Source organism: Carex rostrata, chromosome 1 (genome assembly GCF_964058835.1).
Source record: "Carex rostrata chromosome 1, lpCarRost1.2, whole genome shotgun sequence".
Taxonomy (NCBI): Eukaryota; Viridiplantae; Streptophyta; class Magnoliopsida; order Poales; family Cyperaceae; genus Carex; species Carex rostrata.
Genome location: NC_135918.1, coordinates 17,711,031 through 17,783,119, shown reverse-complemented (window position 1 = coordinate 17,783,119; position 72,089 = coordinate 17,711,031). Strand labels below are relative to the sequence as shown.

General features: G+C 33.4%; 4 protein-coding genes and 1 pseudogene across 5 annotated transcripts; 4 read left to right on the top strand and 1 right to left on the bottom strand.

The window, feature by feature from the left end:
- The first annotated feature begins 21,796 nt into the window (after positions 1 to 21,796).
- Positions 21,797 to 24,889, top strand: LOC144561959 (uncharacterized). Its single transcript, XM_078311069.1, has 2 exons — positions 21,797 to 24,413; positions 24,519 to 24,889. The coding sequence occupies exons 1-2, from the start codon at positions 21,797 to 21,799 to the stop codon at positions 24,797 to 24,799; spliced, it is 2,898 nt and encodes a 965-aa protein (XP_078167195.1). The 3' UTR covers positions 24,800 to 24,889.
- Positions 24,890 to 27,551: 2,662 nt separating this feature from the next.
- Positions 27,552 to 31,343, bottom strand: LOC144569201 (putative disease resistance protein RGA1). The gene is made up of 3 exons (XM_078319460.1): positions 31,275 to 31,343; positions 27,655 to 30,780; positions 27,552 to 27,563 (listed from the first exon to the last, which is right to left on the bottom strand). The coding sequence occupies exons 1-3, from the start codon at positions 31,341 to 31,343 to the stop codon at positions 27,552 to 27,554; spliced, it is 3,207 nt and encodes a 1,068-aa protein (XP_078175586.1).
- A 4,855-nt stretch (positions 31,344 to 36,198) lies between these two features.
- LOC144561948 (uncharacterized) lies at positions 36,199 to 40,551 on the top strand (annotated as a pseudogene). The gene is made up of 2 exons (XR_013513945.1): positions 36,199 to 39,133; positions 39,243 to 40,551. The product of XR_013513945.1 is annotated as an uncharacterized LOC144561948 (transcript).
- Positions 40,552 to 62,208: 21,657 nt separating this feature from the next.
- Positions 62,209 to 63,795, top strand: LOC144575663 (BTB/POZ and MATH domain-containing protein 1-like). The gene is made up of 2 exons (XM_078325916.1): positions 62,209 to 63,368; positions 63,453 to 63,795. The coding sequence occupies exons 1-2, from the start codon at positions 62,521 to 62,523 to the stop codon at positions 63,700 to 63,702; spliced, it is 1,098 nt and encodes a 365-aa protein (XP_078182042.1). The 5' UTR covers positions 62,209 to 62,520; the 3' UTR covers positions 63,703 to 63,795.
- Positions 63,796 to 65,150: 1,355 nt separating this feature from the next.
- Positions 65,151 to 67,041, top strand: LOC144575572 (BTB/POZ and MATH domain-containing protein 2-like). The gene is made up of 2 exons (XM_078325801.1): positions 65,151 to 66,565; positions 66,650 to 67,041. The coding sequence occupies exons 1-2, from the start codon at positions 65,718 to 65,720 to the stop codon at positions 66,879 to 66,881; spliced, it is 1,080 nt and encodes a 359-aa protein (XP_078181927.1). The 5' UTR covers positions 65,151 to 65,717; the 3' UTR covers positions 66,882 to 67,041.
- The last annotated feature ends 5,048 nt before the right edge of the window (positions 67,042 to 72,089 follow it).

Here is a 72,089-nt window from a genome sequence, read left to right as displayed (position 1 = left end):
AGAGGTGGTTGAAACTTTTTTGAGTAAAGATTGGAGATCAAACTATTCAATTATTTAATATTCACAAATGATTGTTTATTTCGGATTTTGAACCTGCAATCTCTTACACGGAGAGCATTGTCATTGCCACTGGATTCACAAAAGTAGTTCTTAGGTGGTTGAATTTTAATATGCACAATATGTGATTTGTGGATTTGAAGTTTTGAACCCAAGTCTTCATCCTTACAAAATAAAACTCTAATCAATAGACTACTAGTAAATGTTTAATATTTTATTAGAGAAGATGACTATATAAAATGGTTTAAAAAAATAAAATTTAGTTAAATTTCTATCTATAACTAAGCCTTAGATCTACTCCTAACGTGACATAATTAAGTAAGTTTGTGCGATATAACATGTAGTAATTAAAATAATAGAAAATAATCATATTACATTACTAACACTTGTGTTGTAACATATCCGTTACATAACGAATTTTTTTTTCTGCTGTTTTTGATAAATTGAAAGAAATTTATGTAGCATGAATACAAAAATTTACATATATGTTTGATCAACGTAGAAATAAGAAGGTCATATGGCACATGTTATTGTATCCAATACCTACGAAATGTAAGAACTAGCCTTTGGTCTAGTAGCAAATGTACATAGTCTCTATATGAGAAGTCATGAGTTCGAAACCCGGATAGAGGAAATCCTTTGTTGTAATAACGAGGGTATTAAATAGTTAGATGACTTAATCTCCAACTTTTACTCAAAAAAAAAAAAAAAACCTACGAAATGTAAGAGCGCTAACATCCGGTCAATTTATAATTCTTGTGCTCTTTGCTCCCATGTCCAATTTTTTTAGTGATTATATGATAAGATTTTAAAACTCGCTATCCATATTATTAAGTTGGATGTCTTTGAGGTTGAAAATACTGTCTTGAAAAATTACAACCTTTTTTAATGAGTTGTACCGTTTGAGTATGCTGGGTATAAGTGGGGACATGCGCATGATACATCTTTGATCACAAGAGCACCACTACTAGAGATAGATTGCCCCCATTTGTTTAGTGAATTCGTATTCCCTGCGCTAACTCAAAAAAGAATCTTTTAATTTAATATATTTAGACTGTTGGATTCGCTTTAAAATATGTACGAATTAAATCTACATTAATATTAAGAATTCTGATAACAATCTCCGCAGTCTCAACCCTGCACAAACTGCTAAAAAAGTCATGGAAGAACTGCTCCATCATTAACACTCCGCAGAAACTGTTAGTATTTAACTTGAAGCATTAAAGTATTTATCTTTATTTGCAAAGTATTAATCCCTATGCAATGATTTCTATTTATGACTGAATAAATCAATCCATCAATTGTCCCTACACAATTTTTTTTTTTTTGAATTGTCCCCGCACAACTGGGTACCATTAAATAAACAATCCCCTCATAAATACTTGTCAGTTACCTCCGCACAATTTTTTTTTTTTTGGATTGTCCTCGCACAACTGAGGACCATTAAATAAACAATCCCCTTACCCAATGAAAAATATTTCTCAGACATAATGATAAATACTTTATGCTACATGAATAAATACTTTATGTTAAATGGATAAATACTTTATGTTAGATAAATAAACACTTCACAAACATAACTGCAACTTTTAGTAAAACATCAATGATAAATACTTCTCAAATATAATGATAAATATTTTATGTTACATGGATAAATACTTCTAAGACATAATTGCAACTTTTAGTAAAACATCAATGAAAAATACTACTCAAGCATAATGATAAATACTTTATGTTATATGAATAAGTACTTTATGTTATATGCATAAATATTTTATGTTTCATGGATAAATATTTTATGTTAGCGGAAATTGTTATTAAAGGAAAGTATAATTAATGCAGGGATTGTTATTTTAGGACAATATAATTAATGCAGGGATTGTTATTAGATGATAGCATAATTAATGCAGGGATTGTTATTAAATAACAGTCTAATTTAATGCGGGGATAAATGAAAATTATTAGTGAAATAAATGGGGGGATAAAAGCTGTTAAAGAAGTTAATATTGAGGAGAGAGAGTGCGGAGAAAAAGGGGGACATGTATGAGCAGATTAGTATAATTATTCTAATATTAAAAGGTCTAAACTATAAACTGTAGCCGGATTAACTCCATTTAAAATCTGACGGTCGAGATATATTAAAAAAAAATATGCTCTTTTGAGTTAATACAAATGATGCGATTCGTATTTAAGAGTCAAAATTAATAAATGAAGAAACACCTGTCATTTTCGAGTTGAAAAATGGCTGCTTGCAATTTTTCAATTTCATTTGCACACGACACGGCTTTGTCCGATTCAAGAGAGTCAAAACAAAATCTGACATGATTCGTTCAAATCCAGACGGATCGAATCTATTCCAATTCCGAAACCCATTTTAATTTTCATGAGGTTTGACAGTCAAAAGTTTTTTTTTTTTTTATTAAAAGGCGTTACTGCCCAGTTTCATTAAGCAACGAAACTTACACAGTTTGTCAGTCACACACATAATACATCACCATGCACGAAGGTTAGATTTGAGTATATAACTACCTAACATATATAACTACCTAACATTACTCAAAAGACAGCCTGCCACTGCTACTTGCCAAAAGGCATCATAGCACTGCAACTAAGTAGTAACTAGACAAATTATAGACAAAATATCAAGAGGTCAGATTCAGCATTTTAGGAACACAAAATGCACTTGGGGTTGTTGACCAATCTCCAGCACTGATCAGGCGCTCTCAGACTCCGTTGGGTTGAATGGCAGTCAAAAGTTTTTGAGCATGAAACTAATTGTTGAATATTAAACTAACTTTTCTTATAAATGGAGAGAGTACAAAGAGATATATATTTCACACTCATTCATGTCTCTCACATTGGTATGTATAAGAGCTCACTTATTTATACACCTATAAGGTCGATTACTGACTTTTCTAGATTTTTCCTGTTTATTTCTACCGATATAACTAAGGCCGGTTTTGCCTTCTACAAAATACATAATTCTAGAAACTTTTAGCGTTAAGTTTGTTTCTAGCTTAATCTAGAAGGAATTGTAATTTGGGCTTGGGCCTGTTTTAGTGCTGACTTCAACACTCCCTCTTAGCACAAACTTCAACACTCCCCCTCAGCCACTTCTTTTTAAAAATTGACGGTATTAAATAATCGAGGATATTGATACTGGCTGCCCCTGTAGGGGTTGTTGGGGCAATTTAAAAAAAAATAAAAAATTGAGGGTATATTCAATAAAACTTTTTTTTAGGGTATTAATAAAAATGACGGTATATTGATGTACATAGTACAAAGTCTAGTGTTCTTTTTCCTGGTCATTGCAGATATCCATCAAGATCGTTACATTTAATTGTAAAATGTAGAGGAAACCGCGTGAGATCTTTTGAGAAAACATTAAATTTTGACAATGACATGAGAATTAAACCCGAGATTTTTATTTGTATCCAAAACAAAAAATATTTTAATAATAATAACCAGCGATTTGCTGGAATTTTAAATATACCCAGTCCGTGGAAAATATCCACGGGTAGGACTTTTTTAATCGGACCCGTAGAAAAAATCCACGGGCGGGATTAAAAGTTGGACCCGTGGAAAATATCCACGGCCCGGACTTTTTTTTTTTTTTGCGGTTTTTTCATTATAAATAGAGAGAGAGAGAGAGAGAGGGAGAGAGGGAGAGAGAGAGAGATTTTCATTCTGAAAGAGAGAGAGGGAGGGAGAGAGAGATTTTCATTCTGAAAGAGAGAAAGGGAGAGAGAAAGAGAAAGAGAAAGAGAAAGCGAAAGAGAGGAAGGAGGAAGGAGGAAGAGAAAGGAACTGTTCTGCTGCTAAATCAGGTTTTTTTACGTATTGTTGTTTACTATTCATTTACTGTGGATGTACGTATTTACTGTTCATATACGTATTTACTGTTCGTTTACTATTCATTTACTGTTCATATACGTATTTACTGTTCATGTACTGTTTATTTACTGTGCACATATGTATATAATGTTCATTTACTGTTCATTCAATGTGCACATACGTATTTACTGTTCATTTACTATTCATTACTGTTTATATACGTATTTACTGTTCATTTGAAATCAGTAAACTTACAAAATATTTCCTTCTCCGAATGTAGTTTATTGGCCATGCCTATTGGAATTTCAATACATTTTGGAGGGAAATTCATTTTTGACCAGAATGGGACACGTTACTCCAAACCTCCAGTAAATACGTATTGGGTTGATGAAAATTTCTCATTTGAGCAGTTGCAATTGCTTATTTATGAAGTGAGCGGCTACAATAGGAATCGTTGGGAATTACAGATTCAGGCCCGAATGGTCCATGCAGGAAGGTATGTCAGAATCGCATTGGGTGATAACGGGGCATTGAGAGGCCTGATCGCGCAGGTTGTGCGGTCCGGTGAATCATTATTGGAAGTTTTTGCATGCAGAATTCGCGGAGAGTCAGTGGCTGGGAGTTCAGGCCAAAATTCGGTTGCAGAAAATAATCAACCAAATTATGAACCACACACTCCTTTTATCTCAATGCCAGTAGTAGAACCAGAAGCAGAAATATACCGTAATTCACCTTAATCTCCACCTTTTGTCCCACCACGAGTACAATCTCCACCTTTTATCTCACCTATATCCATGCATGGAGGTCCTTCATCCTTACCTGGGCCTGAACCAAGTCCTGACCCCAGACCGGCACCAGTACATGAAGATCCAAACGAGTCAGAATTTGAATTTATGAACGATGTACCGGAGGAAAATCTGCAAACTGGGGATGAATGGGGGGAAGGAGACTGGGACATTAATGATGAAGGAGATGAAGAAGATGAAGAAGAATACACACAGCCCACTGTGAGACAAAATAGAGAGAATATGCCGTTAAGTGGCCGTTCTGAGACTCACCCGTTTGTAAACTTCAATGACACATCTGCTTTTTGAGAAGCAGACGTTTCTTACTACGGTCGTCGGATTGAATACAGGAGTGAGCTCGCAAAAGGCCAATACTTTCCTAACAAAAAACAACTGACCAAAAAGATCAGAGAGTACCATGTTGACAAGAACAAGGAGACATATACGAAGAGAAGTGACACATCCCGGCTGGAAATTAGATGCAGCACTTCGGGTAGTCGTTTCAAACTGAAGGCAAAAGCAACAAATGCAGGAGATACATGGATGATAACCGAGCAAGACACGCCTCACACTTGCACGTCTGAGTACACCAGGACCGACCATGCACAACTGAGGGCATCAATAATCGCAGATATCATCGAGAGCAACATTAAGGAAGACCCCACTATGAGCATCCGGAGTGTGGCACACTGTGTGAGGGTTAGGTTTGGCAGTATAACCCCGAAGTACAACAAACTTTGGAGAGGTCGTGAGATAGTAGTTGCCCGTCAATTTGGGAGTTGGGAAGAGTCGTACAACTTTATGAAACTATTGCTTATCGGGATATGTGATAAGAATCCTGGCTCGAGGCACAATTTTCTGACGAAGCCGAGCTTCGATAATAATACAGGACTGGTCAAGCAAGGTGTTGTGGAATTCGTGGCCGTGGCATGGGCTTATGGACCATGCATCACCGCATTTAATTACTTGAGACCGGTGATCAGTATAGATGCAGCCTTCCTTTCTGGGCGGTATGAGGGCAGGCTTTTGATGGCTTGCGGCTATGATGCTGGGAACCAATTGATGCCTCTAGCATTTGCAATTGTGCACAAGGAGAATGAAGATAATTGGGGTTTTTTCTTGCAATGGCTTAGAAATAATGTGATTGGTGTTAATAGATTTGTATGTGTTATATCAGACCAACACAAGGGTATCAAAGCTGCATTGAAACCTGAATACGGATGGGACCGGGATAATTTTGTGCACAGATATTGTATCCAGCATGTTGCCGACAATCTGGTTCAGGCTTGTGGGAAGGACAAATGGTACGGAACTAGGTTCAAACAAGGAGCCAAGAAGAAGAAGCCAAGAAGGCTGAAAGAGATGTTCGAAGATTTCGCCATGGTATGTCTAATATTGTCTAATTATGTTGTTCATTCTCTTTTCTTTCAGATGCATTTTGTCTAATTTTACTTTGTTCTATTGCAGCAAAATCATAGGTGTAATGCTTTTTGAGGAGAGTGGGGAAAGTACGTCCTAATGATGTCATGGAGCAATCAAATTTTGATAAAATCTTCCACACATGTGATGGAGGATACCGATTTGGTATCATGACAACAAACGGCTCCGAGTCCCTGAACGCTGTCTTCAAGGATAGCCGAATGTTGCCCGTGGCTGCACTTGTGGAGGAGACATTCTACAAGTGCAACACCTGGTTTGTTCAGTGGTGACAGGCAGCGACGGAGCAAAACAATGCAGGAAAGCCTTTTTCCGACCGGGTACATGTTAAGCTTGCCAAACGGTGGGAGAAAGCTATAGAAATGGATGTCATCTCATACTTGCACGGCGAAGGTAAGTACGAAGTCACGGGCCCAAATGAATATGTTCCAGTAGTCCAAACACAGGATGGAACTATGTCTATTATTCATAGAAGGTTCCAGTATATCGTGACATTCGGGCCAGAGAGAAAAGTGGAATGTACATGCAGAGGTATCCAATTAACTGGAATTCCGTGCGCTCATGTGTTAGCTGTTTGTCGCCGTAATAGCTGGTCACCCGACCTATTTGTTGATCTTTCTAATACATTTAATTTATAAAAAAATGTATCTATTTTTGAAAAAAATAAAAACTTTAATTTATTTAATAATTGTTTTTTAAAAATAATTCTCAAAAATAGATATAACTTTTTATAAATTAAATGTATTAGAAAGATCACAATATTTTCTGGATTACCTAGAAGTGACTTTTGAATCGGGATCAATAACTCAGAATCTAAGTATTTTTATTTTTTTTTTCCAATAACACATAAAGAAATATATTAATTTTTCTTATAGCCGTGAAAAATCCGGTCTGAAAAATATTGATCCGAGTTATTTGTTACAGTCTTTCTAATAAATTAAATTATATTGTATTTCATCTATTTTTAAAGAAATATATTCAATATTTTTAATATTTCAATTCAAAAAATAAAAAATAAATAAAAAGTTCTGTTTGTAAAAAAAAGAAAAAGAAAAGAAAAAGAAAAGAGGTTGGAACCGTGGAAAAATTCCACGGGTTGGATAGTTTTAATAATGTTCTTGGATCATGGTTATTATTATTAAATTATTTTTTTAATTGGGTAAAAATAAAAATGTCGGCACTATACTGATGCTACATTATAACACAATTTATTTGTATCTAGGTTGCATACACATTTAATTGTCGGAGGCACGACAGAAAAGCACCCGGTTACTAAAAAAATGATACTCGTCGGTGAAATCTTTCGGTTCAATTTGGATAACTTGGTATGTCTCATATTTATATAACACAACAACAATATTGAATTTTTTTACTTGTATTGTATCAAAACAAGTGATATAAATTGATATTGATCAATACAGGTCAATTGATCTTTTACTATATATTTACCATAAGAGTACCAATGCAACATCTTATATTTATATTGGTACTGATCTTTATTAAACTGGTGCTAGGCTGGAACGGAATGCAACAACATATATTTATGCTGGTACTAAGTCTGGTACTGATTTAATCTCACTGGTACAAGGTTTGGGACTGAATGCAACATCATATTTATACAAAAAATCTGAGATAACTATACTAAAAAAAGAAAAAAGAAAAGTAAGCACCTTATGAAATGTTGCTGGCTCTTGGGTTGGCCTTCGCGCAATTCTTTGAGAAAGGGAGGGTACGAGCACAGCTATAATTAGTAAAAAAACTGAGAAATCAGAAAAAAAAAATCTCGGAGGTCCCTATGATAAGGTGTTATTACCAAGGGCCTTTCTTTTAGCAGATCAGCCCCTCACTTAAATAAAATTGCAAAAGGGCCCCTGACATTTCTAAAAAGGGTGTACCAGTACCATGAATCCACTGGTACCGAGATCAATAGTGTATCTATGGTTCATGTAAGGAATACACACGGCCAATTTAGGTGAAAAAGCCATAAGTACAGCCCAAGTCGAGGTTGGTATTAAGAACCGAAATTGATTCGTCAAATCAATGAATTATAGTAAATTCCCAAGTGAAGATTTTCATTTCGATATCAAAGTCCCACACGAAAGATCATTAACAAGAAATTTATCACAACACACAAACAATATAAATATCAGCCCCCGACCAATTGTAAAAATCAGCGAGCAATTTAGGCAAGCAATGTACTCAACACAGGTTCAGCCGGGAAAATCAACAACCCGCGCTAGACAATTTATAAATACCAAAATCAGCCCATTAAACCCGATAATGATCAATTCATCATACGACAAGCATATGTCACTTCATCAATTAAAAAGTATTTCAAATATTTACCCGTTGTAGTGCGAATCACAAAGAGGCAAGAACTCCCGGTCTGTCCCGCCGGTACCACGGCAGTGGCTTCGCCTCGCCTCTTGACCCGTCAAAACTCAGCCACAATGGGATGGACGGAGGCGGTGGCGATGGTGGGCCTCCAGTGAGGCGGAAAAGAGAGAGGAGAGTTGTTTAGGGCCGCTGCTGTGAGGCTTCACGGAGAGAGACCGGGAGGAGAGAAGAAAACGGGGCGGAGAAGGGGTTCACGGAGACAGAAAGGTGGGACAGAGAAGAAAGGGTTTATCACCGATTTAAGGGTCCGGACCGTGGATATTTTCCACGGGCCCAACCTTTAATCCCGCTCGTGGAAAATATTCACGGGGCGAACTAAAAAAATCCCACCCGTGGAATTTATCCACGGGCTGGGTATTTTTATAAATCCAGCGAATCGCTGGTTATTATTATTAAAATAATATTATTTTTGGGTAAAAATAAAAATCTCGGGAATTAAACTATTGTACACGTTTAAACCGCGTCAAAATAATTACACGTTTAAACCAGTAGCCAGTTTGAGTTTTAGTGGTGTTCGAGATGTTACGATTAACTTTGCAACCCTCCTCTCTCCCGGAAATTTTTTTGTCCCCCTCTGAATATTTGAATTGTAATTCGGACTAAATTTAGAGTTAAAATTAAAATAAATTTCTTAAATTATGATTGATAATTAGAATTATAGGTTAGAGAATTAGAAATTACAAATCAGAGTATTGGAAAGTTCAATTATTTAAAGCAATATTTTTTATCGAATACCTAATTAGTTAATGGATCTAAATCCGATTAGCTATTTAAACTCGGTTTGATATTATTTTGCCTCTCCTGACAAAAATCCTGGGTCCGCCCCTGTCAATCATCAAGTACTGCGGTCTACGGTACATTCACAACCGTTAAATTTCCCAATAATCTAAATCAAAGGTCCATATATAATGTTTGCAAATTAAATAGAAACGAGCAAATAAGTTTGAAGCGGATCTGACCACCAGAAAAATATTTATAACATTTTATGTGGCGTCCTGCTATTAGGTAGATTTTGTAATCCTTATGAGTATCACCAACATGAATGGCTGAATGCGTTGGCAGTGCAATCCAACGCGTTTAAATTAAAAGAGGAATTGGGCCAATAATTGAATAAAAACTAATAATAAATCTTTTATTTCAAGGAGACATAATTGACCCAATTAAGTAACCGGTGCACGTTGAATGCACCAAGTAACCAGTAGCCAGTAGGTCCATAATTAATTATTCCGTTTGTTCTTAATTTCTCCGATTGTACACGTTTCGTAGTACTACATTTGTGGTTTAGTGGAGTGTCAAAATAATTACACCAGCAGGTGAATTAGAAAGTTTTATTTGGAATTTAATGCATCTCATCAGAATTGGAATCAATCCGGTCCACGTCAATATAATTTTTTATATAATTTAAAATAAAATATCATAGTATTGTAAAAAAATAATAATTATATAATTGACCGATTCTATATGTGTTGACCTCCATAGTCCACAAATTTATATTTTTATCGCCTACGGGCTCATTTGCAAAAAGAAAAAAAAAAAGATCTTTTTTTTACTAATTACATCTACAGATCTACTATGCGCTTATTAATAAAGTTGACTCAAACAAGTTCCTGCCTTTTCTTTTAATTTTCCACTCTTTTTCTGTTAGATTGGTTCTGTCACTTTTGTAAAGAACAAGCAGGAACCTGCTTGATTATAACATTACTTGAAATGTAGTACACTGAAAAGAAAAATCCATTTGCTGATGATATATATAAAGTCACCTTCCGAGAAATTTGCTTCACATAAATTCCAATTTATTGGGAGAAAGACCAGCAGACAAATTTTGCTTCACATAAATTCCACTATACTTGAAAGGAAAATTGTAATGCACATCTAACTTTTACCTTTCAAACCACTATGAAAAATATATATATAAAAAAAGAAACATATTTGTTAAAAAATGCCTGTATCAAATTTTGATCAATTGAGAAATCATTTAGCTTTGTACAAATATATTTTTAACATGTGACTTTTTGATGAATGACCAATTAAATTTTAAATTAATTCAAATTGTACGCCCTATCTAAATGATCAAGAACACATCTACAAGTTTACTTGTAAAATTTGAATACAGAAGGTTGTAATATATTGAGATCATAATAATTTTCCATACCCTGAAGTATTGACTGGATACAAGGCTTGATTCCAATTCAAAAGGAACGGGCCAGAACAATTTATTTTTCTCTTAAAATGAAGCCCAACAAAATACTTGGCCCAAACATAATTAAAAACCCAAAGAATAAAGCGAAAACATAAACAAGACTCGATTCAAATTCATCTCAATTCAACTCGTGAAAAAAAAATGCATCATTGGACCGCTTTATAGCTTTTATTTGAAGGAACTATTATTCGAAGGGTTTGGGTTTGTACAAGCTGAAATTATATATCTGGTGAATTATGTGGAATTTTAGTATGCGCTTTCTTTTATTCTTTTTCAAAGGTAGTTTTTTTAGGGGGAATTTCACATATATCCCTCAAGAACTTCAAAATTATGTATTTTTCCCTCTAAATTTTAAAATTACATATTTTCTCTCGGAACTTCAAAAACTCACAAATTTTTCCATTTTATTGTAATTTATATTAAATGTCATTCTACATTTATGAAATATCCATTTTCCTCTTTTATTAAAAGTATAAAATGTCTATCTAACTCAAATTTAAATTTGAAGAGTTCTTCCTCATTTGCTGCTGATGCCCCATTTTGCTATCGTGTAATTTAATATGTATAAGAAAAAAATTCTCCTCATTCATACGTTCACAGCCACACACAACATTTCTCGAAGTCAAGAGTCTTTTCATTGTATAATATATTATAGGAGCAAACGGACTTTCACATACATATTGCATTCTTAGTCTCCGCTCAAATATGGGAACCGAATCCTCTGCCCACTGGTGGGCAGGAAATTCCTGCCCCCAGAGTCACTGCAGAGTGGGCCCCCATTTAACTCTAAACCCAAAACTATTTTAACCCTAAATCCTTTGACAGTAACTGGGTCCACCCCGCAGTGACTCTGGGGGCAGGAATTTCCTGCCCACCGGTGGGCAGAAAATCTAATTCCTCAAATACGAACGGATCAAAGCCAAAAGTAGAAAATATCACTTATTAGATTTTCCACTAATGCCAAAAAATGGCGAGGCCAATATTCGTTTAGTGGTTTTAATCATCTTTAGTTGGGTCTTTCTTTTAAAAAAAAAAAAAAAATTCTTTAGTTGTCTTTGGTAGGCAGGAAAAACAGATACTTTAATTTTGACCTAAAGGAAACAATTAATAAACGAATATGCTATTGACCGTCAAAGGTTAAGTGTTTTTAATTGAAGGATTAATGGACACTGACCTGGCGACCTCTATCTATTTTAATAATTTTAAAATATTAGATATGTATAATAAAAATTTAATTTAATTTATTATTTTACGAGTTTTTATATAATCCGATCTCCTCATAAAATATATATCAGGTGTACTTATAGTCTAGTGGTTCGAACTTATTTTGCAGTTGTGGATAACTTGAATTAAATTCTCATCACTTACCACATACTGTGCATTTTAAATTTGGTGTGAGTCCAACTGAGTTGGAGGTAACTTGGATTCGATTCATAAATCAACCGAGTCAGTAAACTTGAGTCAATTTTGACTCGAGTCAGTTTCAACTTGAGTTATTAACGAGTTGAATTCGAATTGATTCTGAACTAAGTTTCGAGTCGTGAACTTTTTGTGCACCCCTAGTCTTAACTGTATAATAGACAGAGACCAAAAGTCTTTTTTTTTAATTTTTTATTTATTTATTACATTTACAGATCTACTGTGCGCTTATTAATAAAGTTGACTCAAACAAGTTCCTTTTTCTTTTAATTTTCCACTCTTGTTTTATTAGGTTGGTTCTGTCACTTTTGTGAAGGACAAGCAGGGAACCTAGCTACTTGATTATAACAGTATTTAAAATGTAGTACACTAAAAAGAAAAATCCATTTGAAATTAGTGACCTTCCAAGAAATTTGCTCCCCATAAATTCCAATTTATTGGCACTAGTGGAAAAACTGGAATCAGGATCGGCCTAACTGGATCGGCTATATGAAACAACCGATACTAATATCTATCTGGATTGGTTTTCTTAACAAAACCGATCCTAAAAACTAATCAGATCGGGTTTTTTGGTCAACCGATCCTAATTTGTGAACTATCAGGATCAGTTGTTTATAAAAACCGATCCTGATACTATTAGGATCAGTTCTTAGAAAAAACGATCCCAATAGTTCAACTATTAGGATCAGTTGTTTATAAAAACCGATCCTGATACTATCAGGATCAGTTCTTAGAAAAATCCGATCCTAATAGTTGAACTATTAGGATCAGTTGTTCTAAACAACTGATCCTGATAGTAGCAGGATCGGTTTTTATAAACAACTGATCCTAATAGTTGAACTATGAGAAGGATGCAAGTTATTCTTCAATATTTCTTGTAGCTTATTTCTTTTCATGTTATATATAAATTTATTAGCTTATTTTTTAATTTGTAATGTCATTTTTAGTAGCTTATTTTATTTCATGTTATAAATAATTTTCAAGTTATTATGATAATATACTAAAATAATTTGTAAGATAATATACGAAAATAATTTATTAAAATAATTTTTAAAATATCATACACATACACATCCTATCAAAATAATTTATAAATAATGTTAAAATAAATTTTAAGATAAAATAATTTTTAGGAAGTAATCTGTTTTAAGATTTCTTAATAAAATAATTTATTAAAATAATTTATAAAATAATTTTTAAGATGTAATTTATTTTAAAATAAATTATAAGATAATTTTTAAGAAAAATTAAACATCTGGATCGGTTGTGACCAAAGAACCGATCCAGATAGTTATCTGGATCGGTTATTATAATAAGAACCGATCTTGATACTTATTTTTAATTTTTTAAATGAATAAAAATACAAGATCGGTTATTCTTAAAAACCAATCCAGATAGTTATCTGGATCGGTTGTGAACAGAGAACCGATCCAGATAGGTATCTGGATCAGTTTGTAAGAATAACCGATCTTGTATGTTTATTCATTTAAAAAAAATAAAAATAAATATCAAGATCGGTTCTTATTATAATAACCGATTCAGATAACTATCTGGATCGGTTCTTTGATCACAACCGATCTAGATAGTTATCTGGATCAATTATTATAATAAGAACCGATCCTGATTCTTTTTAGGATTGGTCTTTTTAGTAATTTAAGTAGCAACAAATGAAAAAGAACGTTCCATTAAAAGATGCCAATTGCTATCTTTTTAGCAATTTAAGTAGCAACAAATGAAAAAGAACGTTCCATTAAAAGATGCCAATTGCTATCTTTTTTTGCAACTAACAACCTCTGTTTTCATTATTTGCCGCCATGTTTATATAATAAAATATAATTCTTGCAATGTAGGAAACAGAAGAATAACTATGGTTCTTTCTCCCTCATCAAACGTTCAACTCTTTACCAAACTTAAATTTGTGATAGAAAAATATTATTAAGTATATAAAGATCACTATGACGACAATTACAGTAACATTGATAACATGATTATTTATTTAAATATAAAATTAACTAGATGCGTATCCTCTTAGGGTCATTCTCTGGTACATTCACATCTGTGTCATTTCTTCCAACCAATCTGGCAACCTGAACAAATTATCTTATAATTATTTATTTTAAAATAAATTACAAATTAGAATATAAAAAGGTAATAAAAATTATCCAGACAATGTTGCATGCAGCGCACTAAAATAAATTACACGTATTTAGATTTGATTACAACATTTAGTTATTGCAAACTTAATTATTGAGCTAGTTATTCCACTTTGATTTAGCACAATTGCAAGAGAAAATATTTTTTCAAGAAAAATATTAATTATATTAGAGAGAAACAATTGGGGTTTACAATATATATGCATCAAAGCAGAGTAAAGTTTTTGAGTCCAAAGTAACATTGATTATGGAGTAAGACATGAAGTGACTTAATTACTTCTCACGTATCCTTATATAATGAGTAAAACATGAAGAGTAAGGTGCAGTTACGGAAAAAATAAGTTATACCACATTTTTAGTTTCAGTAATTATATATTCTGCTTGTAGAGCTTAGTGTCAGAATCAAACAAATTAACATTTATTTACGGATTTTTTTTCTTCTCATTAGTCGATAATTTAAATTATAACTAGTAACAAGTTCTAGCCAAACAAAAATAACTTAAACTACGTACCTTAGTTTGAAGTAAAAGACTTTATTTTGATTTTGATTTTTAAGTAGCAAACAAAATACATATCACCATGCATGATTAGCATATCCAATAATAATGGAATATGATAAGGCTCAGAATACTTTTGAATTCTCTAATACTTCGGGCCACACTGTTATAAAAAATAAAAAGACAATATAAGCTTGTGGGGAATTCTTAACTCTTAAAGTGGATAAGGACTATGAGGTTCATATATTATTGTTTTAAAACGGCTTCTCTTTTTTTCTTCCCCAGATGATCACTTACCTATCAATTATTTGATAACTACGTACCAAGATCGGTTGTTTATAAACAACCGATCCTGATACTATCATGATCGGTTTTTATAAACAACCGATCCTGATACTATCATAATCGGTTTTTATAAACAACCGATCCTAATAGTTAAGTATTAGGATCGGTTGTTTGTAAACAACCGATCCTGATAGTATCAGGATCAGTTTTTATAAACAACCGATCCTGATAGTATCAAGATCGGTTATTTCAAAATAACTGATCCTGATTCTTTTTAGGATCGGTTTTTTCGAATTAACCGATCCTAATAACTCCCTATATAACATGTCTAGGGTTCTTATTTTCATTCCGCGCCTCTCATTTTCAATTTAGCGAAAATCAAACCCGCCTCTCAACTCCTCCGTCTCTCTCTCTATCTTAGTCTCTCCCTCTTCTAGGGTTCTTATTTTCATTTCGCGCCTCTCATTTTCAACTTAGCAAAAATCAAATCCGCCTCTCCACTCCTTCGTCTCTCTCTCTCTGTCTTTGGTGCCTCTCAACTTAGCGATCTCTTTCTCTCTCCTCTCAATTTATTTATTTATTTTTTTCATTTGAGCAAGGCTTTTTGAGATTATTCCATCGACGGTGAAGAGGTACACTTTGAGGTATGCTAGATAGGTTTTCTTTGTCTTTCAATTTAAATAATACATATATCAAAGATGTACAAGCAAGCAATTAATGATATAAATATGTGTTTATATTTTGAAGTTTGCATTGGTGGAGACAATAAAAGAGGGAGTACCATACATGTGGCTGAAGAGTTGAAGGAAGCTTGTTGCGACCATCAAGGCTGAGATGTAATGCTCTTATTAGGACCACCCCACTACAAAATTTCATGCATTTTATTTTGCTATTGCACCAAATTTCTTCAACTATTGTACTTCTTTTTGTGTTTCATGAATTTTATTTTGTGTTCTTAATTGGTTTTGAGCTCCAATAAATTAATAGTAAATAAAAAAAATATTTTATGTTGGCCAGCAAATATATATGGAAGCTGGCCAAATAAAAAAAATATTTTTTTTAGATCCAATATAACATCAGGATCGGTTGTTTGAAATAAGCGATCCTGATAGAAACTATCAGGATCGGTTCTATTTTAAAAACCGATCTAGAAAACTATTTTTAATAAATTTTTTTTCAAAAAATCTATCAAGATCGGTTGTACAACAAAACCAATCCAGATACTAAACTATCAGAATCGGTTGTACATAACAACCGATCTTGATAGTGTAGCATCTGGATCAGATTTGGTTTATTAATTAAAACCGATACTAATTGTTTTTTTTAATGGGTATTAAAAAACAGGGGAAAAAACTATTAGGATCGGTTCTCAGGTATAACCGATCCAGATAAGTGTCTATTAAGATCGGTTGGTTAAAAAATAAAAAACCGATCCTGATAGTATCAGTATCGCCTTCATCAGGATCGGTTATATTCCGATACTTATATGCGTATATAACCGATCCTGATTCCTTATTTTCCACTAGTGTGGAAGAAAGACCAGCAGACAAATGAAAAGTCAATCACTATACTTGAAAGAGAAATTGTAATGCACATATAACTTTTATCTTTAATCAAACCGCTATTCAACATATAAAAATAAAAAAACCATATTTGTAAAAAAAATGCGTGTATCAAATTTTGATCAATTGAGAAATCATTTAGCTTTGTACAAATATTTTTTTAACATGTAACTTTTTGATGAATGACCAATTATATTTTTAATTTATTCAAGAACTCATCTAGAATTTTATTTTAAAATTTGAAAACAAAAATGGTTGTAATATATTGAGATCATAATAATTTTCCACACCCAGAAGTATTGAATGGATACAAGATTTGATTCAAATTCAAACAATTTTTGTATTATCTTAAAATGAAGCCCAATAAAATACTTGGCCCAAACACAATTAAAAACCCAAAGAAAAAAGCGAAAACATAAACAAGACTCGATTCAAATTCAACTCAACTCAACTCTTGAAAAAATGCATCATTGGACCGCTTTATAGCTTTTATTTGAAGGGTTTGGGCATATTTGTACGTGTTGAAATTTTCATGGTGAATTATGTAGAATTTTAGTATGTGCCATCTTTTATTCTATGAATCAAAGGTATTTTTTTTTAGTATGGCCCATTTCAAGGATGACTGAAGTGCCGAAGTTACTCGTGCTAAAATTACCAATTGAGTACTAATTTTGAGCTTATGAACAATTATTACTGGTCTCTTATATTGGGTTAATTTTGATTCTTTCTTTATGTTAATTCAGCTGGGCACTGCTCTCTGCATGGGCTAAGTGCTATGCATTATTGTTCTTAGAGAAGAATTAAACTTGAATGTTTTCGCGTGCTCAAGTACGATGTAGAGACTGATCCACCAGTTTGTGATCTAAATTATGTTTTTAGCTTTTGATTTTGGTATTGTAACCATAAAAGGAAAAATCGGCTGTTCTGGAATGAAATTAATTGGTCGATCCGGATTGGAATCCGGTTGTACCGATCCGATTTTAGGCCAAGTTACACAGTATGTGAATTTTTCGTCCAATTTCAGCTGAAATGGCTTGATTCTAGTCAAATTTCGAACAAAATTGTCCTATTTCATTCAAATTTCAGCCGAAACAGTTTGATTCCAGTCAAACCATCAGTCAAAACACACAAATACCAATCTCCAAAAATATGTTTTTGGTTGATTTTGGTATTGTATGTTTGTAACTATCAATATGTTGTGTATTTTTTTTTTAAATATCAATGTGTACCTTTTGTGTTGTAAATATTGTTATTATTGGTAATTAATGAGAAGGATTTATGAGCTGTGTTGTTTTAGTGGTTTTTGTATGTGTTTTGTATATATGAAGCATTATATATGGTTTTTACATATGAGGAGTGTTATGGATGCTAATTCATTGAAATGAATTAAATTTAAGAAGAAAATAACAGGTTTCAGCGACCAATGTTTAACCATCAGCAAAGATCCATTGTTGATGTTAGCAAAATTAACTATCAGCGACAAAAGAAATCGAACTCTAAAAGGTCAATGGCGACACACTTTCAGCGACTGATTTTCCCAGATGCTGATGCCCCATTTTGCTGTAGTGTAAATTAATGAATATGTAAGAGAAAAAAATTCTCCTCATTCACATGTTCATAGTCACACAATATTTCTCGAAGTCAAGAGTCTTTAAATTGTGTAATATATTATAGGAGCAAACGGACTTTCACATACATATTGCATTCTTAATTAGTCTCCGCTCAAATATGAACAGATCAAAGCCGAAAGTAGAAAATATCACTTATTAGATTTTCCACTAATGCCTAAAAGTGGCGAGGCCAATATTCGTTAAGGATCCTAGTTAGCGTTAAAGGTTTAGTGGTTTTAATTATCTTTAATTGTGTCTTTCTTTTTTTAAAAAAAAATATTATTCTTTAGATATCTTTGGTAGGCAGGAAAAAAAGATACTTTTAACTAGGGGTGCACAAAAAATTCGTAGTTCGTAATTCGATTCGAGTTTGATTCGAAAAAGTTCGAAAAAAGTTCGATTCGAAAGTAATTCGGTTTGAAATTAATTCAAACCAGTTCGATTCGAAATTAATTCAAACCAGTTCGATTCGAAATTGAACTTGATCAGATTCAATCGAAATAGATTCGCGAATATTTTTGGTTCGAAATGTAAGCTGGACTCGTTTCCTAACGAGAGGGAGATGAGTTGGAATTAAGTTTTTGACTGTTTGAAAGCGTTACATTTGAGAAGAAGGCTAGTGGGCAGCAGTTTGGTTTTCTGTAGGCTGTTCTATGTTTTTGTATGTAGCAAGTTCTGTAACGCTGTGATGCAAGTTCAGATTCTTGGGAGATGGGTTGTAACCTGGACTCGTTTCCGTGTAAGCGAGTTCAGATTCTTGGGAGCTGCGCATTATTTATGAGTTGTATTTAATAGTGGATTTCGATTCCGGAGTTTAAAAATTGAGTTGTGGGCCCCACATAAAAGAAATTCCGTGACTATTGCATATTATTTGCATTGGCGGAAAAAGGCATCCAATTAATTTGTGATGAACATCGCATCTCTCTTCCTCTCTCGCTCCCAGTCTTGCCTAAACCTAGCCGACTAAAAATCAACTTTTCGCTCTTTCAGGAAGCCGTCGCCTCTCCTTCGCTCTTTGTTTGTTTCGATAGTTCTTTGTTTGTTTCGATCGTTCTTTGTTTATTTGTTTTAGATTGTAATTTGTTTGTTTCGATTTGTAACAGATTTGTAATAGATCTCAATTCCTTTTAGATTGTACTTTGTTTGTTTCAAAAAACATCTGTATAATCAATCATTTAATCGAATTGCTGTCTTAATTTCGAACTAATTTCGAATCAAATCGAACTAGTTTGAATTATACCGAACCAAATTCGAACTGATCTTTTAGGTTTGAAATCTATTTCAATTTCGAACTGGGTTTGATTCGAAATTATTTCGAATTTGAATTCGAACTAGGGCAGATTCGATTTGGTTCGGTTCGTTTGCAGCCCTGCTTTTAACCTAAAGAAAACAATTAATAAACGAATATGCTATTGACCGTCAAAGGTTAAGTGTTTTTAATTGAAGGATAATGGACATCGACCTGGCGACCATTATCTATTTTAATAATTTTAAAATATTAGATATGTATAATAAAATTTAATTGAATTTATTATTTATGAGTTTTTATATAATTTGGCCCTCTCATCAAATATGAGGTGTACTTGTAGTAGGGGTGGCAAAAATTCATTTAAGCCAGCTCTATAATTTTAAAATATTAGATATATGTATAATAAAATTTAAGTTAATTTATTATTTTGGAGTTTTTATATAATCCAATCTCCTCATAAAATATATATCAAATGTACTTGTAATTGTAGTTTAGTGGTTCGAACTTATTTTGCAGTTGTGGATAACTTGAGTTAAAGTCTCACCTAACACGTGTTGTACATTTTAAATCTTAGCCATCCAATTAAGATTTTCTATTCTAGTTTCCCGTTGATGAACTTGGAGCATGGTTAGTTCAAATACGACAAGGTAACACACACAAGTTTAGCTAGTCCATATTCATTTGATCACTGAATATATTGTAGTCACTATTACGTCTCTGATTTTCTAATTCCCGGTAAATGAACTGGGAGCATTGTTCACTAGTGGAGAACATACAATTGGTGTCGCCTTAAAAAACCGACACTAATACTTTAGTATCGGTCGTTTACAAAAACCCGACACAAATAATATTAGTGTCGGCTATTTATATGTAGGCGATACTAATTGTTAAGTATTAGTGTCGGCTGTTTATAAAAAGGCGACACTAATGTATTAGTGTCGGTTGTTTATAAAAATGCGACACTAATGTATTAGTGTCGGCTGTTTATAAAAAGGCGACACTAATGTATTAGTGTCGGCTGTTTATAAACAACCGACACTAATACTTAACAATTAGTGTCGGCCATTTATAAACAGCCGACACTAATACATTAGTGTCGTCTTTTTATAAACAGCCGACACTAATTCTCAGTTATTAGTGTCGCCTATTTATAAACAGCCGACACTAAAGCTATTCCAATTTCATTTTAAGTCCCGCGCACCTCTTTCAAACGCACGCCTAGGGTTTAAAACATCTCCTTCACTTCGCTTCACGTTTCTCTCCGATCTGATCTTCTCAAACCGAGCCGCTTCTAGGCGAATACCAGAAGATGTAATGCAATATGGTCCTGCGCATGCTTCACGAAAAGGGGCGTAATTTTTGATCCGTCCGTCGGATCGGGCTGAAATTTTGACAGGAACTCCACAGCCCAAAACCGGAAGCAAAACCAATCTATGATTCGTTTCGCCATTTGCGGGCTCAGATTCGCGATCCGAGTCTTTCTTCATGGACTTTTGGACCTTTCTTTATAATTTGTGAGTTTTTAGGGTCTTTTATGTATCTTTTATGTATCTTTTATGTATTTTCTATTTTAGGGTTTGTATGATATTTTATTTAGGGTCGTTTATGTATCTTTTATGTATTTTATGTTTTAGGGTTTGTATGATAACAATAAATGAGCAATTTGGATGATATTTTATTTAGTGAGTGTTATTTGTAAATTATGATGAATTATTTGATATCTTTGTTTGATATATAGTTCAACAAAAATATATGAGCATTCCAGAACAAAAATTTTCATTTTTAGAATTTTCTATGATTTATAGTGAATTTTTGAAATTTATTTTTAAAAAAAAAAAAAAACATTAGTGTCGGCTATTTATTAAAAAGCCGACACTAATAAGTATTAGTGTCGGCCATTTAATAAATAGCCGACACTAAAAGTTAGTATTAGTGTCGGCCATTTAATAAATAGCCGACACTAATGCCTTACTTTTAGTGTCGGCTATTTACAAAGTATTAGTATCAGCCCGATTAGTGTCGCCTAATGTCCGACACTAATACTCATAAACAGCCGACACTAATTCCAAGTTCTCCACTAGTGGTTAATTCAAATACGACAAGGTAACCGTAACACACAAGTTCTACTCTAGCTAGTCCTATATTCATTTGATCATTGAATATTGTAGTCTAATTGCCGTCAAGCACGTGCGTTGATTAATCCTGTAAACTGGTCTTGTCTATCTCACCACTGAGTTTATAAGAGGGCCAGCTCTGATGCATGCCTTGATAACAAACTACAAGCTTAAGTTTAGCTTTTAGCATTTCAGCAATGAAGAGCATTCTTTTGTTCTTTACACTCTTTCTACTTCCTCTAGTTCAATCTTCTGATCTCACATCTCAAGCACAAGCTCTCCTCCATTGGAAATCCACTCTCCAGACGTCCCAACAGTCGCTCTCAAATTGGAATCTGCATGTCCACCCCTGCAATTGGACTGGAATCACATGCCGTGATGCTAACAAAAGAAGGCAAGTCATCACTAAAATTTTTCTTTCCCAAAAGGGTCTAGGTGGAAAATTAGATGCTCTCAATTTCTCTGCTCTTCCATCCATTAGAAGTTTTAATCTCAGTCATAATAAACTGAGTGGCGTAATTCCTCCATCAATTTGTCTCTTCTCAAAACTCACATATCTTTCTCTCAGTGATAATGTTTTTAGCAGTTTGATCCCGTCTAGCATTGGAAACTTGACAAAAATAAAAGTTTTGTCTCTTTGGGGTAATAATCTCTCCGGACAGATCCCTCCTGAAATTGGTCAACTTAAACTTTTGACATATTTAGCACTATCTGAAAACTTTTTGAGTGGGGAAATACCTACTAATTTGGGAAACTTAACCAATCTTGTCTTTCTAAATCTTTATGATAATAAACTCTCCGGACAGATCCCTCCTGAAATTGGTCAACTTAAACTTTTGACAGATTTAGATCTATCAGAAAACTTTTTGAGTGGAGAAATACCTATTAATTTAGAAAACTTAACCAATCTTGTCTTTCTAAATCTTTGTGATAATAAACTCTCCGGACAGATCTCTCCTGAAATTGGTAAACTTAAACTTTTGACAGATTTAGAACTATCAGAAAACTTTTTGAGTGGAGAAATACCTACTAATTTGGAAAACTTGACCAATCTACTCTATCTGTTTCTTTGGCATAATAATCTCTCTGGACAGATCCCTACTGAAATTGGAAAACTATGTAATATGAATGGCTTAAGCCTGTCACAAAACACATTGAGCGGAAAGATACCTACTTATTTAAAAAACTTAACCAAAATGCACAACCTGTATCTTTGGGAAAATGGTCTTTTTGGACCGATCCCCCCTGAAATTGGACAACTTGAACTTTTGACTGATTTACAGCTTGGAGGAAACTTTCTAACTGGAGATATACCTACTAATTTAGGAAACTTAACCAATCTTGTCCATCTAAGTCTTTCGGATAATAATCTCTCCGGACCAATTCCACCAGAAATTGGTAAACTTAGACATTTGACAGAGTTAGAACTATCAAAAAACTTTTTGACTGGAGAAATTCCTTCCGCTCTTGGAAACCTAAGTGAGATGAATGTTCTTAATCTCTCATCAAATTCCCTATCGGGGGTAATGCCGGCAGAACTTGGCAAATTAAACAGATTGATTAAACTAGATTTAAGTCACAACAATTTAATAGGAAATGTACCAAAAGAGTTGGGAATGTTATCTGCTTTAATGAATCTTGATATATCGTCAAATAGCCTGACAAGTGTGCCAGAAGAACTAGGCGACTGTGTTAATATTCTATCACTAGACCTCAGTAACAATAGGTTAAGTGGAAGAATTCCATCTCATTTTGGAAACTTAGTACATTTACTGTACTTCCTGGATTTAAGCAGAAATTCTTTAATCGGGCAAATACCAATAACACTAGCGCACTTAATAATGTTAGAAAATCTTAATCTATCTCACAACAATCTAACTGGTCCGATTCCGTCTTCATTGGGCCACATGTTAAGCTTGTCAACCATGGATTTTTCATACAATCATTTAGAGGATCCGGTGCCTGATATAAAGGTTTTTCAAAAAGCCCCAAAACAATGGCTTATACACAACACAAATCTTTGTGGCACTGTTCAAGGTTTGCCCTCATGTGATGGATTTGCTAAACATAAGAATGGCACAACTACACTACGAATGGTTAAGTTGATTGCAACTCTAACTTGCAGAGGTGCATTAGTAACATTTTTTATACTCTGGCTTATTTATCTCCTATACACTAAAAAAAGAAAAGCAAAATTGGAGCACAATAGAGATTCTAGTAAAGGAAACATTTTTTCCGTGTGGAATTTTGATGGGAGAGATGCATATGAGGAGATTATAAAGGCCACAGAGAATTTCGATGAGAAATACTGCATTGGTAGTGGAGGTCATGCAAGAGTTTACAAAGCAGTTTTAGGGTCAAACAACCTCACAGTTGCTGTAAAGAAAATCATGTTAGCAAGCGGAGAAACCTCACTAGATGTTGAAGCATTCCATAGAGAAATTCAAACTATTACCCACATTCGACACCGCAACATTGCTAAATTATTTGGTTATTGTTCCTCACCTCAAAATAAATTTCTTGTATACAAGTATTATGAGAAGAGGGATTTACATAATATTCTCAATAATGAGGAAGCAATAGAGCTGGATTGGGCAAAGAGAAAGGTTATATTGAGAGATGTTGCATGTGCTCTCTCACATTTGCATCATGATTGTTATCCACCAATAGTACATCGGGATGTAACTTCCAGAAACATCTTGCTTGATTCTGAGTTTACAGCAAGTATATCAGATTTTGGTACTGCTAAATTTCTCAAGCCGGAGTCTTCTAATTGGAGTATGCTTGCTGGAACTTGCGGTTACATAGCACCAGGTTCTGTATATATAAACACGCTATTATTGTATTTTAATTTCCATCACTTTTATACAAATTAAAGTGGAAATAATTGCAATTTGAATTTTTTTTTTCTTTATGCAGAACTTGCCTATACCATGAGAATGACTGAAAAATGTGACGTATATAGCTTCGGGGTAATAATGTTGGAATTGCTTATGGGAAAGCACCCTGGTGATATGATCAACCTATCCGCTTCCGATAAAGAAGAAATCATACTCCAAGATATCATTGACCAACTCATTGAACCACCAACAAAACAAGACATCAATGAAATTCTCAAAATTATTCAAGTTGCATATGAGTGTCTGAATAATAACCCGTCACTTCGTCCAACAATGCAAGAAGTGGTGAACAGTATCTAGAAATGAATAGCCAACTGCTTCGTAATTTCTTATAGTAGCTTCTATGTTTAAAGATTAGCGTGCTATTGGCAGTTAGAATTCAGTTTTAGAGCACGATGCTTTTTATTCATATTTTTGTATTTGAAAGTTTTATACTTTATTAATACTCACGTATTCTATGTAAGCGTGGTGGTAAATATTCATTGTGTCGTAATATTATTGGAATATCTATGTTTTGTGAAATTAACATTATTATTCACAATATCTCTTCTAGAAATAGCTTGTCTTGTAATACATTTAGTGTCATCTCCTTAATAACTGGCCACCTTGTATTTCAAAAATTGGCAAAAGCTGCAATATATTGCTTTTGTGTGCTAATAGTGTACCAGAACCCTCATTGTTTCATCTATTTTTTGTAATAGTGTACCAGAGTCACCAAACATTTTTTTTATTTCTATTGAAATCGGTGGATATTCCCTGGTATAATTAAAAAACGAAATAGCCACCAATCAACCTATAATTTAAAAAAAAAAGGTGTTTATTTTAGAATTTTGAATATATATATAAATACTTGAGAATTGTATTGAATTTTGGAGTCATTAGTAGTTTTAATTTTGTTTTTTTTACTTTGCTGGACCGGAGACCATAGTAGCTGCTCATGCATGATAACATGTGCTGGTTTTCTTGGGCCAAGTAAAAAAGGGGCCTAACAATATTTTGTGTTAAATGTGTCCTGAATATTTTGGGTTATAATTAATAGTTAATTAATGAAATGAATAGATGGAATATAGCATGTTCAACATCAGAATTCAGAACTATGATTTTGTAATCTCGATATATATTAATATTATCTTTGTCAGTGGACGAGTTATCAGTATCATAAGCTTTAGTGATAAGGTCAGAAAGCTCTCTTATATATTCCTGAAAAATATTTGTTGTATATATATACACATCATGTCTTTCTTATTTGAATAAAGAGAAAAAACTTTCAGCAAAATCTTTTGCAATTGAAACAATCACAGTATATCAAACCAAATTTGTCTTATATAAAAATCAACAAGCAGTCTTATCATAGTACCAGTTGATGAACTAAAAACACATAAAAAAAGACAAACAACTCTTGGAACGTAAAACACACACAAAAGTACAATCTTTTTTTTTTTTCAATAATATTGCATCACCTAAATTTAAATTAGTGCACAATCTTTTTTTCATTTTTCCCCCTTTTTTTTCTTTTTTTCCCTTTTCCATTTTTTCCCATTTTTTTTTATAGTTTGCCGGGAACATTTAAAGAGTCAAATAAGTTCGACAGTTGCAAAATATTATAGAATCTCCCAATAATTATTGTACTGGAGAGTGAAGACTTAAGAAGATGGATACAACAAATTTCTTGTAATAAATAATCAATGGAGGAGATTCTATTTTTTTTTTCCTTTTTTTAGTTTTTTTGTTGTTATTTTGGTTTTCCATTTTTTTTTATAGTTTTGCGGATGAGTTGTTGTGGAGGGTTGCGGAATTGGAGATATTGGAGAGACAGCAGAGAAGAAATTCAAGAGAGTGAGCAAACAAGTGCAGCCTAGAAACGGTTCCTTTCTTCTGCAAGAGAAAGAGAGTTGAGAAGAAAAGATTAGCATCTCATAGCATTCGCAGAGCAGAGCAAAATTATGCCTATCAGATGGATTATAAATAAATATTGCAATGCCCACATTAGTTACTAACAAAAGAAATTCTTTCGCATGTTTTTAGGCATTACATGGGCGTGTCTGTGAAATATGTAAATGCAAGCAGTTAAAAAATGAATCAAAAAGTTTTGAAATTCTTTCTCTGAAATATTGATAGTTAGAATAGCAGATATTCTGTAAATTTAATAATTTCTATTTGCAAAGACAACTGTTATACTTTTTTTTTTTTCAGGAGAGAAAATGTCTCAGGATCTGTGACTGAAATCCATGGCCACAAAGGTGAATTAAATAATTGGTTCACTAAATAAAAGTTGCAAGTGCGGAACAGATACAAGAAGAATTAAAGTCAAAAGACCAAGTACGGTATACCAACAAGCCAGAAATCAAAGCAAGAAAACATAAGAAGAGGTCAGGTACACTGCACTGTTTGTGAGTGGCAAAACCAATTACCATACCAGTAGTCCATAAACACAGACTGCAGAAGAATACCTTGTCTCCAATGCTAGCTACGGATTTAGGGAAAATCTAGGCAATTATGTTCCTTGATATCAAGTACGAGGGCCGTACCAATGAGGTCTTACTAATTATACCAGGAGCCCTTTAAAACTCCTGCCCATTTTCCACTCACGAAATTAAGCAACAAGAATTTAAAAGCTTTGGTGAACCATAAGGATAGAGGTCTCAAGGTACCTTTGGTTAGATCTGTTTATCATAAACGGTTTAATGACTGATCAAAATGATGTATCGATTAATAAAGAAAACAAATAAATTTAAAATAGAAATGCTTTACTGTGGGGGTATCAAAATTAACTTACCTTCTGTTAGAAATATCACAATGGTTCTTCCTTCGTTAAACAGTACTCGATAAGGACCAGCTTTGTTGAACTTCTCTCTTAGCGATGGACAGTCTTTAATTTCCAACGCACGAAGATTCTGGGGTATTTCTCCCAATTCAGATAGATTTGGACATTTAATTAGATTCATACACAAGAGAGATGCATGATACTTCAAGTTCTTCGGCAGATGGATATTATTGCATTTATAAAGGATCAAAGTCTTGAGAGAGGTAAGAGACTGAAAAACCTCATCATCTAAGGAATCTCCTTGGAAAAAACAAATTGACAAAGTATCTAATGAGGAAATAATTTCATTTGATAGTATCAATTTCAATAGTAACGGGTTGTCAATTTCAACAGCTCGAAGTGCACATTTTTCTTTGTCCATCAGAGTTGAGAAGTTGATCTCAGGGCAACGCAACACCACAAAAGTATAGAGGGAAGTTAATGAATTCAATCCCTCCAAACGACAATCACATGCAATTATAGACAAGATTTCGAGACAAGACAAGTGACCGACATGTAAAACTCCCCTCTGGTTCTTGAATGTTGTATTCCAGACACAAAGAATACGTAGTACAGGTAAATTTGATTTGACAAGAATATCATCAATATTTGAGCAATCCACAAATCGTAGCCTCTCCAAGGATAAAGGCAATGATTCATTGGATGTGCTTAAATTGATGCAGTTATTTAATGCTAGCTCTATTAGGGAGGTCAAGGCTCCAATACCTCCCAAGGAACTGAGCAAATAGCATTCTTGAATTGAAATAGACTGGAGGCTTTTCAATGAACATAGGACTTCCTTGGGAGGAAGAGATGTTATTGTCTGAATATGACATAGTTCCAGTTTAGAAAGGGAAACAAGGCTCTGTATGCAGGTGGATAATGCATCGCTAGTAATGCTACATAATGATATCTTAAGGTAAGTGAGTGAAGATGGTAAAACCAACTTGGACCCTTCATTTTTAATGAACATTGTTTCTATGTGGTAATGCATGAACATAACCCACGCATCCAAAAGCTGATCCAGGGAATAATCATCATTGTACAGGTCATATTTCACTATCTCTGAGATAAAAAATTGAAGTTGTGAACTCGTGATGCAGATTTCGGGTGAAGCTTCCAATCTTTCTCTCACAAACTTTACAAATTCCCTCACAGTTAAACCAAAATTATGGGGTGCAAGTACGTACTGTAATTTCAGGCACTGTTCTATTTGCTTCACGACCTCAAGTTTGTAGTGCTTTCTTTCTTCCTTCATCAACAAATCACCCTCAGATATATAATTAATATGTAGGATATCATCTACAACTAGATAAGTAAGTTTTGGAGGAAGGGAAGGCATTTGTTTAAGGTTTTTGAGCCCCTTTACTATAAGACTTGTACAACTCGGAAGTGATTTGTCAATGGATGAGATTTCTTCTATGCCACAATAACATAATTGTAGTGTTGTGAGATGCTTTGTTGAATTCTGACTTAGGAGCCAATTTGGAAATCGGTCTCCTCCAAATCCTATAAGTGTGAGAACATTTATATTAGGATGAGGTTGCAATGCTTCTAGTAATTGAACATGTTGAGTAGAGAGACTTGTAACATCTTTGGTGTCCCTTTCATAAGAGTTCCACTCAAATTGTAGTTCCTTCAGATGTTTTTTATTTCGCATATTGGCCTTTGCAGCATCTGCTATACTCCCTACATTCTCAAGACCTGTAATGAACAATGACCCTCGAAGCATATTCAAATTTTCTAGTTGGTGTAATTCATTCCCACATTCATTCCTTACAACAAATTGATCAAGGCATTGGAGGGATGTCAGCCTTCCAACATCAGACATATGGAACATTGTATCCCTAACTGTTTCAAAGCACCTCAAACTAATGAGTTCAGAAAAATCTTTGGGTAGGGATTCACAATATGGGAGGACAAGCGTTTGGAGGTGGTAAAGTTTGCATATGGAATCTGGAAGCTTCTTAATAGGCTGAGAGCCATAAATATTCAGGTAGCGCAGATGCTTTAAATTCCCAATAAACTCGGGCAAATCATCCCCACACTCTGGAAGAAATAAAACCCGCAATTTTTCAAAGTTTTTCAATATGTCTTGCAATACTTTCTTTGGGACAACACTATTAGGTTGCACACAAAAGGTGCGTATATTTTTCATGAGGCATAATTTTTTTTTAAATCTGTTTATCATACTTGATGGCAAACTGATGTGGCGGATGTTTTCACTTGATCTAGATAACATGTGGCTTATGTGGGAGGGAACTTCTTCGCAATTACTATTGTCTATTCTGATAATATCATCTCCTTGAACCCGCTCTGCAAGATCATGAAGCAGGTCATGAAGTTCATAATATATTTCCTCTTTAATTATGACTTGTTCCAAAAAATACCTCGATATGAGCTCGCAAAAGTAATTTTCACCAATATCCTCCAACCTTTCTGGTGGATCTGTTGGCCTGATAAAACCTTGTGCCATCCATAAAGTAATTAAAAGTTGTCTTGGGAACCGAATGCCTTTCGGAAGTAAGCTACATATTGCAAAACAACATTGGAGATTCAAGGGAAGCTGCTGATAGCTCCAGATCCTCGCTTTCATATTGTCTCCCGACCAATCATTTTCAGCTACTTCCTCCCAATGCCTTAGGTCAAGTTTTCCACCTATTTGATGACCCACCAGCTTTGCTGTGCCAGGATCTCCTTTTAGCTTAACAGCAATTTTTCGACCTATTTTCTCAAATTCCTCTTTTGGCAATTGACAATTGCTAGGCCAAGCATAATGCATAAAGAGGTACGAAAATTGAGCCTCCTCTATCTCCTTCAAATAATAGGTCTCTACTGCCGTAACACCGGCAATGCAGGCCTGTTCTGCAGCATTTTTAGATTGAGTTGTAAGTAGAATTCTGCTCCCTATTAAGGAACTACTACAGCAACAAATTAAATTCTCCCATTGTTCAACAAAATCCTCAGTATCACTCCAAAAATCATCTAACACAAGTAGAAGTTTCTGAGACCCTAACCTGTGTCTTGTTTGTGTTAGAAGAGCTTCAAGATATGTAGAATGATTATCATTACTAGCACATTCTTTTGCATTCATAATGTCTATCATGTTCTTAATCACGTCGATGGCCTTAAATTTTCGAGGGGCATGCACCCAGATAAGAAGATCAAAATACTCTTGTCCATACATATGTTTATAAACATACTGGGCAAGTGTAGTTTTCCCAACACCAGAACGACCTGTAATGGCAATTATAGGGATAGCTGGCCTAGTGCTTGGTCCAGGCTCAGAATTTAAAGGTTCTTCCATGAGTAAGCTGACTATGTTTTCTTTATCTACCTCACGACCAAAAACTCTAGCGGGAGGATTTGAGATTGTTTCCCTGTTGGCGTCACTGCCACTACCATTTTCTTGGGCCTCTAACAAATCACGAAATTCATTGGCCTCATTTGCAATTTTTATGAGTTTGTCTATACAAACCTTTAGCTTTATTTTTTCTGGGAGAAAATAGAGAAGCTATCTTTTAACTTCTGGGGTACAATTTGTGATGGTAAACTAATTTGAATTCCTGTCTTACTCTTCTGCTTTTGTTTTAGTATTTTTCTATCATCCTTTACCTTTTGTTTAAGCAGTTCATACTCGAATATTGTTTTTAGGTTAAGGAGACAATTGCCATCCCTACTGTTTTCATATATTAAAAAAAAGTATTTACAGCTGTTACTTAAGATATATTACATCACAAATCCTAGTAGCTAACAGCACACTTTCTAGCTAGCTACCATAATATTTACATGTTAGCTACCTGACCTAACGTTTCATGAACTCGTCTTACGCTTCTGTATATAAGTGAATGTGCACTGTCTTTGACTTGTTATTGAATATTCTCCTCCAGTTGCGCTCTCGTCATTGTGCCCATAGCTTTGCGGCCCATGTCGTGTCTTATCCTCTCCTCTGTGCCACGTCTATGGTCTTACGGTGTTGAAGCCAGAGGTCAAAGTGTCAAACTGTGAGGATATATTGCGCAGTGGCTGTGTCCTGCCCATTTGCGTAGAAAGAGTCCCAGAATTCTGATGCAAATGCCAATTGGGAGAAAAATGACATATTGTCGAGCATAAACTGACAAAAATTATTATATCCAGAAATATTGTTATTATCGATTGGAGTATCATGAGAATACCATAAAAAAGATTCTTGTGGTGATGCAACATATGTTTTGTTGGTAACTTGGTGTACGCCTAGTGAAATGTATTTTCTATATAAATATTAAAATGAGGATGGATCCACTTACACCAAAAATAGTGACACCTGATTACACTTTACATTTTTAAAATTTTCAAAGTCCAAACAATCGATCCAAACCATTCAACATGATGGATATATTAAAATGTGCTTGCAGCTCAAATTTTATATTTTTTTGAATTTTTTTACTATTTATTAAGAATTTTACAAAATCCTTATTTTAGACCATTGAATTTTTGTACCCATCTTAATAAATAGTAAAAATATCAAAAAAAAAAAAATTGATCTACAAGCACATTTTAATATATCCATTATGTTGAATGAGTTAGATCGACTGTTTGAACTTTGAAAATGTAGGATATAATATGGTATCATAAAAATAGATGTAAGTGGATCCCTCCTCATATTAAGTATATATACCCATGCATATATTATGTAATATATATAATATAAATGCATGTATATCTAGATAAACTATTACTAATTATATTTTTGTTTCCTGTTGAAAATAAATGATCAGAGAATATCTAGCAAAATCTGAAAATTTGAAAATGTATCAATTATACCTTTCTTTCTTAATGTATTTGATTTGTTGTAATCAGCTGAATTAGATATTTAATAACCGGTTTTCTTGTCACTTGCCATTTTATTTCTTCCATATGGCTTTGGATAACAGCTCACAATGGTTTCAGTTTAAATATTGCAATTCTATTTTAGATTTGTGGTCCATTAATAAAGATATACATACTAGAGAATATTTGCTTTTAGAGTTAATTAGAGCTGCCATTTTATGATCAATTTGATTGGTTAGAAATAAAATTTGTTTTAATAATAGTACTATACCTTCACTTGCTTCTGTAGCTGCCTCCATTATTTATTTATCATCTTATTGGGGGCAACGCTCTCGTTTTCTGGATGCTATTGAAAATGATGTATAAATTAAAATTAGGTGAATGGTTCATTGTAAGAGATTTTAAAAGGAAGCACGTCATTAAGCAATATCTTTTAGTTTATATATTTAAAGGATCTTGATAATTATCCCCGCATTCCGATCCCTGCATTTATCTCCGCATTAAATTACATGACTACCATGGGGGGACCATAAAAACATCAACACTGATTTTATTATCTAAAGTATCTCCATTCTATTATTAAGCATGTTGGGTGTCCGATCTGCCAATGGCTACGATTGAAAGTTTAAATTACAGATTTAATCTCAGCCCTCCAATTACGTAATACGTCTCCTTTTGATTAAATACATCTAAAACATGTGTAGAAGTCTAAATTTAACTAAAAACATACTCACCACACATACCGTCACACTATGTATTACAATTAAAATTAAATAAATCTGAAATTTAGCAATATAATTTGTTTCCTTATTTCTCCCTCTCCAATTTAGCAATATAATTATATTTCCTTATTTCATTTATTCCTTATTTGTCATGAGAGTGAATTTTTTTACCAGTTAAACTAATTTGATTAAAGTTAAGTCATTAATATATCTGTATTTAGTATTTGTTATGAAATGAAATCACAAGAAACAAGCAATCTGAAAATTAATCTTGACATAAATTTGAAATAAGGTCAAAAAATATTCAAATTTACAAAGTCAATTTTAATTTAGCATTAACCATGACTTACTTTAATATTTTAGTTCATAGATTTTGATAGTGCATTTTGCAACTTAGGCTTTAATTTGTAACTTCACATATTTATATCTATCTGTTATTTATAATTCAATATTTATCGCTGCTAAGTTATTTCTTTGTCTAGATAAATTTAATATATGATTCTTCTTATACATAATCATAACTATATAAAATAAATAAAGAAGGATAATAAATCTTAGTTATTGCAATATCGCGTTGATTATTCAAAATGGCAATAAATATTTTCCTTCCAATAATTCACTCTTGATTGTTGCATCCCGCTGATTATTCAAGATGGCAATAAATACATCAGTTTAATTATTGCATTCTGATTAGTCAATCCTTTCATCAATCTGTCCACATATAGTCGCAATTAATTGCAATTACCCTTAATCGGTTTCCTTACTAGAGGGTAAACAAAATTCATTTGATTTGACTGTTCCGTTCTAAGAATTCTGCTAGAGGTAACCAATTAAATCTCAATTTGCAGAATTCATTTATTTTTCATTTCTAATATAACTGAATAGGTAATACGAGCTTTGTTAAAATAGATATTATGATTTTTATGAAACACTTGTACATAATTTTTGTGTAAACTGGCAAGTATATATAATAATTTTTGCATCTCATTGATTATTCAAAATGGCAATAAATATTTTCCTTCCAATATTCACTCTTGATTATTGCATCCCATTGATTATTCAAAATGGCAATAAATATTTTCCTTCCAATTCACTCTTGATTATTGCATCCCGTTGATTATTCAAAATGGCAATAAATATTTTCCTTCCAATTCACTGTTGATTATTGCATCCCGTTGATTATTCAAAATGGCAATAAATATTTTCCTTCCAATTCACTCTTGATTATTGCATCTGTTGATTATTCAAGATGGCAATAAATACATCAGTTTAATAATTGCATTCTAATTAGACAAGTCTTTCACCAATCTGTCCACATATAGTTGCTATATATTCAATTGCAATTACCCTTAATCAGTTTCCTTACTATTCTTCTCTAACAAGATAATTATTGCATTCCCTTTCATTTATCTTTCACAATCTATTGTGGACACATTACTTATGTTACATATTCAATTATTCTTCTACACACATTTTGTGTGTGCCTTATATGAGCATGATTCTTTTCGTTGTTTCTTGATCTACTTATCAATTACAATCGCTCTATATCAGTGTTTTACTATTTTGAGGTAAAGATTTTAACATAGCAGTTTTTGCTTCATGCAACACACAAACTATAGAATCGGAATAGTGCTGCATATATGGTTCGAAATTTCATACGTTGCATGAAGCCATAACTGTTCTGTTAAATCTTCCCACTGATGAAGTGGCAAAAAATTGTGTTGTCGATTTAAAGCAAGGGCCCGCTGTGATCAGCATCACAGGCCTTCTATCTTGCTACTTGTTCAACAATTTTCAAACAAATCTATGATCCAAAAACTTGCACCGACTAGAACCGTACTATTGATGCGGTTCCATCTATTTTTCTAAGAAAAAGAAAAATAAATTCCTTTCCTGTAAATTGAATTTATTAATTTCTAAAACATAAACAAATCCATATATATTTTCTTATTGTATGAACAAAACTAATATTCTCTTATGAATTCTTATATATTCCTCTAATTTCATTTATCTAATTACTTTCAAATCATATAATTTCAACATAAAACAAAATATTTCTTTAAGATAATCAATTACCTTTGTTAGTTTATTTCATGTTCTCTTGGTACTTTATTTTTTATTAATTCTTTTGAAAAATTGAAGTGTATAGTTAGGTTTCCTATATATGTATATTTTTCTTGGGCTTTAATTAATAGTTGAAAAAGAAAGTTAAATAAACCAAAATATCAGTTTTATCTATATTATACTTGCTAGCGAGCACATAGAGGTTCAATGAAATTAGGTATTAATTTATGTTGTTATATGTTATTATCTCCTGCTGACCGAGTAGCTAGCGTGAATGAAGGCCTATGATGCTGATAGCAGGTCCTTTCTTTGAAAGAGCAACAAACGACTTTGTGCTACCAATCTGTGAAGTGATTTAATAGAGTGATTGTAATTTGAAAAATACACACACACATTCTATTATTAAGCACGTTTGGTGTTCGATCCGCCAACGGCTACGATTGAAAGTTCAAATTTCATATTTAATCTCAGCCCTCCAATTACGTAATATGTCTTCTTTTGATTAAATACATCTGAATCATGTGTAGAAGTCTAAATTTAACTAAAAACATACTCGCCACACATGCCATCACACTATGTGTTACAATTAGAATTAAATAAATCTAAAATTTAGCAATATAATTTGTTTCCTTATTTCTCCCTCTCCAATTTAGCGATATAATTATGTTTCCTTATTTGTCATGAGAGTGAATTTTTTTACCAGTTAAACTAATTTGATTAAAGTTAAGTCATTAATGTATCTACATTTAGTATTTGTTATGAAATGAAATCTCAAGAAACAAGCAATCTGAAAATTAATCTTGACATAAATTTGAAATAAGGTCAAAAAATATTCAAATTTACAAAGTCAATTTTAATTTAGCATTAACCATGACTTACTTTAATATTTTAGTTCATAGATTTTGATAGTGCATTTTGCAACTTAGGCTTTAATTTGTAACTTCACATATTTATATCTATCTGTTATTTATAATTCAATATTTATCGCTGCTAAGTTATTTCTTTGTCTAGATAAATTTAATATATGATTCTTCTTATACATAATCATAACTATATAAAATAAATAAAGAAGGATAATAAATCTTAGTTATTGCAATATCGCGTTGATTATTCAAAATGGCAATAAATATTTTCCTTCCAATAATTCACTCTTGATTGTTGCATCCCGCTGATTATTCAAGATGGCAATAAATACATCAGTTTAATTATTGCATTATGATTAGACAAGTCTTTCACCAATCTGTCCACATATAGTTGCTATATATTCAATTGTCCGCTGATTAATCCTGTAAACTGCCGTATCGTGTCTCACCACTGAGTTTATAAGAGGGCCAGCTCTGATGCATGCCTTGATAACAAACTACAAGCTTAAGTTGAGCTTTTAGCATTTCAGCAATGAAGAGCATTCTTTTGTTCTTTACACTCTTTCTACTTCCTCTAGTTCAATCTTCTGATCTCACATCTCAAGCACAAGCTCTCCTCCATTGGAAATCCACTCTCCAGACGTCCCAACAGTCGCTCTCAAATTGGAATCTGCATGTCCACCCGTGCGATTGGACTGGAATCACTTGCCACGATGCTAACAAAAGAAGGCAAGTCATCACTAAAATTTCTCTTTTCCAAAAGGGTCTAGTTGGAAAATTAGATGCTCTCAATTTCTCTGCTCTTCCATCCATTAGAATTTTTAATCTCAGTCATAATAAACTGAGTGGCGTAATTCCTCCATCAATTTGTCTCTTCTCAAAACTCACACATCTTTCTCTCAGTGATAATGTTTTTAGCAGTTTGATCCCGTCTAGCATTGGGAACATGACAAAAATAAAAGTTTTGTCTCTTTGGGATAATAATCTCTCCGGACAGATTCCTTCTGAATTTGGTCAACTTAAATTTTTGACAGATTTAGCACTATCTAAAAACTTTTTGAGTGGTGAAATACCTACTAATTTGGGAAACTTGACAAAAATAAAATTTTTGTCTCTTCAGGGTAATAATCTCTCCGGACAAATCCCACTTGAAATTGGTAAACTTAAACTTTTGACAGATTTATGTCTATCAAGAAACTTTTTGAGTGGAGAAATACCAACAAGTTTGGAAAACTTGACCAATCTAGTTAATTTGGATCTTTGGCATAACAATCTCTGCGGATCGATCCTTCCTGAAATTGGTAAACTTAAACTTTTGACAAATTTAGATCTATCATTTAACTTTTTGAGTGGAGAAATACCTACTAATTTGGGTAACTTAACCAATCTTGTTAATTTATTGTATCTTCAGCGAAACAATCTCTCTGGACAGATCCCTCTTGAAATTGGTAAACTTAAACTTTTGATAGATTTAGATCTATCAGGAAACTTTTTGAGTGGAGAAATACCTATTAATTTAGGAAACTTAACCAATCTTATTTTTCTGCATCTTCATTATAATAATCTCTCTGGATCAATCCCTACTGAAATTGGCAAACTTACACATTTGACAGAGCTGAATCTAGATGCTAACTTTTTGAGTGGAGAAATTCCTTACGCTATAGGAAAACTATGTAATTTGAGCATCTTAACCCTGTCACAAAACTCATTAAGTGGAAATATACCTACTAATTTAAAAAACTTAACCAAAATGCACAAGCTGTATCTTTGGGGAAATGATCTTTCCGGATCGATCCCGCATGAAATTGGACAACTTGGACTTTTGACTGATTTACAGCTTGTAGGAAACTTTCTGATTGGAGATATACCTACTAATTTAGAAAACTTAACCAATCTTGTCTATCTAGGTCTTTCGGATAATAATCTCTCCGGACCAATTCCTCGTGAAATTGGTAAACTTAGACATTTGACAAAATTAGAACTATCAGGAAACTTTCTGATTGGAGAAATTCCTTCCGCTCTTGGAAACCTAAGTGAGATGAACGTTGTTCATCTCTCATCAAATTCCCTATCGGGGGTTATGCCGGTAGAACTTGGCAGATTAAAAAGATTGATTGAACTCGATTTAAGTCAAAACGATTTAATAGGAAATGTACCAAAAGAGTTGGGAATGTTATCTGCTTTAATGAATCTTGATATATCATCAAATAGCCTGACAAGTGTGCCAGAAGAACTAGGCGACTGTGTTAATATTCTATCACTAAACCTCAGTAACAATAGGTTAAGTGGAAGAATTCCATCTCATTTTGGAAACTTAGTATACACTTACTGTACTTCCTGGATTTAAGCAGAAATTCTTTAATCGGGCAAATACCAATAACACTAGCGCACTTAATAATGTTAGAAAATCTTAATCTATCTCACAACAATCTAACCGGTCTGATTCCATCTTCATTGGAACACATGTTAAGCTTGTCAACCATGGATTTGTCATACAATCATTTAGAGGGTCTGGTGCCTGATATAAAGCTTTTTCAAAAAGCCCCCAAACAATGGTTTATACACAACACAAATCTTTGTGGCACTGTTCAAGGTTTGCCCTCATGTGAGGGATTTGTTAAACATAAGAATGGCACAAGTACTAGACTACGAATGGTTAAGTTGATTGCAACTCTAACTTGCGGAGGTGCATTAGTAACCTTTTTTATAATCTGGCTTATTTACACCCATTACACTAAAAAAAGAAAAGTAAAATTGGAGAACATTAGAGATTCTAGTAAAGGAGACATTTTTTCGGTGTGGAATTTTGATGGGAGAGATGCATATGAGGAGATTATAAGGGCCACGGAGAATTTCGATGAGAAATACTGCATTGGTAGTGGAGGCCATGCGAGAGTTTACAAAGCAGTTTTAGGGTCAGACAACCTCACAGTTGCTGTAAAGAAAATTATGTTAGCAGGCGGAGAAACCTCACTAGATGTTGAAGCATTCCACAGAGAAATTCAAACTATAACCCACATTCGACACCGCAACATTGCTAAATTATTTGGTTATTGTTCCTCACCTCAAAATAAATTTCTTGTATACAAGTATTATGAGAAGAGAGATTTACATAATATTCTCAATAATGAGGAAGCAATAGAACTGGATTGGGCAAAGAGAAAGGTTATATTGAGAGATGTTGCATGTGCTCTCTCACATTTGCATCATGATTGTTATCCACCGATAGTACATCGGGATGTAACTTCCAGAAACATCTTGCTTGATTCTGAGTTTACGGCAAGTATCTCAGATTTTGGTACTGCTAAATTTCTCAAGCCGGAGTCTTCTAATTGGAGTATGCTTGCTGGAACCTGCGGTTACATAGCTCCAGGTTCTGTATATATAAACACACTATTATTGTATTTTAATTTCCATCACTTACTTGTATAAAAATGAAAGTGGAAATAATTGCAATTTGAGTTTTTTTTTTCTTTATGCAGAACTTGCCTATACCATGAGAATGACTGAAAAATGTGACGTATATAGTTTCGGAGTAATAATGTTGGAATTGCTTATGGGAAAGCACCCTGGTGATATGATCAATCTATCTGCTTCCGATAAAAAAGAAATCTTACTCCAAGATATCATTGACCAACGCATTGAACCACCAACAGAACAAGACATCAATGAAATTCTCAAAATTATTCAAGTTGCATATGAGTGTCTGAATAATAACCCGTCACTTCGTCCAACAATGCAAGAAGTGGTGAAGAGTATCTAGAAGTGAATAGCCAACTGCTTCGTAATTTCTTATAGTAGCTTCTATGTCTAAAGATTAGCATGCTGTTGGCAGTTAGAATTCAGTTTTAGAGCACGATGCTTTTTATTCATATTTTGTATTTGAAAGTCTTTATACTTTATTAATACTCACGTATTCTTTGTAAGAGTGGTAAATATTCATCTTGTCATAATATTATTGTAATATCTATGTTTCGTGAAATTAGCATTATTATTCACAATCTCTCTTCTAGGAGTAGCTTGTCTTGTGATACATTTAGTGTCATCTCCTTAATAACTGGTCACCTTGTATTAAAAAAATTGGCTAATACCGCAATATTGCTTTTGTGCGCTAATAGTATACCAGAACCCTCATTGTTTCATCACCTTGTATTTATGGTTCCGGAAATCGGCTGATTCCGAGTTGAACCGGACCGGGCCGAGTTTTACCCAATTCTCGTGCCTATGGGAGCTTCTCAGAAAAAATGAACAGTGCCGAGTCAGCCGAGTTTTGTCCGATTCTCACTAACCTGTGCAAGTTTTGTCCGATTCTCGTAGGCTGAGTTGTGCTGAGGAGAAGAGAAGAGGAGAGAGCGGGACATGGCTTCTCGCCGAAGCAAAAAGAAGAGGGAAAAATCCCTTCTCCTCTCTTCTCCAGGAAGGAGTAATGGAGAGCACAAGAGGGATCGGTGGGTGTGCTAGTCAGCGGAAGAGAAACAGAGAAAGCGAGGTCGGCTCCTCTGCGTGGAAAGGAGAAAGAGATGGAACGGGAAGAGGAAAAGAGAAGAAAGGAAGAGAAATGGGCTGTGGGGTCTGCTGTCAGTGGAACAAAAGAGAAGAGGGAATGGAGAGGAATGTGATGGACCAGAAAATTCCATTCAATTGAGTTAATTCACCACATGAATTCAAAGCACAGCTTTGAGATTCGTGCTAGCTATGATTTGTCGGAATAAGAAAGAATTTTGAAAGAAATCAATATATTTGAGTGTGGACCCGAACCCTTCAATTAAATTTGGTTAATTTCATTTCTTCTTTATGACTTTGAGATTTGTACGGCTGGTATTTGATTGGTTAATATACTGCCTAAATTCTAAATTGTCATGTAGCACTTCAACAACGGATCTATTTATTTATTTATTGTTATTTTTATTCTATTCGAATAATTCGATATTAAATCATATGTATATGTATATTTATAGAAGTGTGTTATATTTGTAAAAGTGTGTTCTATTCGGCATAGCTTCTGACAATAAAAATGTATTCTATTTGTAATATTTGTAATACATTATATAATTAGTGGATTATGTGAGTGTAATATTGTCTTAATTAACATAATTGTTTTACAAATTATTTTTATCAATTTTTTTCTATTTTTTGGCTACAAAACAAGGCTTCTGTCAAAAATACCGGAAATCGTACCGTTGAAGATTAAGAGGTTGCATTTTAAAAAAAATAAAATTGCTTGGGTCCAAACTGTCAAGTTAAATCAGATTCTTCGCCACAGCATGCATGCTAGCTACAGAAGATAATAATTATGTGCAACTCCAATTATAGCCGGTAGGAGGGAATTGACTACCCACCTAATTTGGAGCCCATACGCTTCATGATTTTTATCCCTCGCATCTCTTATTTTAAGAAGGATTAATTAATTAAATCTTCAAATTTTGTCCTACAAACTTATTTTTTTACTAATAAAAAATTAAGAAGAGAAGAAATTTTATTCACCTCCCCTTCTATCTCTCCCCGAAAACATATTTCCCCAAATCGCTCCATATCGTTTCGTTCCGGCCTTAATTAATTAATATATTAGTTACAAAACTTGCCATTGATATATTAGTTACACATAATATAAGAGATGAATATGACACAGAAACCGCTTATTATTATCAACACAGAAACCTTCATAACCTCAATGACATTCAAAGTTCAAAGCTTGGATGACACCGGACATGTGCTACAAGTTCAATGCCTACGTAGCTGTCACGTTTTAGCTAGGTATGAGGTTCAATCAAGTATATACAAGACTCCAATCATGTACTATCATGAATATGACACGTACATAATTTATGTTATGACCGTAACTTGAAATTATGTAGACGTTATATTCTTGGTAGTACATAACTTGAAATTATGCACTTTCTCCGAATATAGCGTCTACATGACTAAAGTTATGCACTACAAGTTCAAAATCTACATAACATAGTCATGCGCTACCACGAAAATGACGTCTATGTAATTTTTGTTATATGCTACAAGTTCAGTATCTACATAATTAAAATTACATGATTTTCCCGAATACCTTGAATACGACACCTACATGATCGTCAGCTTTAGTTCATTAGCAAAGTTCATTAATTAGAAACAATATCATATTACTAATCATTATTAACTTCAGGAAATATAATCATGCTGAGAATGGGGTGGTACCACATTTGGCTAGAAAAATTTCTAGAACTGTCGGATACCCAAAGGTTGAGAGTTTGAGCCCCACTCACTTCTTTGTAGTCTATGCAAAGCTTTAAAAAAAGAAAATATATATATATATATATATATATATATATATATATAATCATGTCTCACATGCAAAGTTATGCATTCAGGTCATGCATCTATAAAAAAATAGTTATGCATACATATCATGCTAACAGTTCATTTAATATCATGCACTAGCTTACGAATAATATGATCATGTCCTAAAACATTAATTTCAAGCATTCATAGCATGCAATTTTCTAATCCATAATAAGTACCTAACTATAATCCTATAAACAAACATAAGAACAACACGCAATAATCATGAAAAATAGCAATCAAGCAAATCAAATCATTTTTTAATTACTGTTAAACAAAATAATAAAAATCATTAGATGCTCAAGTCTCAAAACTGGATACCGAAATCATCAAATGCCGGAATTAAGTTTCATGCGTGCACATTTAGCCTTCATGTCTATAGTTTGTCACTATACCAACCGATTTGGTTTATCAATTGGCAGGTTAATTGTTAACTTGTTATTACAGCGGATTGTTACTACACATAAATTATTAATTATTATGAGTTAATCAATTAGCAGGGTTGTTATTTCGCCTCGAGCCTGCACTAATGTAAGCTTTCCAACTCAATGTATAGGAGGAGGAAATTGACTACCCACCTACTTTGGAGCCTACACGCTGCATAATTCTATGATTAAGGTGCCCTTCGAATCTCATCTTTTCAGACACTTATTTATCTAATTATTTTTCTCTATCAAGCAATTAATGGACGTGATTTTTTTTATTATTTTTTTCTAATCCGGCCATAATAAGGGTCTACATGGTTTAAATATTCAAACTTCGTCGTACCAACTTAATTTTTTTCTAATAAAATTAAAGAAGAATAGACGAAATTTTATTGGCCTCCCTTTCTCCTTTATTCCCTTCTATCTCCCTGATGATCATGAAATATTCTCTCAAATTGCCCAAAATTTTATTCATATCCTTAAACAAAAATCATACCTGCTCTCAGTTTTCAACAAATTCGATGTTGATATTAGGCATGGTTATGATCTGGTACAAGCAAAGATTGTAGAGGTATGCCTGGTACGCCGGAAACACAGTCCGGTGATGTCCGATGGTCATCAACTCAGCATCCTACATTCAATAATGACAATACATTTCAATGTTTATGTAACATATTAAATGTTCATAAATAAATTAAGAAAATTGTCAATGTACCTCCGATGCAATCAAGCTAACTCTGTGCGCACAGTGGGAATACTAAAGTAAATAATTGAAGCCCTCGGTACTGGGATCCGGAGGAGGGACCTGAGAATGTACCCCGCCGGAGTGTGACAATTTGAAATGGCTTAAAAAAAATTCAACCAGCCCCTCTCTAATGTATATATAGGCCAGTACCGTTAGTATTGTCAGCGATAGTCAAATTAAGTCTATTTCTGCTGGTATTGACAGAGGTAGGAATATTTTTTGAATTTTAAGAAAACTGAAGACAGATTTGAAATTTCTTTCTTTTATTTTAGGATATGAATAAAAATTTCGGGCTTATCTATTGCCTTCCACTGATCCATTCTACATCTACAAATTATCCCGCAATCCTGCTCCGGGGCCATGTGCATTTGTAACCCAGAAAGAAAAGAAATATTTATCCACTAGGAACAATGTGTAATTTGGGCCGTTGTCTACTGTCATTAGAGAGAGTTCCATCGCTCATTATTGGGCCTATTTGGGTCGGGCCTGTTTATTTCTAAGATTAAACAGTCAATAATTCCTACTTGGATCAAAGCAGCAGGAATTATTTATTTGGACTAATTTTGTAGAGAGCAAAATAGAAAAATGCTAGATATGATTATATGCAATTAATTTGTATGACATAAAACTAATTATACTATGTTGTTGTTGTGAAAATAACCAAACAATAGTAGTCAACCATCTCTCTCCTGTTTTTTTCTACCTTTTTCTGTTTTTTCTGTTTTTCATTTGAAGAACCTTCGCCAACATGCCAATACCACTGCAAATACACCTCCCAGGGATAAGAGACATAGGGCTGAAGAGAGAGCCAAAAAATGATCTTTCGTATATAATCATGTTTCTGTTTGCATCAAATTCTGTAATCATTTCTTTGGAGATTGAAGATAAATGGTTCCTGTGTCTCCATTATGCTATAAATCAAGCAAAAATCCTAAACAATATCATGTTTTTTTCTCTCTTTAATTTTCCAGGAAAAATAGTGAAAATACCACATTTCTTACAAGGATAGCTAAAAGCAAACAAATTTTAACTACTCCTAAATAGCAAGAGTAAAATAGAACTTTCTAAAAAAATAATCATTCCTTTAAAAATGGTTCAGTTAGGCAAATAACCTCATAAATCTTTATTAATAACGTGCTTCAAAAAAGAAAAAAATATAGGGCAAAATTACAATGATAATATATACACACCATATAAAACTCTTCAGCAGAATCTATTACAACCAGAAACAATAACAATATATATCAAACCAGAATTGTCCCATATATAAATCAACAAGCAGTCTTGTCATACAAATGTCCACATAATTACACACCATATATATAAAATACACACCGTATAAAGTGACAAGTATAAGCTCAAAACACATGAAAAAGACTAATTCTTAAACATACAACACACAAAATTATCACTCGGACTGAAATTATTGTACAATTTTTTTTCAGTTTTTTCGTTTCTCCTTTTTTTTTTCCTTTTTCTTTTTTTTTTTCCTTTTTTTGGTTTTCTTATATAGTTTTCCTAGAATATTAAAAGCATCAAATAAGTTCAACAGTTACACAAAATTATACAATGTCCCATAAAATAATTGTTTTGGAGACTCAAGAAGTTTAAAACAATAAATTACTTCTAATAGATAATCAAAGAAGTTTCATTTTTTTGCTTTTCGTTTTTTTGGTTTTTTTGTTGTTATTTTGGTTTTTAAGTTTTTTTGTTGCGGTTTTATTTTATTTATATTTTGTGGTGTGAAGAGCTGCAGAATTGGAGAAGGTGGGGTCATATGAAGAGACATCAGAGAAGAAACTAAAGAGAGTGAGCAAACGAGTCCAGCCTAAAAACGATTCCTTTCTTCTGCAAGAGAAACATAGTTGAGCAAAATGATTAGCATCTTATAACATCGGCAGAGCAAAAAAATATTATGACTATGAGATTGATAATATATAAATATCACAATATCAACATTAATTACTAACAAAAAATAAGTAAAAATAATTTCATGCTTTAAATCGAGACATGGACGTGTCTGTGAAAAATAGATTTATTGAAATATGTAAGGCAGCTGTTTAAAAATGAATAAAAAGTTTTGAAGTTTTTGCTCAAAATTAAATGCTGATGGTTGGAATACCAAGATTTTCTTTAAATTAAATAATTTCTGTTTGAAAGGACAACTCTTATGCATTTATTTTTCAAGAGAAAATGTAGCAGAATTTGTGACTGAAATCCACATGAACAAAAATAAATTGAAGAACTGGTTGGAAATAAATTTATAAATAGAAGTGTTTTATCATGGGGTCTCAAAGTTAGCTTACCTTCGGTTGGAAATTCGAAATAAGAAACTGAAGAAAGTGAGCAAACGAATCCTGCTTAAACATGAATCCTTTCTTCTGCAAGAGAAATAGAGCCAAAGAGTAGATCCAAATCGTTAGATTTGATCGCTATATTAAAATGTGGTTGCACACCAAAATTTACATATGTGGATCAGTGTTATAAATAACGGTATGCGGTCATTGGATGGATGGGGTACTGCCAAACGATTAATCAGTATGCGGATAATTTAACGTTTTTATTAAATTTATGTATATATATCATAATTTATTAAAAATATTTTATTTAACTCATTAAACTTATCAGATAAACTTAATTTAACATAGTTCTATTATTATAACATGACACTACTTTTTTTTTCTTAACGCATAAGCACTTTGCATATGTAAGTAACACATTTATTTAATAAAGAATAAATTCAAGTAACATATTATTTGAAAGAAATAAAACATTAATTCCAACATAAAATCACTAAATTTAGTTTATAATAACAACTTAGTTTCATAAATGAACATTTTGTACTAATTGAAAAAAATATATCAGTAAGTAAAAAAATATCTAGTATATAAATAATAGAGCAATTAATCAATTTCAAAGTAAGTGAGAAGAAAAATATATATATAAAAAAATATTGGATGTATGTCCAAGCACAAATAAAACTACAATATATAATTTATAAAACTTATTATCACGTACACTATCACAGAAAAGAAAAATCAATATGATAATAAATATTCACTAGAATAAATTAGAATAAACAGAAATAAACGGAAATAAATGGATGATTAAACAGTAAAATGTCTGATTAATCATTTTCATCCGCAAACATGCATCCTTTAAGTGTATTCGTAACGCTTTGGCTGCTGTAAATGATTAAACGACCGTTTAATCGGCCGCTAATACCGTTTTTTACAACACTGACGTGGATGTATCTGTGAAACTAGATATATTGGAATATGTAAACTGAAGCAGTTCAAAAATGAATAAAAATGTATTGAAGTTCTTGCTATGAATTGTTGACTGTTGGAATACAGGATTTTCTGTAAATTAAATATTTCAATTGAAATGACAACCTTAATTTTGTTCTTGTACTTATTTTTGAAGAAAAATGTAGCGGAATCAGTGAGTGAAATCCATGCTTGGGCACAAAAAATAAATGAAGAATAGGTTTACTGGATAGAAATAAATGAAGATAAAAAATAAATGAAGATAAATGAAGTATGGTATAACAAGCCAAAAATCAAAGCAAAAAGGAAAATGCAAAAAAAAGGAAAGGGGTCAGGTAAGTAGTACTGTTCATAAGTGCTAACCCATATCATCAGTCTAGCACAAAACCAGACTGTAGGAGGATGCCCTGTCTCATATGTTCAATTATGCTCCTTAATATTAAGTACCAAGGCCGTACCAATAAGGTATTTTTTGATCAAATTTATTCCTGGTGCCCTTTAAACTCCTAACAATTTGGCAAACATGAATTTAAAGAATAGAATTTAAGTGCTTTGGTAAACCAAAAGGATAGAGGGGTCTAAATACATTTGTTTAGATCCCTCTATGATCAAAATGATGCATATATCCATCAATAAATAGAAGAAATAAATTTAAAAATTGAAGTGCTTTATTGGAGGGTCCCAAAATTAGATTACCTTGTGTTGGAAATGTCACAATGGTGCTTTCTTCATAAAATCGAACCTGGTAAGTACCACCCTTGTTGAACTTCTCTCTCAGGGTTGGGCAGTCTTTAATTTCCAAAACACGAAGATTCTGCGGTAGTTCTTCCAATTTAGATAGATTTGGACATTTATTTAGTTTCATGTACTGGACAGATGCAAAATACTTCAAGCCCTTCGGCAGATGGATAATATTGCATTCATAAAAGGACATTTGTTTGAGAGAGCTAAGAGACTGAAAAATCTCATCATCTATGGAATCTCCTTGGGAGGTTATTGACAAATTATCTATTGAGGAAATAGTTTCATTTGATAGTATCAAAAGTCAATAGTACTGGGTTGTCAACTTCAACATCTTGAAATGCATGTGTGTACTTGTCCGTCGGAGATGAGGAATTGATCTCAAGGCAATGCACCACCACAACTATATCGGATCTTTCCAAAACTCGTGTTTCTTGATGGACCTCAGGCTGAGGGTTGAGCACCTGATTAGGGTTCAATGTTAGTCTACCTCTTCCGGCCATGGCCGGCCAAGATCTGATCACAGCTATAATCGCCTTACACTGGCGATTCGATTGGTATAGGTATCGGCTATTGATAATGCAATGAAATGTGATTGCTTTGGGGACGACCGTTGGAGCTCAGAAGAGAGGAGAAGGAGATGAGTTAGCGGGCAGGAAGGTCAGAGAGCTCGGGCAGAAATAATTAATCTGTAACTTGGCGCAGGAGTTTAAATGAAAGCGCTTTCAAAGCCATCGGAGAACAACACATCCCGCTGAAGTGTCGCGCTGAGAGCATTTAGAGCATTTTACTCGATCAATTTTAATAATTTCAGATGTGTTGTAATCGCCTATATATATATGGGTCGTGATATGTACAACAATAAGGGCAACTTACTATTCTAGTTGTGAAAATTATCAGAAAAGCTAAACCTTTTCTTGAATTAACTTTTCATGAGTTTTAGCTTCTTCTTTTTTTGTATAAACTTCACACTTTGCAAATTACTATTCTATTTCTATTACATTTTACATATTTATGTTTTGTTTAAATATACACTCACAAGATATAGGTGCTTTAGGTTACTTCGAGAAAATAAATCCATAAATTGAAAGAATATTGATATATAATTTATTGGATGTCTACAATTCTATCCTTATTCTAATATCTTTTGGAAAAAAAAAATTGAGATTTTGGAGAAAAATAATAAATGGACTACTACTACTTATAATTGAACAATTTTATGCACCACTGACAGGTGCGCCGATGGTTCCTCGGAGATCCATCACGGCGACTTCGACTGAGGCTCATCGATCACCACCGTTGGCATGTATTTGTTGAGAGCCTACAAACACATAATGTCAACATTGGTGGAAGGGAATGCAAGCAGACCTGTAATGGTGGAAAGCGATCGCAGTCAAACTAGCATCTTTATCCACTGTTGAACATTTGATGGGAATAATTCGATCTGTTTGCTCCTCCTTACGTAGTTAGATGTAGTTTCTAAACTGCAACAAACGAGAATCTTTTTTCCGTTTATTGTTTATTTTTCCACCGTTGCTATTTTTAATTAATTGAGACTTATTATTGACAATTTGCTGAAATAACTTATTAATTTGTCCAAAGAATTTTCTCTGTGTGGTGTCTCATGAGCATACTCCATGATCTTTTGTGGCACACCTTAATTTTATTTTAAATTTAGCGACTTACAATAAAAAAATAACAGTTTTATTATTAAAAAATAACAATGAAATTCTTTTTAACTTAAATCCTGGTAATTAAACTGGATCAAGTTATTAATTAAATTAATATTTTTCAAAACAACTTTTATATATAAAGAAAGCAAGTAATAAAAATATCATTAATGAAGAAGAGAATTTGAATTAAACCACTCTTAACTAAAAATTAAGACAAGGAATTAAGCATAAAAGTTAGCTGTGTTAATTTTATTCAAGTTGGATTAAAAAGAAAATTACTTGATAGAGGTCGGTGTAAAACTTTCAATAGTTAGCATCAGGGTTCTAAATAGCTAGCTATAGTGGCACTATAGCTTTTTCATATCATAAATGCTAAGCTATGAGATAAAAGTGCGCTAACTCAGCGACGACCGCTATAGCTATATATATAATGGTGTGTGTGGCTTAAAACTGTTTATGATATTTAGATAGCTTGAGTCCCTATTTTATTTTTTTGTTTTCCTGTTTTCTTATTTCATTTGTTATTAAATTATTTGTATTGTAAAGAATGATACGCAAGAAATTATTTGTCTCAACTAATTAAAAATTAACCTTAATAAAAGCAACGTTTTCTGGGGTATGGTATGATGCTAAGCACTTGGGCCAGAAATTAATTAAGAGATTAATTGATCATTAATGAGTTTTAGCTATTTGATATGTATTGATTGTATGACTTAACAAACTTCACAATTTATAAATAACGGTTCTATTTCTATATATATCTTACATTTTTCGTATTTTATATTTTGTTTAAATATACACTCACAATATAAAAATAACTCCATAAATAATCAAGTCCTTTTGTTGAAAGATTGATATATAATTAATTTACTGGCTGTTTTTATCAAAAAAAAAAAAATTGGGGTTTTGGAGGAAACTAACTAATATGGTCCATTACTTAATTCAACAAGTCTATGCAAATGAATGTCGTTTGTGGGTGGCAATTAACAGGTTTTTTTCTTGTCGTTCAATCAATCAGTCAATCACATCACCTCCAATCAATTAGACACATTGAGGAGCTCAAGAGGGATCAGGAAGGAAACGAACTTAGCTAGGGGGCCACCGACGAACGACGGAGGCACAGCGAAGAGAGTGAAAGGAAGGAGCCACCAACAGAGAACAGAGACGCAACGAGGCTTAATTAATAAGATGATTGTCTTTGTAATTATTTGTTTTTTTTTTAATTATCATATTTCGTTTGTTGAATGAAATTTAAGAAATTCAAAAAAATAATTTGAAGCAATGCAACCATGTTTGGAGCAATTAAACGAGGTTAATTTCTTTATTGCATTTGTAATTATGTTTTAATTGTATTTGTAATTATTGGAGCAATCCAACTAAGTTTTTTTTTGGTTTGTAATTATAATACTAATAAAAAAGAAACAAAAATATTTTCACAAAAAACTAATTACTTTTACGATTTATTTATATATTTTTGAAACTATAAATAATCCCTGATTGATTATGCGATGATCATAAATATGTCAAATTGATTCATGATTCAATAAATAAATTCAATTTAAGGCCACAATGACCAAGATATCTTGTATAATTTGCTACATGTATAATCAATCAGGGGCAAAGAAAATGTCAACACGATTACAGAAAAGAAGAAAAATGTCAAAATTGTAACAAACTTTCAAATCCTGTTGTTGAGAATAATTGAAAATATAAGGGTAGATATGTAAAATAAGGAAAAAATGGTTAAAGTGCAATTAGGAAAATTAAGTGACTGTACCGTTAGGTACCATGTACCAACGGTAAAATAGAAATGAAAATGTATAAAAGATGTCAACCTTCTCTCTTGTAATATATGCAACAAAAAAAATAAAAAAATTATATTTTTGTTTCCTCAAATTCTCATCTCTTTACAAAAATCAACATGGTATCAGAGCTTCAAGCTCGATTCTGATAACCTCATATGAATACTCAATAACCCGATAAAGCTTCAAGCTTCCGATAATCCTCAATACTCTGATAAACTCCAAAAAAATGAAACTCATCCAAGTGCCAATTTGGCCACCTAAGTGTTGAGTACACTGTACCAGCCACCGTAACAGTCCATAAAAGAAAAATAGTAAGACTGGTGCAGAAAATCCCAAATCAGATTTTGCTGATTGCATACCAGAAAATCCGAGAAAAACAAAAAAAAAACACAAAAAAAAAACCCCATAACCAATATTTTTACCACAATCTCAAGATCTGTTTGTTTTTCAGATCTATACCAGAAAAGTTCGATCGGATAAATAAAAAAAAAAAAACCAACATATCAGAAGCATCTGTTTTTCAGATCAAAATCGAAAAATAACCTCAAAGCCTATCTGAGAACCAACTTCATGATCCGAGGAAACGCTCCAAACCCTAGCTTCGGTCCACGTCGAGACTCTAACCTCAAAAATAAATCCGGAAAATGCTCCAATTGCAAAATAGGGAACCACACCCATGACGATTGTTGGTTTCTCCATTCTCATCTCCGACCTAAGTGGTGGAAGGTGGCGGAGAAGGGATACGATCGGACAGGGAGAAAGAATGGCGGAGAGGTAGAGGAAAGAAAAGAGGGGGAGCGTGCTTCCCTGGAAAAAGAAAGAGAAAAAGGGGCTAATAAACCACACATAACCTCTCCATTCGTTCGTAAAATGGAGACATCCAGTTTATTCGCTGGCGGGTCAGATTCAAGCGGGTCAGGGAGAAATGGGTCAAGTGGGTTGGCCGATCAAATGCGAACCCTTCTCCAACAACTCTCTGTGCTGCTTTCTAATCAGAATCAAATTCACAGCTCATGTGGTATTATATCTCGCTCTCAAAATTTTAATTTATTTGACCAAATAATTATAGATAGTGGTGCTACGGATCACATGTTTGGAAATGAAAAATTTCTTACCAATTTAAAATTGTCCGAACATAACCAATATGTGTTAGTAGCAAATGGTATGAAAGAAAAAATTAATTATGTCGGTGAAATGAATCTTTTCAATAAGAAAATTAACAAAGTTTTATTTTTAAAAAACTTTCCTATAAATCTACTTTCTGTAAGACAATTAACACAAGATTTTAATTGTAACGTAATTTTTTCGAGTAAAAATGTTGTATTTCAAGACCGGAAAACTGGGAAGAAAATTTGTGAAGGTTTTCTTGAAAATGGACACTATATTTTGGATTTACAAAAAATAAATCTTTGTGCTTCCGCTAAATCTATTAATGTTGATCTTTGGCATAGAAGATTTGGGCATCCCTCCGACAAGGTTTTAAACTATATTTTGGATTGTAAAAATTTAAATTGTATTAATTGTGAGGTTTGCAAGTTAGCAAAACAAACAAAACTTTGTTTTTCTCATTCCAATAGTAAAAGTGAAGCTATGTTTGATTTAATTCATTCGGATGTATGGGGACCGGCCCCAATTGACTCATATAATGGATTTAAATATTTTGTTACTTTTATTGATGATTTTTCAAGAACCACTTGGTTATATTTACTCAAATCAAAAAATGAAGTGTTTAGTAGCTTCAAAGAATTTTTTTGTCTTATAGAAAATCAATTTAATGCTAAACTAAAAAATTTAGGTCGGATAACGGAACGGAATTTGTAAACAAAAATTTTGAAACTTTTTTTAAAGAAAAAGGGATCATACACCAAACTACTTGCATTAATACACCCGAACAAAACGGAGTGGCGGAAAGGAAAAATAGGCATTTATTGGAAATGACAAGAACCTTGATGTTTCAAAGTAATGTTCCAAAGATATATTGGTCGGATGCCATACTTTGCGCTACACACCTAATTAATAGATTGCCAAGTTCAAAATTAGAAAATAAAATTCCATTAGAAATTCTTTATCAACAAAAAATCACATTTGATCATTTAAAAATATTTGGATGCACAAGTTTTGTAAATATTAAAAGGAAAGATAAGCTAGATTGTGTATCAACAAAAACTATTTTCTTAGGGTATTCACCATTTAAAAAAGGGTACAAATTCTATGATCCTATTAACAAAAAATTATTTATTTCTAGAAATGTTGTATTTTTTGAAAATGAACCATATTTCAAAAAAATAGGAGAGATTCAAGAGCCTAATCACATCCAAATTGAAAAAATAAATTCGGTAACACCCTATATTCCACAAAATAATTTAGAAGAAAATGAAATAAGTGATATTGAAGAAGAAATGGATGATGACAACAATGAAATAAATGAGACCGAAGTAGAGGATAATTGGGGGCTTAGACGAACAACTAGGGTATCACAACCATCAACTAGACTTAAAGACTATGTTACCTATACCGTCCAATATCCTATACAAGATTATGTCTCATATGAAAAAATTTTGCCTTCATACCAAGCTTACCTTACTACCATAGAAAAAGAAATAGAACCAAGAAATTATCAAGAGACCATTCAAAATCCCACTTGGGAGAAAGCCATGAAAGAAGAGCTAAAAGCTCTAGAAAAAAATGAAACATGGGTAATTGTTCCATTACCAAAAAATAAAAAACCCGTTGGATGCAAATGGGTTTACAAAATTAAATATAATTGTGATGGTACCATAGAACGGTATAAGGCAAGGTTAGTGGCCAAAGGGTTTACACAAACATATGGCATAGATTACAATGAAACTTTTGCACCGGTTGCAAAAATGAATACCGTTAGGGTCTTATTTTCCATTGCCGTAAACAATGGATGGAACCTATATCAAATGGACGTGAAAAATGCATTCCTTCAAGGAACACTTGAGGAAGAGGTTTGTATGACTCTACCACCGGGTCATGTACAAGAAAAAAAATGCTAATTTTGTTTGTAGATTAAACAAATCAATATATGGATTGAAGCAATCTCCACGAGCATGGTATGACAAACTTAGCTCATATTTAATTTCTTGCAATTTTAAAATTAGCAATGCTGACCATTCATTATTTGCAAAAAATGAAGGAAATAATACAACTCTTGTGCTAGTATATGTAGATGACTTAATAATTACCGGAAATAATTTAGAAGAAATTAGAAAAATCAAATCCCAATTAAAAGAAAATTTTGACATTAAAGATTTAGGATATTTAAAATATTTCCTAGGAATAGAGGTAGCTTTTTCCAACAAAGGCCTATTAATTTCACAAAGAAAATATACTTTAGACTTATTAAAAGAAACCGGTAAATTAGGTTGTAAACCGGCCTCTACACCAATAGATAGTAAGTATAAACTAAATACTGAAGATGGTGAACCTTTAGAAGATATAAACCAATATCAAAGACTTGTATGAAAATTAATTTATCTCACGGTAACCCGTCCGGATATTTCATTTTCCGTAAGTCAAGTTAGCAAATTTATGCATTCAAGAACACCACATTTAGAGGCTATAAACAGAATTTTGAGGTATTTAAAAGGAAATCCTGGAAAGGGAATATGGATGAAGAATAATAGTTCTAATGCAATATGTGGCTATTCCGATGCAGATTGGGCCGGTAGCTTTGATAGAAAATCCACCACCGGCTTTTGCACATTTGTAGGCGGAAATTTAGTCACATGGAAAAGCAAGAAGCAAAATGTCGTGGCACGATCAAGCGCGGAAGCGGAATATCGAGTCATGGCATCAACCGCAAGTGAACTAATATGGCTCAAGCAATTGCTCAAAGACATGGGAATCAATGTTGATCAACCCATGAAGATGTATTGTGACAACAACTCCGCACGTCACATTGCTCAAAATCCCGTATTTCACGAACAGACCAAACACATAGAAGTTGATTGTCATTTTATTAGAGAGAAGGTCCAAGCCAAGAAAATAGAAACACCGTTTGTTAGAAGTGGAGATCAACTAGCGGATGTATTTACAAAAGGATTGGATCCAAAACCGTTTGAAGAAATCACAAGCAAGTTAGGATTACTCGACATCTATAATCCTAGCTTGAGGGGGAGTGTTGAGAATAATTGAAAATATAAGGGTAGATATGTAAAATAAGGAAAAAATGGTTAAAGTGCAATTAGGAAAATTAAGTGACTGTACCGTTAGGTACCATGTACCAACGGTAAAATAGAAATGAAAATGTATAAAAGATGTCAACCTTCTCTCTTGTAATATATGCAACAAAAAAAATAAAAAAATTATATTTTTGTTTCCTCAAATTCTCATCTCTTTACAAAAATCAACACCTGTAATTTACAATATGAAATTAGAACCTTCAAATTACAAATTACAGTCTCCCTATTTTATTTAGAGATACAAACATTTAATTATACAATTGGGTTTTAAAAACTGCCAATGAGTTGTACATTTTCTCAAGTCACATACACAAGTCTAACTATGAACAGCCAAACTAAAAAATAAAAATGCACAATCTAACAAACTAATTAAATATATATGTGTGTCTATATATATTGGTCGTGATATGTACAACAATAAGGACACGCCCATAATTTTTTCCAGAGTTAAAAAAAAAAATTCACTATTAATATTCACTATCAATATTCATTATCCTTTAACTAACATTATGAAATTAGAACCTTCAAATTACAAATAACACTAATGTAACACTTTACAATTATTTAGAGAGACTTGCTATCATTTAATTTAAAAATTCTGTATCCTTGATACAATGCATTTAATCTCTCTCTCCAAGAGTATTCTTCATGGTTTGACCCTTCACGAGTTTTAGATGTTTTGATATGTATTGATGGTATGACTTAACAAACTTCACACTTTACAAATGGCGGTTCTATTACTAATACATTTGTGATATTTTATGTTTTGTTTATATATAGACTCATAATAAGTTCTTTAGGTTTATTGCTAACTTAAAAAATGATCAAGTCTTTCTGTTGAAATATTGATATATAATTTATTGGTTGTCTACAAATATATATATTGTAGTAGTTCATGGAATTTTTTTTTTTGAGATTTTGGATAAAACTAATTAATGGACTATTACTTAATTATTGAACAATTCTATGCACGAGTGTCATTTGTAGGTGGCCAAAGCATAAGGTTTTTGTCTTGTCTCTCTTGATTCATATTTTTTTTTTCTATTGTCATAGATCGCCAATAGGTGCGCCCTTTACTGTTCTGTGGTGTAAAATTAGATTCTGGTAGAAAAACTATGGCGAGACGAAACTGTCAGAACTCAGGAGAGTGTGAGGGTCACCCGAGGCTATTCTCCCCCATCTTTGACGACAAGCTCAGTTTTGGCAACATTTAATCAATTATATGCCGACATATATAGTTAGTAGGTTCTTAATTAAATATTGTTGTCGATAAGACATATGATTAGTTTAAATATCTCTTCTCTCTTATTATACTAACTGACTTTTTATTTATTATTTGAATTTATAACCAATCTATTTTAATATTATTCATATATGTATATTGTTGAATAATTATTCTTTTTATTGTTCTATATTTCTTTTATGAATATGTTATTTTGTATGAAAATATTTTTATTTATATTTACTTATAATATGTCTCCGTTGCAATGCACATAAACGATACTAGTATTAATTGAAGCACGGTAGCACAATTTCTAGATCTCTCTGCTCTCTCGATTGTGCATTTATTATATTTGTATTCTATAAAGAATCAGACTAGTTAATACAAATCGACAAAACTAAAAAAATAATCTAGTATATTCCTTTAAAACAAACTACTACACATTCTTAACATTAGTTACAATACCAATAATATTACACATTCTGCTACCAGTTTCAGTACCAATCTATATATTTCCCTTTTCCTTTTCGTCATTAAATAATTAATCGTTTTTGAAAGCCCAATAATGAAAATCCCATGGAGCCCAGCCCATATATCCCTTTCCTTGCTCTTGCTTAATTAACTATCTCACGACTCGTTTAGTCTAATTAATTAATACGGCTCAAATGTTTTAAAAACAATTCTAATGAAGTGGTGAAATGAAGTGTGTTCAAACTGTCAAAATCCTAGGCCTACAAGATACATAGTATTTTTACACTTCATGAGTTTTAGATGTTTTGATACGTAATGATGGAATGATCTAACAAACTTCAAACTTTGCAAATGGTGGTTCTACATATTACTACATTTTTTATTTATTTTATGTTTCGTTTATATATACACTCACAATAAGTGCTTTAGGTTTATTGAACTCAGAATTTAGAAAGCAACTCCATAAATAATCAAGTGTTTTTGTTGAAAGATTGTTATATTTGTTTGTCTACAAAAATATATGCTTATTCTAACATTTTTAATTTGGAAATAAAAGAAAGTTGAGATTATGGAGGAAACTAATTATTGGGCTATATTACTTAATTGAACAATTCTATGCACGTATATAGGAGTTCACACGCAGTCAGTACCAGTACCAATGAGGGGGGACGCGCGAGACAATTGCTGCAGCAGCAACAGGCCTATCAGGTTGGAGTTTAGACGAGGCGGTGTCCTCCAATCCCTCATCAAGTGCCGGGACCTTTAAGCATATGATGTCCGTTTTAAAGCCTGGTGTGGACAGGCAATTATAAATTATTCCGTGCGGTGTTCTAGAGCATGACACCAGCATCTCCGTGCGGTCGGCTGTAGAATCAGAGGGGGCCGACAAAAGAACCACGGATCTACAAAACTATCATATGAGCTATCCTTCCTTGCCTCTGATGATGGGACCATCTGCCCCTAGGTTGAATGCTGACCTGGAAAATTTGGCAACTTATTTGATCATTACCTCAAATTTAGGGCTTTAATAGTGATCTCAGGAAATAAAAGGGAAATTATGAAATTTTTTGCGCCAACATTAAAATTATTTAAATTATTCTGTGCAATTTAGAAAAGAAAAATCTAATTTGATAGTGCCTAACCTGATTTCGTTAATGAGTTTTAGATTGACAAGGAGTTTTTAGTTTCAAACTTTCAATAGGACAAATATGCTAACAAAATATATTATTTAGACTGAATTTTTTTAATGCAATTAATTAATTTGAGTATTTTATTAACTAAATATTAATTTTTTTGTTGTGTATTTTAGGTATAGGGATTTTATCGGAGAAGGCAAAGAGTCGAGGTTGGAGAAGGAGAAGAATCGGGTCAGAGGGCCATCTTGGGCAAATTGAGGGGTGGCCATGCAAATCGTCTTTTGTTTACTCTTCTCCTGAATTTTTTTTTCTCTTCGATCTCTGAATTATCTAAAATTAATATTAGGTCAAAATTTGAGTATGTTTTGTGATTTGTATTCTATTTTTTTAGATATAGTTATATTTTGTTTAAGTATTTAAATATATACATGTTTAGTCTTGAATCTTGATAAAAAAAATTTAGATATAGTTATATTTTGTTTAAGTATCTCTCATCCTTATTAAGGAGCTTAATGTCTAGATCCTGCAAGGGTCCTGATTTACTGTTTTTTTTTCGAAATAATGCTCAGCCGTTGAATTTTCAGATCGCACATAGATAAAATTTTCAAATTATGAGCTTCAACACTTAAGTATGCATTGGTCGCGCTGCATATAATTCCAGTGCCCGTGGACCGCGCCTCTGAACCACGCACGGCACCTGCGGACCGAGCCTGTGCATCGCGCACCCTTTTTCTTTTTTTCTGCTAAATGCGAGATTCGAACCCAGTTGGATTCTGTTGGTGCCAAAATTCTTACCACTACACTAGAGTTCACATGTGTTATCTTGTAGATAAATATAGTATTTAACTATTTTTCTCTACAAATTTGATTTAAATTATCTCTCCTCCTTATTAAGGAGCTTAATGTTTTCTACTACATAATTTGCTCCCGTTACTGTGCACGAGCACGATTACTAGTTTAAATATATACATGTTTAGTCTTGAATCTTGATAAAAATTTGAGCACTTGCTAATGTACAGTTCTTATCATACTAGTTCAAAATTAACACTAATGTAATTGTATAAGTTTATATTCCAACAATAAAACTTAATACTTAAGAAAATAGAAATTAATAATCACAATGTGCCGCATTAATTCAGGTACTTACTATTTTATTACATTTTCCGTCAAAAACAAATCTCAATTTGTGTAAAATTCAGAAAAAAAAAATAACACAGGCAAACCAGAAACATAATCCCAAAAAAGTTCGCTAATATGTGAAAAAAAATCTCAATAGTATTTTTGTTGCATCAGTCATTCAAGTCACTACACATAATTAGATGGGCACATCAATTGTCTTTATCGGGATCCCGGGGATGCTGCCATTAGGTGGTCGTCAGAGTTGCTACGTACCCGAATTCCTATGAAAAACACAATTCAATAAAACATTTTTCTTTGTTAGAACACAAGCAATAACAGGGGTATTATGTAATATGTATTTGTTTCATTTTTAGGGGTGGTATATGACGTCGAACTATGAACAAAATAAATAAACAAGGAAAGAAATGCAAAAATAAGTACATGTTTGGCTGAAGCAAGTTGGTTCCCTGATTCATCAAATCATTGCCATTTAGAGGTCCCGGATGGTTCATTGCCGAATGTTGAATGGCACTGGTACTGGCACTAGCACTGGTACCGGCACTGGCTCTGTCTCTGAGCCTAGCCAACTGTGCCTGATTGTCCAAATTCAAAAAGAAGAAAGAATCAATCTCTAGTGTCCAATCCGATGCATATCACCCCGATAGAAAATGTAAATACACTAACATCGGCTAAAAACAGATGGCGTTAATAAATATACCATCGGCAGAGGTCGTTCGGCCATCGGGTCACTAGTGGAAAAATTGGAATCAGGATCAACCTATCTGGATTGGCTATACGAACCAACCGATAATCATAACTATCTGGATCGCTTTTATCAATAAAACCGATACTAAAATCTAATAAAATCACAGCACATGAACTAATAGGATCGGTTCTTAGCTTAGAACTGATCTAGATACTATCAGGATCGGTTCTAAGCTAAGGACCGATCCTAATTATCAAGTATTAGGATCGGTTCTTAGCCCGAAACCGATCTTGATAGTATCTGGATTGGTTCTAAGCTAAGAACCGATCCTAATTATCAAATTTTACATTTTTCTGAATTTTTTAACTATTTATTAAGCCACTTTGAGAATCGCTAATCCAACGGTGACTTAACAAAACAGTAAAACCAGAAGCCACCGTTGGATCAGCGATTTTCAAAGTGGATAAATAGTAAAAAAAATTAGAAAAATTTAAATTTGGTCTCCCAGCACATTTTAATATATATAGATATCATATCTAATGGTTTGGATCGACTTTTTGAACTTTGAAGGAACCTGCTAGCATGCTACGCGTAGCATAGAGGGCCTCCGTGTAACGACACAATATTCGACTTTTCAAAGTCCTAACGGTCGATCCGAACCGTTCATCTTGTTCTCCATATTAATATGTGTTTGGAGACCAAATTTTATATTTTTTGGAATTTTTTTACTATTTGTTTAGATTTATTAAAAATCGTTGTTTTTTTATAGTCTAGATTTGCTGAAAACTGCGATTTCAATAAATCTAAAAAAATAGTAAAAAAATTTCAAAAAATGTAAAATTTGGTCTCCAAACACATATTAATATGGAGAACAAGATGAACGGTTTGGATCGACCGTTAAGATTTTAAAAAGTCGAATATTAAACCGTTGCACGGAGGCCCTCTATGTTACGCGTAGCATGCTAGCATATTTATATATATATATATATATATATATATATATATATATATATATATATAGAAAGAAACATATTTGTACAAAATGCGTGTATCAAATTTTGATTTATTGAGAAATCATTTAACTTTGTACAAATATATTTTGAACATGTGACTTTTTGATGAATGACCAATTAAATTTTAAAATAATTCAAATTTAACGTACGTCCTATCTAAATGATAATACAAGTTTACTTGTAAAATTTGAAAATAAAAATGGTTGTAATATATTGTGATCATAATAATTTTTCACACCCTGAAGTATGACTAGATACAAGACTTGATTCAAATTCAAAAAGAGCGGGCCAGAACAATATATTTTTTCTCTTAAAATGAAGCCCAACAAAATACTTGGCCCAAACATAATTAAAAACCCAAAGAAAAAAGCGAAAACATAAACAAGACTCGATTCAAATTCAACTCAACTCAACTCGGGAAAAGAAAATGCATCATTAATTGGACCACTTTATAGCTTTTATTTGAAGAAACTATTATTTAAAGGGTTTGCGCTGCGCATATTAATATGCGCAATTTGCGCATATTAATTTGTACAAGCTGAAATTTTCATGGTGAATTAGTATGCGTCTTCTTTTATATATTTTTTTTCAAAGGTATTTTTTTTGGGAGAATTTCATCTACACCCCTGAAAAACTTTAAAATTACGTATTTATCCCTCTAAGCTTTAAAATTACATATATTCCCTCGGAACTTTAAAAATTCACAAATTTATCTATTTTATTGTCTTTCATATTAAATCTCATTCTAAATTTATAAAATATCCATTTTACTCTTTTATTAAAAGCATAAAACGTCCATCTAACTCAAATTTGAATCTAAATGATTCTTCTACCGTCCGTTCAGTGACAGATTTCTGCAAATGCTGATGCCCCATTTTGCTGTAATGTAATTTAATGAATATGTATAAGAAAAAAATTCTCCTCATTCATACGTTCATATAGTCATACACAATATTTGTCGAAGTCAAGACTCTTTTCATTGTATAATATATTATAGGAGCAAACGGACTTTTACATACATATATATTGCATTCTTAGTCTCGGCTCAAATATGAACGGATCAAAGCCGAATGTACAAAATTAATATCACTTATTAGATTTTCCACTAATGCCTAAAAGTGGCGAGGCCAATATTCGTTAAGGATCCTAGCTAGCGTTAAAGGTTTAGTGGTTTTAATCATCTTTAGTTGTGTCTTTCTTTTAAAGTTTGAGTGGTTTTAATCATCTTTGGACCTAAAGGATACTTTTGACTTATAAAGGATTCTTTAGTGGTTTTAAAAGATACTTTTGACCTAAAGGAAACAATTAATAAACGATTAATAAACGAATATGCATGCTATTGACCGTCAAATTAGGTTAAGTGTTTTATTAGCAGAGGAGTTTTGATTTTATTCAATGCACGACCTATATGATTCGAATTCTATAAAAAGAGTATTACTATTCAATATATTTAACATACTGCATTGAAGCTAAAACTGCTCTGTTAATATCTGTACTTAGAAACTGTTTTGTTCAAAATCGCATCCAGACTCCAGAGAGGATTTAGGGAGCCGCCATCTCCCTTTACTCATTTCATTTCTCTCCCTCTGTCTCCCTCTCTCTCTCTCCGAGGGTTTTCAAAATCAATCTCTCCGCCGCCCAGCGCAAATCCCTCTCTCTTCTCTGTCCGCCGATCAGCAACTTCAGCTCCTCTCTCCCTCCGCCGATCAGCAACTTCAGACCATCTGAAGCAATCTCTCTCCCCCGAGGCTGCTATGTCCTGCTCAGCGGTGCTCTGTCCCATATATGTATGTATGTAAAAGTCCGTTTGCTCAAGCTAATATAACAAGAAATGATTTCACCGTAGATCGTCCAGAATTATAATCTCTAATCTAATATATATACTCTCAATACCCAAATGGGTTCATCTGCTCAAGCTACAAGCCATGAAAACCTTGATACAGCCTCAGCAATTCGAACAGAGATCATAACTGGATCACATTTGTTTAAGATTTATGGATATTCTCTGATTAAAGGGATTGGCATAGGAAAAGCAATTAAATCTCATATTTTTACAGTTGGCGGGTATAACTGGATAATTAAATTCTATCCTGATGGGAAAACCAACGATGAAAAAGAATTTATATCCATTTTTCTTCAACTTAAAAGTAAAGCTACTGATGTGAAGGCACGAACAACTTTTACAATACTTCAACAGAATGGTGCCCCCTCTAACTTGAGCAGAACAATGCCAGTCCATACTTTCAAAAGTTCCAGCGATACATCTTACGCGGCTTGGGGTTATTCGCAATTTGCAAAGAAAACTGAAGTTGAGGCATCAAAACATCTGAAAGAAGATACTGTCACAGTGAAGTGTATCGTCAGTGTTCTTAAAGGAACTAAGCTTGAAGTAACCAATCCTTATGGCATCATTGTTCCACCGTCGAATTTGAACCAAAATTTGGCTAACCTACTAGAGAGCGGTAACGGGGCAGATGTTACATTTGTAGTAAAGGGAGAGAGATTTAAGGCACATCGGTGGATGCTTGCAGCAAGGTCGGCTGTCTTCAATGCCGAGCTTTTCGGTTGCATGAATGAGAAATGGGCAGACACCATAACGGTTTACGATATGGAAGCAACAGTTTTTAAATCAATGCTTTACTTCATTTATTCTGATTCACTGCCCAATTTTGAGGGTTGTGATGATGACAGTGAAAGGCAAAATATGAGGTTGATGGCTCAGCATTTGCTTGTAGCTGCAGATAGGTATCTATAATATTTTCTTTTTAATATTTTCCTTTTAATATTTTTTACTAATTTTAATTTGACGAACAACTATATGAAAAATAGATACCAGCTGGAGAGATTGAGGTTGATGTCTGAGGATTCACTGTGCAAGAACCTCGGTGTGAGAAACGCGGTAAATACATTAATTTTAGCTGAGCAACACAATTGCAGTCAACTCAAAGCAAAGTGCCTCAAATTTATGAGCTACCCTGAGATTTTTAAAGCTGTGGTATTGACTGATGACTTTCACAATTTGATGAAGATTTGCCCATCAGTTTTGAAGGATTTTAATCGAGTTTCTTTTTTTTCATGATTTATAGTGTCATATGGCTTATGAATTATCTCAGTTTATGAAATCATGTGTACTGGGTTTCCCACTTGCATATGTTACATCTTGTGTGGAAATGACTATATAGATTTTTACCTTGTTTTTTCACTGTAATTACTGTTAAGTATTTCTCTGTACAGCTTATTACTTTTTGACTGTATTGTTTTTATTTTCTTCACCACATGAACTTAGATAGCTAGCAAATATGTTATTAATTCCTTCACAAGGCTGCCTTTCAGGCTCCGGCCTTGAATTCAATTCTAGATTTTGAAGTCGGTCATTGCAAGAGCGAAAGGTAATTGCATTTCTTAACAGTCAGGGGACAAATTATTGAAATTGAAGAAGTCCGATTAATAATTTAATTATTTTAAAGAAATTTAGGCATTTTGTAGGGTCTTAAGTGCTTAAAAATCTTGGTCATCAGAAATCAGAACTCAGAAGTTGTATTACACTATCAATTGTGCTTGGTTGTCAAACTTGTGTTTTTTTTTTTTCAGGGGTACTATGTAAGTTTTGCCCGTCTGCTGATTTGGTTGTTTTATTTGCCCAAAAAAAGGGCTAAAACTTGATGAAGTATGTTGATTGTTTTTCTTTACTTCTTGAAATCTTCAAAAGCTATATATATTTTATCAAGTATTTTGAAAATGACCACACAAGTGTGAAAGGGGCTTTCTAGCTGGATCAGAACTTTCATTTTGATAAATTTAAGAAAATTTCAGGAGTGAGTCTATGGTACTATGCATATCATGGGTTGTTACCGTGCTACGGTTCTATATTCGAGTTTTCAAATCCGAACGGTCGATCCGAACCGTTCATCTTGTTCTCCATATTAATATGTATTTGGAGACCAAATTTTACATTTTTTGAAATTTTTTTATTACTTTTTTAGATATTTGGAAAATCACTTCATCTGAAAATTCTGGAACATCCAAAAACAGTGATTTTCTAAATATCTAAAAAAATAGTAAAAAAATTTCAAAAAATGTAAAATTTGGTCTCCAAACACATATTAATATCACTTATTAGATTTTGGCTCAAAAAAATATCAAAAAATGTAAAATTCTGGCTCAAATACGAACGGATCAAAGCCGAATGTACAAAATTAATATCACTTATTAGATTTTCCACTAATGCCTAAAAGTGGCGAGGCCAATATTCGTTAAGGATCCTAGCTAGCTAGTTAAAGGTTTAGTGGTTTTAATCATCTTTAGTTGTGTCTTTCTTTTAAAGTTGAGTGGTTTTAATCATCTTTGCACCTAAAGGATACTTTTGACCTATAAAGGATTCTTTAGTGGTTTTAAAAGATACTTTTGACCTAAAGGATACTTTTATTAGCAGAGAAGTTTTGATTTTATTCAATGCACGACCTATATGATTCGAATTCTATAAAAAGAGTATTCAATATATTTAACATACTGCATTGAAGCTAAAACTTCTCTGTTAATATCTGTACTTAGAAACTGTTTTTGTTCAACATCGCATCCAGAGAGGATTTAGGGAGCCGCCATCTCCCTTTACTCATTTCATTTCCCTCCCCCTGTCTCCCTCTCTCTCTCCGAGGGTTTTCAAAATCAATCTCTCTCTTCTCTGTCCGCCGATCAGCAACTTCAGCCCCTCTCTCCCTCCGCCGATCAGCAACTTCAGACCATCTGAAGCAATCTCTCTCCCCCGACGCTGCTATGTCCTGCTCAGCGGTGCTCTGTCCCATCAGCCTCGCACCCTCTCAAGGTCATCAGGCTTTCTTCTCTCTCTTTTCCAAAAGGTGAACAAATTAAACAGTGCCACGGTCCACTTTCCCTAATTCGTTGCTCTTCTCCATACAGATACATCCTCTTCAAATAAATTAATTAGCTCACACTGATTGTCTCAGTTTCCAAGGCGACCGTTGAGTTGGCATTAAATATTATCTAAATCAAAATCCTATATAACAAGAAATGATGTCACCGTAGATCGTCCAGAATTATAATCTCTAATCTAATATATATACTCTCAATACCCAAATGGGTTCATCTACTCAAGCTACCAGTCATGAAAACCTTGAGACAGCCTCAGCAATTCGAACAGAGACCATAACTGGATCACATGTGTTTCAGATTTATGGATATTCCCGGTTTAAAGGGATTGGCATGGGAAAACCAATTAAGTCTGATATTTTTACGGTTGGCGGGTATAACTGGATAATTGTGTTCTATCCTGATGGGAAAACCAACGATGACAAAGAATATATATCCATTTATCTTCAACTTGAAAGTGAAGCTACTGATGTGAAGGCACGAACAACTTTCACCATACTTCAACAGAATGGTGCCACCTCTAACTTTAGCCATACAATGTCAGTCGAAACTTTCAAAAGTACCAGCGATACATATTACAAATCTCGGGGTTATTCACAATTTGCAAATAAAATTGAATTTGAGGCATCAGACCATCTGAAAGATGATACTTTCACAGTGAAGTGTATCGTCAGTGTTCTTAAAGGAACTAAGCTTGAAGTAACCAATCCTTGTGGCATCATTGTCCCACCATCGAATTTGAACCAAAATTTGGCTAACCTACTAGAGAGCGGTAACGGGGCAGACATTACATTTGTAGTGAAGGGAGAGAGATTTAAGGCACATCGGTGGATGATTGCAGCGAGGTCGGCTGTCTTCAATGCCAAGCTTTTAGGTTGCAGGAAAGAGAAATGGGCAGACACCATAACGGTTGACGATATTGAAGCAACAGTTTTTAAATCAATGCTCTATTTCATTTATTCTGATTCACTGCCCGATTTTGAAGGTTGCGATGATGATGGTGAAAAGGAAAATATGAGGTTGATGGCTCAGCATTTGCTCGTAGCTGCAGATAGGTATGTATAATTGTTTTTTTTTAACATTTTCCTTTTAATATTTTTTACTAATTTTAATTTGACGAACAACTATATGAAAAATAGATACCAGCTGGAGAGATTGAGGTTGATGTCTGGGGATTCACTGTGCAAAAACCTCAGTGTGAGCAACGCGGTAAATACATTAATTTTTGCTGAGCAACACAATTGCAGTCAACTCAAAGCAAAGTGCCTCAAATTTATGAGCTCCCCTGAGATTTTTAAAGCTGTGGTACTGACTGATGACTTTCACAATTTGATGAAGATTTGCCCATCAATTTTGAAGGATTTTAATTGAGTTTCTTTTTTTTCATGATTTATAGTGTCATATGGCTTATGAATTATCTCAGTTTATGAAATCATGTGTACTGGGTTTCCCACTTGCATATGTTACATCTTATGTGGAAATGACTATATAGATTTTTACCTTGTTTTTTCACTGTAATTACTGTTAAGTATTTCTCTATACAGCTTATAACTTTTTGACTGTATTGTTTTTATTTTCAATGTTCTGTAACTCAAAAACATGTGAAAAGTGTTAAATTCATCACCACATGAACTTAGCTAGTAAATATGTTATTAATTCCTTCACAAGGCTGCCTTTCAGGCTCCGGCCTTGAATTCAATTCTAGATTTTGAAGTCGGTCATTGCAAGAGCGAAAGGTAATTGCATTTCTTAACAGTCAGGGGACAAATTATTGAAATTGAAGAAGTCCGCCGATTAATAATTTAATTTTTTTAAAGAAATTTAGGCATTTTGTAGGGTCTTAAGTGCTTAAAAATCTTGGTCATCAGAAATCAGAACTCAGAAGTTGTATTACACTATCAATTGTGCTTGGTTGTCAAACTTATGTTTTTTTTTTTTTCAGGGGTACTATGTAAGTTTTGCCCGTCTGCTGATTTGGTTGTTTTATTTGCCCAAAAAAAGGGCTAAAACTTAATGAAGTATGTTGATTGTTTTTCTTTACTTCTTGAAATCTTCAAAAGCTATATATATTTTATCAAGTATTTTGAAAATGATCACACAAGTGTGAAAGGGGCTTTCCAGCTGGATCAGAACTTTCATTTTGATAAATTTAATAAAATTTCAGATGTCCTGAGAAATGTGTAAATTAGATATTAATAAATATTATTTCTACAAATTAATAAGGTCATTAGTTGAATAGTTTACTGAGACAATCCAAACATACTCTTCATTAATTGTTTAAGTTGATTTTTGAGAAGAAGATAGTTTCATTAATTCACCCTAAAGCTTATATGAGTACACATCTTACATATAGGTCCCTAATCTATTTCATAATTTTCGTTTTACATAATTGCCTTATTTAAACTTAACTCTCAACAGTTTATTATCCTCTTGATATCCATTTCCTTCGATGCTCAATTACATATTAATTTTGTTTGATCAATTGGTGGTTAATTTTTTTGGTTCAGTTTCAATTATTTTGGAATAGTTAATTGTTTTATTAATTAAAGAATGTATAATTTATAGTCACCAGTACCAATACCTTTACCAATGGCACACATCTAATTAATATCATAATTGAGATAATTAATTAATTATATCCATGGAAAATGCTGAAGTTGTCTTAGTCTCACTTTATTTAATTTTTTTTTTCTCATTTTTTGATAACCAAAATCACATGTGTTTCTAGTTGAGCTGTTTGCATTAAAAAAACAATTGAAAAGTGAAATTGCTGACAGATCTTTGGTGACAGAGCACTATTGGGAAACCAGTTGAATTGGGACATAGTTTGGTATATTAATACTACAAAAATAATTTTTCCGAATGTATATTTTTAACAAGTTGAATTGGGACATAGTTTGGTATGTATATATCTCTATTTAGTACAAGGAAACCTAGACCACAAAATAGTCCCCTTGCTGTATAATTGATAGAAAAAGACAAACGGTGCACCCGTGAACATAGAATGCGATCAGGAACAATAATACAAAATAGGAGAATAGGACAGTGCGGTGTCCAATAGAGCCCTTCCTGCAAAATTTATTTGTTCTAGTTTCATATAAAAGCCTTGTTTATTTGTTCTCTCAAGGTTAAAGATATGCATGTATCAAGTTATATTAAAGTACCTACACGCACAAGAGAGAGAGGCAAGAAACATGAAGCTAAACAAGACAAAGAGTTCAAGAAACAGCAAGATTGCAAACTTCATACGCAGACAGTACTTACCTGAAGTCAGGAGGGATGAACATAGAACAGGGGGGACTTTCCCCTTGTTTCTGACAAGGAAACCGAACCATTAGAACACCAGTACCAGTGTACCAGTAGGCAAACTGGTACGAGGTGGTTACTGGTACCAATTTTGTTTCATTTCCCATACTTTCGTTTTAATTTCTGTACTTTCGTTTTAATTTCGTTTTAATTAATTAAAACTTAAGACAAGGCATTAAGCATAATTAAGTTAAGAAATGTTGTTTTACTTTTATTCAACTTTGACTTAAGAAAATGACTTGGTAGAAGTCAATTAATGGCAAAACTTCAAACAGTCAATAGCATATACAATTTTGATTATAAATAAAGTTTGGTTCAAATCAGAAGCGGAGCTATGTTATCAGTTAGGGATGGATAAAAATATTTGTGTTTGGCTGAGGTGGTACGAATAGCATAAGATGTCTGGTGCTATATATTGTCTTGAAAATCTCCAATGAAGGTTAAATTTTTGGCTTTTTTTATGCTAAAGGAGAAGATTTTAATGCATGATGTCATGCATAGAAGAAACTGAAACTGCGATGTTAAGTGTGTTCTATGACTCCGAATCAGACGGTTTAGTCGGTTTGGGACACATCTTTGGGTGAGATGAGTAAAAGGGATGCTACTGACATGCAGTATGAAAATGGTGGTAATTCAATCTATGAATACATCCCCGGGTCAGGCGCTGATGAGCACATTGAACTATCCATGTGGCTGAGAGCCCTCACAGCCCAGGCACAACGACGCAATTATCAGGGGCAGTATGCTGAAAACTGATAATCATATAAACAATTTTTTTAATGAAATCTTAATTTACTTTCTGATTGTTTAGTGAAGCTTAAAATGGTGTAAATTTGGGCATATGATCTTATAAAGTATAAATATCTAGCAGTGACTAAATAGAAAGCAGTTTTAATTTTAACATTGTCAAGAAAAAGAGCTCTCTGCATACGCAAGAGACAGACACCTGGAGAAATTGGAAACTGACAAAGGTTTCCAAGGAAACAAATGGTACCAATCGGTACACGAACAGGCAAGGAGCAGACAGCAGTTCTCACTGGTAAATTTGAACCTGGGCAGAGAGTATTCACAGTTTACTTGTATTTCAGAGGGGCTGTCAGAAGACTACGGAAAAATCGCATTTAGATTCCCAGGTTCTTCTCTTTTTTCAAAGAGTGAGAAGGGGCACAGGCCTTTTTAAATTCTCAGTACTGTAGTTTTACTTTTCAAATTTTTATGTATTGTAAACTCTATCAATTTTAATATATCACACCTACAGGTTACCACTCAAAAAAGAAAAAGAAAATGTATATCAGATCATAATCTCCATGCTCACGATCATAAATTTATCTCATCAGGAACTATTTTTGCTCTTTAATTTTGTGTTTTTCTGTTTTTGGGTCAGAATTGATGCCAGAGAAGAACCTTTACATACTCTCTTGGTATTTGACATGGGGTAGGTATTGCATTGCATTGGTACATTAGTACATCAACAAAAAGAAAATTCCACTTGTGCTAAGAAAACCACCGGTACAGAGGCAGCAAGCAAACCTAGGTATATTACAGGTACTTGTCAGTAGGTAAGACAATTGGTACTTAACAAAAAGCGTTTCTGCTGAGAACAACCCCCCTCTGACATAAAACAAGCCCCATGTGACAATCATAAAACTGGAATAATCAAACATAAAACAAGACCATCTTACATGAAGCCCCCTGTGATAATAAAAAATCATGAACAGTAGCACATGGTCCCTTCATGTCTAATTTCAGATATACCTCTGAACAACAAAGTTTTACCCAAAAGGCAGCTCCCAAAGAACCTGAAATGAAACATCCCAAACCACATCCCAACCAAACAATACACCAAAATCCATGCTGACACCATGATATTAGGCATCTGAAAAACTTCCTCAAATACCCCTATATATTAACATAAATCTACATAGTGTTATACACATATCTACTATCCAAAGTAAAAATCTAAATGAAGAACAGTCAGTCACAACAAAATAAACAAGGAGCTAAATACACAAGCAATATAACTAATAGTTCACTGAATAATCAATCAATCAGTCACAACTACAGTATAGACGAGCAACTAACTACACAAGAAATTAATAGTTTAGCACATCTCCTCAACTCCATAACATAACTAAAACAATTTATGCCATCTTTGCCACCTCTATTAGATTTCAGCAGTCACCAGTGAGAGGGGTGTTAGGTCGAGGCTGAGATTAGTGCGAGGGGGTGGGAGGCGGGGATGGAGGAAAACGCCCGCATCCAGGCGGATACCGACGCACGGCGGAAACATGGCGACGCTTGGGTGGAGGAAAGTTGCTGCTGCCAGGGATCCACTGACGAACATCTAGGGGGACACGGTCAGCAGAGCGAGAGGGAGGAGGAACACGTCCGCATCCTGAGGGCCATCGGCGGACGGCCGATACATGGCGTGGCTTCAGATTGCGCGCTGATGGGGCCTCGGAGATCTGCCGCGGCGGCTTGGGCTGTGGCTCAGGCTCACCATTGGGGCGTGCAGTTGACTGGAACTTCTCTGGGCCCCACTTGGAGCTAGAGCAGACGGTTGCCAGATCAAAGAGGTTAGAGAAGAACCACTCTCGGGAGATTTCTTCAGAGAAGTGCGAGGGCTTGCCAGGGCTATTCTCCCCCACCTCTGAGTGTGGGACCAGCCCTGCCAGTATGTCCGCAACTCGTCTGAAAAATTAGCAGTTTATATAAATCAAATATCTGAAAACTTAGTGCTTGAAAATATCGCAACATAATTTCATCAAGTTTGCTATTAGGATCAACTATCTGATTATTATTTTGTTAGTATATGTTATTAACACAGGTTCTTCATATATATTATTTTGTTGTTGTTATCAGAATAAATTCTGACAAAGTTCAGCAACTGCAATTGTAGGTAAAAGCTTTCCCAAACACTGAAGTAACCTTAATTATGTGTAATTGGACAAAAAATAACATGAGAAAAATAAGTTACCATACTATGGTTTGACTGGTACAGTAACCGTCATTTGGCTGTTGTTGGTGCCTGTGTTCTAGTACCGCATCACTGGTACCTTATATTGCATTTGAGTATGTGCAAAATTGGGTCTGGTATAGGCCAGTAAGGTACCAGACCTAGTCCATAGTAACCTAGCAGCAAAAATGGACTAAAGTGCACCCAACTGTTTGAATTGAATCCCCTGCAGAATTTTTTTATTGAATAATATCCAAATGTTAACAGTGGTTGATGAAAAGACATATAACAATTCTGCGTAATTTATAAATAACACC

Coding starts and splice junctions, on each gene's coding strand:
- LOC144575663 (XM_078325916.1), top strand. CDS start 62,521: ATGGGTTCATCTGCTCAAGCTACAAGCCATGAAAACCTTGATACAGCC. Junction 63,369..63,452: donor TTGCTTGTAGCTGCAGATAG/GTATCTATAATA, acceptor TATGAAAAATAG/ATACCAGCTGGAGAGATTGA.
- LOC144575572 (XM_078325801.1), top strand. CDS start 65,718: ATGGGTTCATCTACTCAAGCTACCAGTCATGAAAACCTTGAGACAGCC. Junction 66,566..66,649: donor TTGCTCGTAGCTGCAGATAG/GTATGTATAATT, acceptor TATGAAAAATAG/ATACCAGCTGGAGAGATTGA.
- LOC144561959 (XM_078311069.1), top strand. CDS start 21,797: ATGAAGAGCATTCTTTTGTTCTTTACACTCTTTCTACTTCCTCTAGTT. Junction 24,414..24,518: donor TTGCGGTTACATAGCACCAG/GTTCTGTATATA, acceptor TTCTTTATGCAG/AACTTGCCTATACCATGAGA.
- LOC144569201 (XM_078319460.1), bottom strand. CDS start 31,343: ATGGGCAGGACACAGCCACTGCGCAATATATCCTCACAGTTTGACACT. Junction 30,781..31,274: donor TGACCTCTGGCTTCAACACC/GTAAGACCATAG, acceptor ATAAAGCTAAAG/GTTTGTATAGACAAACTCAT.